The sequence below is a fragment of the Struthio camelus genome, chromosome 12, assembly GCF_040807025.1.
Source record: "Struthio camelus isolate bStrCam1 chromosome 12, bStrCam1.hap1, whole genome shotgun sequence".
Taxonomy (NCBI): domain Eukaryota; kingdom Metazoa; phylum Chordata; class Aves; order Struthioniformes; family Struthionidae; genus Struthio; species Struthio camelus.
In genome coordinates, this window is record NC_090953.1 from 9,745,151 (window position 1) to 9,800,819 (window position 55,669).

The following is a 55,669-nucleotide window of genomic DNA, read 5'->3' on the forward strand; positions in this document are numbered from 1 at the left end:
GATGGAGAAGCACAGATGACTCGCCAAGACTCAACCCCGATTGTTGGCGGTTGCAGTTCAGGGAGGTCAATCTCTCGTAGGGTTGCACAGGAAGGAGAGAGCAAAGCCCACATCCCAGACTTGTATTACCCCACTCTAGCCTGGTGCTTGGAAGCCCCAACGCCGTAACAAGCACTGACACTCAGTGGTACACCATAGCGCGCAACTGAAACTGCTTATTGATTAGCAGTGGTGAGTAGCCTGATCATGCTCAAACACAGAGCAGATGCCGCAGGCAGATATGCTCTGGCTCTTTTGTTGTTTTTCAGGAAGCTCTCAGCAAGCTCCTGCCTTGACACATAGCACTAAATTGTATTCTCGATAACTTTATCCGCAAGGTTCCTCTGATAACTGAAGTTTTCCTGGTAAGGGACAAATCCTTGTCCTCTTGCCACATTCACAGGAGCCCTTCTTTCTCAAGCCATCCATTTAACACACGTGCTTCCAGCTTTCACTGGATCGAAGGTTTTCTACCCTCCTGCGGGACTTGTAGGGCCCGAGACAAGCTTTCAATCCGATTAAACATCCGGGGCCTCACAGAGCTAATGCTATATGAATATGTAATAACAAGAATGAACTGTAATACGCTGGGCCAGGGGTTTTCAAGGAGCCCCAGAACCTGTCTTACCGGCTAGATAAGAAGAGGCAGTTTGCTCGTTATGGCATGCTCCCCTTTGCGCTCCCCTCCCTTCGAACCTCCTTCCCGTCCGTGCCGGGGAGAGGCTCTGCTCAGGCCTGGGCCTCATTAATTTGCAAAGTTCCCTTTTGATCTCTCTATCTCGGAGTGTAATTAGAAGGTTTGAACTGTGCCTCAGCCCCCCTCTCCGTGCCTCCCACTTGCTCTGATCCCTCGGAGCCTGGCAGGCAAGGTGAGATTTGCCACAGCTCTGGGATTTGTTTATTCCTGAAGAGAGACATATTTGAGGCCTTTTAAGATACATTTCAGTAGCCACATCTATCACTGGTTGTAGCTGGAAAACACGGGCTGTTCAGATCCCTGCATACCTCCCCTCTCTCGCACATAGACCTGACCTTGCAGGGGGCCATCCAGGGTGAGCAGACCTCAAACCCAGCTCATTATTGCTTTGTTTTCTGGAGCCCAAAGTGGCTCTTGGAGGCCACCTGGAGCCAGTTACGTCACTATGTCAGGTAGCTGGTGACCACTGATGCAGTCTGAGGGCATGACATTCCCCCCCTGCCCACTCCATAGCCATCCAGCGCTGCCAGGGGGCAGGCGCGGTGTCCTGGTGGGGGGCTCCCGCAGCACCTCTGCTCTGGAGGGCAATTCCTGCAAGCTACAGGCCTGACGCCTTCAGCAGGAGCCTGGCTGAAAGCTAACGCAGGGGCTCTGACGCTGGCAAACAGGCATGTAGGGGCCGCCCCAGAGACCAAGCGCAGCCTCCCATGTGATTACAAGCTGTATTCCCATCATGGACAGATCCTGGCATCTCTGGCATGCTCCTTCTCAGCCGCTTCCTGCCTCTTGCGCTACAGCTTCCAGAGCCGCAACAGAAACCACAGCAGGAGCTCGCTTGGCTCCGAGGGCTGTGTCCAGGAGAGCTAGCACAGCCACTCAGTTACTGCTCTCCTACGACTCCTCTTTTCCTCAAAAACTCCAAGCCATACATGTGTCCTCAATGAAACCCATGTGTGAGAACCATGGTCAGGGCCTGAATGTGGGCTTGTTGCTTGGCCAGAGTGTCAGGACCTGTTATAGAGCGAGGAGGAAGATGAGTGCATGTAGCCCACCTGGGGGTTAGCATACATCCAAGGGGATGTACAAAACCTGAACCTGGTGCGCTGCAGGACTGCTGGGGCAGCTGTGTCCTTGCCAAGTGCTCTGCTCACAGCTCAGGGGGCTGGCAGCTCTGCAGATTGCACCTGGGGCCGCACTACATCTTATCTCATGAGAGACAACGGCTCCTGGGTGGGAAAGGAGCTGATAGTTCTGTAAATCCACGGTTTCAAGCAGCGAACACATGGTTACGAGCAGCATAAGGCCTCCTTTACAGGAATGACAGCGTCCTGAGAGGTAGAGGTATCCACCTATGCCCTGGCTGCTTCACAAATTTGCTTCAAAGATTTCCTAGAGTTCAGCTTTGTATCAGACCCTTGTCAAGTCTGCCAAGCAAGAAGGCATTTCGTCCTCCCTGCCAAGAAGTTTATACTAGCATATTTTTAAGACATTCGTTCTGTTAGTCATACCCGACGTGTTCTCTGCAATCATCCCTTCTTCTCCATGGGAACTCCCACCACACCAATTACCTTGTCCAGACTCCACTGGTGGCTTTATAAGGACTCTGGGAGCTGTAAATCCTGCTGCAGCAGGTGTGACACCAGGAAAGCACCCCAGCATTTACAACATCTACTGTAGCTGTGCCCATGCCAGTCACCGCAGCAGCTGGACTGCACTGGGAGAGCAGTGTGAGGAGAAACAACTGAGAAAAAGCAACCCATTCCAACAGGCAGCTGGTCCCAGCCAGCTTCTATTCCCCTTGGAACTGGCTTTCTTACTCTCCTTGCCATAGTGACAGGAGATGTCGTAGTATCCCGAGAAAAACGTTTCTGGCCAAGACATGAACAGATATGCCTTCTGCTGTCAAAACCCTCCTAGGCATTTTTGTGTTACTCTTTGTCCTTGCCATCCCACGTCCCAGGCCATTTGATACTGTCTGTAAATCCTATGTATTCTACATCCTCATGATGGCTCTTGGAGGAGTGAGATGGCCACAGGTCCAGTGCTGAGTCCCCAGCTGTCCCCAGCTTGCAGTGGGCTGCTGCCCCAACAGCCCTCCTGCAGTGAAATCAGTGAGTCTCACTGGAGATGTGCAGAACAGATACAGTGAGCAAAAGAGTGTGGGTTTCACAAGTCCTTGCCAGCTCCTAATGGTGCTTCACATGCCCCGGAATATTCCCTGCCCTGATGTTCTGGGACAAGTTCGTTTCCGCCTTTGCCCTTTAAATGCACGCTACCTCGTGGTGTTAGCAGCCTCAGCGCTGGGAGAACAAGGAAACACCATGGACACAGAACGACCCCACCTCTTCCCTGGGGAGCCACGAACTGAGCGCCAGCACTTCCTTCAGAGCAAGTGGTGGGGTCAGCGCAGTTCTTAAGGGCTTGTGTGGTAACCTCTTGTGTCCAGTCTGGTATGCTTGCTTCCAGTCCATGGTATTCCACCTAAGGCCCAAGGAGGTAAACAGAAAGGTCACCTACTTTTAGGCCTCATCTGGCTCATTTCCGTTCAGTGGGGATGGCTTTACTGGCACACCATGTTTTACATGCTTCTTACCATAAAAGAAGGCCAGCACCTCCCCATCTCCCTGAGGTAGGTGCAGTCCCTTTAGGGTTGCTGTGAAATGAAATTTCTTCATGGTTTTCCTCCTCCTTCCTCATGTCAGCACGTCCTCCTGGTTTTGATACGTTATCTTCTGTGATACCTAATGTAAAGAAACATCTACCTGCGCTTCCTCCTGTTCTAGCTATTTTCTGCACATTTGCACTGCCTGCTGCTGGCAGTCAGACCGACCAGATTTGCCTCCCATGAGGACAGCAGCCCCACAACCACAGCTTCGGGGTGGCAGGTGTGTGTTTTGCAGAGCACGTGCAGCCCCACAGTAGCAGGCACGTTTGTTCTGGTTGCCTGTGGTTAGCTGGCAGGCCTTCTGAGGAGCAGCAATGTATTCAGAAGGCAGGCTGCCCCAGAGCACGTCATGTTTTCGCCTGGTCTTGCAGCTACCTGTCAGCCGCTGTACAAACACAGCCCTGTCTCTCGTGCCCCCTTGCTTCTTCTGCCCCTCTTCGGTTCTGTTTTTTGCTGAGCTCCAAGACTAGCCACACCTCAGCTGGATGAACAGGAGCTGATCCTACCCCATCGGCTGAGGGCTTTTCAGCCTTAGCCACTATGAGACTAGGAGAGGCAGTGCACAGCAAGAAGAGCTCCTTGATTTTTCTCCCAAGGAAATCTCACTTTTCATTATTGAACACATCTGCAGCCCTTAAAAGGACACAGCAGTCCATCTGATCCTCTGGTTTTGACTTCTATTTTCTTTTTTCATTTTTCTATTCTCTATCTTTTTGTTCCTCTTCCAGCTTTCTTATCTTCTGTTTTGTTCCTCGTTTTCGCACTTGTGTCTTTCCCCTCCTTTTTATTTTTCCATTCTTCTTTTTTAATACTTCTTCTGTTCTTCTGTTTCTTCCTCCTCGCCTGCTTCCCACTCAGATCTCGGGACACCTCTGAGTAATGCTTGCCAGCACCTAAAATGCAAATAGCAGCTGTCTCCAGGCCACATCCCCAGAGCACAGCCCAGCAAGAATTCCCCATGTGCTGAACTGCATCTCACAACCCCGAAACCACACAGCCCTGTCCTGAAGAAACCTACCCTTTCTGAACTGAAGTATGTCCTCTTCTGAGCACTAACTCACAAGCTGGATGGAGCTTGTGATACTTTATTGCAAAAAAACCCACAGAGATTGTTAGTAACTACAGGCAGCCAGCACCTGGTTCTCCACCTCACCTCAAAGACAGCATTTCTTGCAGACTTTTTCCTGCCTTTGAAGAGATGCTCAGTGGGGAGGGAGGAGGACACCCATTCCCTGCAGCACAGCACCCTCTAGCCTCCGCTGGGGCAGCAGCTCTTTGCTAATCAGGAAGGAGGACCTCCATCGCCATTGAATGATGGCCATGCCTCCTCCGAGCCCTGCACTGGTCCCTACACCTCCAGTCCTGCGTCACTGCGGCAAAATCCTCCTGCAGCATTACTGCCATGTGGGTCGAAAGTGATGCAAATGGTGGATTTCATGGGATCGTCGTTGATCAGGATCTTCAAGCTGGAGCTGGTCTGTTCTGAGTAGACGTGTGGTAAATCAGATGTCATTTCCAAATAGCTGAGACACCAGCTTTGGGAGGTGGAGCCCAGAATGAGCAGAGGCGCTGTCAGCCTGCGACACGATGGTTACGCAGTGTCAGCTGTGCTGTTTATTTCCTCCAGCCCAAGCATTAATTCAGCTCAGTGGTGATACAGGCATGATTTTCAAAATGGTAGCGCTGCCCTTGCAAAGCCAGGTGAGGCTAGCTGGAGGAGCGACGTGGGTTCAGCGATGGTAGTAGCTTTGAAGGTGCTGTCTTTCCCTGGGAGACTGTTCTGCCCCTGCTAGGCCCTTGTGTGTGGGAAGGGGTGGTCATTCCCAGCTCACCTCCAGACATGGCAGCAGCCCTTCCCTACTTGGCTGTGATTGCCAGTGTAACCCCAGAAAACCATATAGCAGATGAGGATGTTCCTTCTTCTGGAGTAGCCTTCATCCTGGCCAGCCCACTGCTCCTCGCTGCCTCCTCCCCATCTGTCCAACCCCCAAATCATGCTCCCTTGCTCCCCACCAGTCTCACACAAACCCTGCTCCCCCACACCAGAATCAAACCTATTTCCATTTACTCCTGCTTTCTCCCTACATCTCCACCAAACAGAGCTCTGACTCTTTTCATCCTAACACCACGACTCTTTCCCCCAAACCACAACTGTAACCTTATTCTTTGTACTCACCCTCGTCCAAACACAGTCACGTGCTCCCTACCTCCCAGACCTATCCCAATTCCCACTATTTTGGCATGAGGCAGTAGCTCCCGCTTCCGCTCACTTCATTTCCCTAAATACTGCTACCTGGGAAGGGTCTCTTCCCCATGCTTGAATCAGTACTGAAAGCCAGAGGCATGGATTTTTACAGGGGCCTATTAAGCCTACTGCTTGCTTCACTGAGCTTTTCCGCTTGCCACCTCTAGCTTATTCTCCTTATTTACCACTACTTAAATGGCAACTTTTCCAGAGAAAACATTTCATAAAGAGTCACTGAAAGAATGTGGCTTTAGCAGGCTCCCTCATTGGCTTTCTGAGGCTGGATAGTCATAATCATGCCAAACTCCAACCACAGGAACACAGTATAATGGCAAATGTCAGACAGGCCACTCAGAATTAAACAGAAGACAAATAGTTTCCCTTATTCAGTATGACATCTTGGAAATACTCCAAAAGAAGCTCATACATCTCTCTGGCTTTACTACGTTTGTTCCAACCTCTCCTGCTTTCCCCTGATAGCTCCTCTGCCTGCTCTCTCTGCATGCCAGATACCTGCTGCTCTCTCATCCAGACCCCCTGTCCGTAGCCCACCACGTGTGCAGAGTGCGTCCGGGACAGAAAGCACTCCAAAACGCTGCTAGGCGCCTGCGTCTGTGCCTTGACTTACCTAAACATGTAATAAAGGGGCAGAAATGGGCTCTGAGAGAACAAGAGGTGGTATTGTAGGTGACTCCTGTTGGGAACAGAAGGAAAGCAGCCGGGGCACTGTGAAACCTCACGTGCATTCAGGTGGCGAGGCCTCGGGACTGGTGTGGCAGCGTGGCTGAAGTGACGGTGTGTGTTATACCCTGCCCAGATCTGCTCAGCATGGCAGCTTTTGGTGTGGGGGCTAGGAATTTCACCTAACCAGACTCCCTGCTAAATTCAGGAGTGTCATGGCATGGATTCATCTCTAGGAAACAAAGAAGGATCCTGAAAAGTAAATAAACCCCCTTCCTCTGCAAGGCTGAGGCTGCTTGTGGAATCAGGCCCTTTCCTCCCCAGAGTGCAGGACCCAGGGGCACTGCTAATGCCAGGGGAACTCTTCAAAAGCCTCTTCCTCCAGCCAGCAGCTGTGGCTGGACATGGCAGCCATGGTAAAAGGAGTGACCTAGTTGTTGGGACAGAACTGGCTGAGCAGAGCCTGGTGAGATGCTCAGCTCAGTACATTTCTCTCTTGGCCTGGAATAATTTGAGAATGCAACAGCCAATCTGCTCTGAAATGACCAGTGACCTTCCCTGTATTAGCAGGCAGAGCCTGCTTGGTTTGGCAGAAAAACATGAAAAGGAGAGCCAGAAAGTCTCTGGCAACTGCGTAGCAGAAGAAATGCCCTCAGCTATAAGAAGAGATCAGGGGACTCTGGTCTAAAAGGACAAAAAGGTGGATAGCAGTAACCCAGTAGGGCTAAGGTTACTCAGTAAGTTTTATAGTTAGGAATTATCTAGTGTGCTAAATAAGACCACTGCAGAAGCTTTTGTGGAGGGCAGCAGAGCTGAAAGTTGGCAATGATCAGCTGAATGAGTGCATGATGGAAAAATACTGAGCAGGTGGGCTATGTGCCACCTCCACGGCTGGTTTGTATGATACAGCCATTCTCCCATCCCTGGTATTTGTTTTCTTACATCGTCAGCTCCTCAGGACAGATGCTGGTCTATTTAGAGATCTGCAAAGTGCCCATTACGCTTTTAGACACCATTTTCAGAAAATACGTAAGAGTCCAAAGAGCACCGTGATTCCAGATCCAGCAGGCTCTCAAACACTACAGCTCTGCAGTCTGCAAGCCCATGCCTCCCCGGCACTGCAGGGAAGGCAGAACAGGCAAAGAGGAAAAATCATTGCCTTTATTTCCATCTGTAAAGCATTTTTGTGCTCACGTGTCACTGACAGACACTATGCTTATTTTCAGCTGGCAATCAAGCCCTGTCAGAAGAGATGTTTTCCTTTTTGCTCCTGCCACACTGGCAGAGACCAACACCGCAATATTTCCTCCAGCAAAAAGGAAGGTTTCCTAAGAGGTGCAAAGTCCCTGGAAGTCCTTCAGGGCACAGTAAGTTTGCTGAGCAGGAGAAAAGCTGGGCCAGGGGAGATGAAGCAGAAAGAGAATTAAGAGTTCTTTGTGGCAGCAGCAGTTGAAAGAGAGAGGGAGATAAAGAATAAAAGGTGTCAACGTCATCAAGGTGTTGCATAGCTGTGTCTCAGGCTGGTCCAGCACTGCACCCAGTTCTCTCTGCCTGACACCTTTTTAATTGCTGGATTTTGAAGGGTGAAATTATAATCAGCCTTTTTTGGCTTCATTGTACAGAGGTAAATACCTGCCCAAAGCACAAGGCAAAGCTGTGTGTTTTTCCTGTGCCTGCAGTTTCCAGTGCATACATTTAGCCTCTTTTGTAGTATCCACACCAATCACAGAGGGATCCCCTTGCCTCCAAAGCACCAGTGTGTTTTTGGATGCCCCCCCCCAACACACTTCTGCACAGGAACATCAGACGGAAGCTGCTGGGCTGGAGCTGCCAAATCTCTCCCTATGAGGCAGACAGGCTGGAAATGAGACTCGGCTCTTCCCAGCACCTTTCATTTATGGGATGGTTTAGGCTACTGCTCAGATGGCATTTCCTGAGCATGAGCTGTTTGCTGTGAGTGGTACAGAGTCACTCCTGGCTCCTGGCCAGAGCGCTCCACCTACTGCACACACCACCGCTCCCAACACGCACAAGCCATGTTGTGCTAATCGTCATCAGCTCCCCACACACTCAGAGGAAGGGCAGCTTCCTCTACAAGCCACAACTTCAGAGGCTGTTTTAATAGCCCGCAGCCTGGTTTGTGCTCACAAACACACATGCTCCCTCCCAGTCATCTCTGCACCCCCACCAGAAGGTCCTGCTGAACCCCCATGCCGCTGTTCTCTGAAATCGGAAGCAAAATTCTCACTGACTTTCACTAAGTTCCTTCTTCCTTTTCTGGAGATACAACACTGTTTCCACCCCTTCCCTTCTTCATGCAGTCATCCTGATAGCTCAGTAGTTTGGATGCCGCTACCACATCCACCTGGGACTTGGTACCGCTACCTATTCAATTGTATTCTATTCTGCTTCTCAGGTCTCAGTCCTCACTGAAATAGCTGAGTACCCCAGTATGAAAAACTGCCATAGGTTTTATTTCTCCTCTTGGGCAAGAAGGGTGCAGCTAAGTGTTCTGTTTGGTTCGCCTTATGACAATGGGCCAACAGTGAAGATAGCACCCTTCTCACAGCTGAGCTTCTTTCAGGTCACAGAAATCTCCGACAGCCTCAAGAATTTAAAGCAATTAGCCTAGAGGCTCAATACTCTTTCACAGAGAGTTTTCCTGCAGTTTGCCTGCATCTAGGGTAAGCAACCATGTTACAGCTGGAATCAATTGCATTGCAATTGCCTGTAATCATATTCAAAACATGTTCTTCAAATACTTTGATAAGAGGCTAATAGCAAAGTGTATATAATAAGCCTATCATGTACCTTGATCATAAGCTAACTCAGCCATATTCAGACATACTGAACCTCAACCCAGCTGGGTCACCAGTGAGTTTAATAACCATCATAAGCCTTGTCTTTTTGGTTGACTTGAGTGCTATGGGCTCACATCTGTAGCACGAAGGGACAAGACAAGAGCTGTGGGAGTGTCGTCGTTTCTGTTCTGCCATTTCCATGTTAGCAATCCCCCTTCTGTCCTTCCTCAGAGCTCCCGTCTTCCCAGTGACTCAGGATATGGGAGTTACTCATCTCTGTAGATACACAACCCTCTGGAAAATGTGACTTGCTCCTTGAGAGCTTTCTCTGCGTAGGAAGCTCCAACTCCCAGTAAACAAGAGAAAACAAAATGTCTGCAATCAGGGAAAGGATTTTTCCATCCAGTTATATAAAGTGACCATTAACATAGCCAGAAACAGTCAACGATACTAGGAATACGACACGTGGTGCTTTTGGGATGCTACCAAGAAAGCAAGTTTATAAACATCAAGTTGCAGACATTTTCGTCGTCGTTGTTTGTTTTCCTGCAGTGCTTCCAGACCCGCGAGATCTGTTTATCGGTGAGCAGATTTTGCCATTCCTGTCACGCATCCCCCCTGGCGTGAGAAGCCAGGCTCGCCCTTTGGGGGAGCGGGGGGCAGGTGCTGCCCGGTCCGCAGAGGAGGCCCGAGGGCTCCAGCTCGCACCCCGGCACCAGGCTCGCGACACTCAAGTAGCATCGGTGCGGCAGCGCCAACAAGGCTCGGGAGCACAGGGGACGCAAGGCCGCACCGCGGCGTCGGGGCCACGCAACCACCGTTTTGAAGATCCTACAATGCCCTTCCTGAATGAGCGTTTCTGATTGCCACTTAGCATCACGCTATCAGTATTCAGCGTGTTAAGGTGCGTACAACGGCCACGCTGCAGAGGTTTCGGGCTCGGCCAGCCCTCTGGCCGCACGGCTGGTCACGCTCACGCCCTGCCACCGAGGGGCCGGCGGGCACCGCCGCAGGGGTGCTCCGAGGGTGCCCCCTCGGCTCGGACGGCAGGAAGACCCTAGACACCGTCCCCGTCCCCGCCCGCCGCCCGCTCCCTCGCCCTCCCAGGCCGCCCGCCGCACAGCCCCGCTCCGTCATGGCGCCGGCAGCCGCAGCTCCCCACAAGCATCGCCTGCCCGCCCCGCCCGCAGACGCCAATCACCGCCCGCCGCCTGATTGAAAGGAGGCTCAGCCAATGGAACCGCTGGAGCCCGCCCCTCTGCGTCACAACCAGCCAATGGGATCCGAGCCACCCGGCTGCCGCGCGCTCCCGCCTTCGGCCCGCCTCCCGACCAGTCCGCCGGCGGGTTTGGGCGCGAGTGGCGTGGCGGCGCGGCCAATCGGGGGCGAGGGCGGTTGCTAAGGGGGCCGCGGCCGCGGGGCCGGTTGCAGACGGGTGGAAGCGGCGGTTGGCGACGCGGGCGGTTGCGCGGGCCGGACCGGCAGGTGAGGCGGCGGCGCCGGCGCTCGGGAGCCCCTTCCCCGCGCGGGGGCGGCCCCCAGCTCGGCGGGAGGCGGCGACGCGGGGTGCCCGCCGGATGCCCGAAGCGGGGGGCGGCCGGGCCTGCGCGGCGGGCGTGGGGCTCCCCCGGCTCCGCTGGGGCGGCGGCCGGATTCGCTTCCTCCGCGGCCTCTAACGGGCGGCGGCTCTCCGCCGGCTGCAGCTGCGCCCGCGCGCGCAGCGCCGCGGTTGTCTGCCCGGGCCGCGCTTATCGTCGGCGCTGCCCTCCTGGTTTGCGCCCTCGGTGGGGTTCAGAGGTCTGCGAGGCTTCGCAGCCATGCGGGGGGCAAGCGGCGGTGGCGGTAGTCTTTCCCCCCCACCCCCGCTTCTCCCCGTGTTCGTGAGGATCAAAGGTCTGTGCGGAGGCAAGAGGCGGCTCGCTGGGAGCTGAGGCCCCTCAGGGGAGGTCCTGGGATGGTGACACTCAAGTGAGCTCGAGCAAGGGCAGTGGCAGCTGAGTTTGGTGCGGTATCTGTCAAATCGCACTGCCCTCCCCAAACAAGTGTCCCTTCTTCACAGCTGTCTCCTAGGCCTTGACACGGCTAGTATTTTCCAGCAACTCTAGACTTGACTTGCCAAAATCTCCTCATCAGCCTATCTGACAGTAATGGCCACTTCATTTTATACTTGTATGTATGATTTTGTGATTTCTTCTGTGACAGTGTCTGTATATTGCAGTTGATACATTACAGCTGATGAAGTCCCTCACCTGATATTGTAACCCTTGTTTAAGAGGTATGTCTGCAATGGCTTTATTAATACTCTCACAGCTGGATGAACTGAATCCTGCAGTTGCATCCTCCTGTAGCGCTCTCAGAGAATTCTTAATAGCTTCCTCTTATTGTTGCTGTACAATTGTCACTGGTGTGGTAAGTACCAGGATTCCTGTCTACCCCTTACAGATTGCTGTTCTCCTTCCAGATTACTGGTATGTCCTTCTGGAATAGCTGATTAATAAGCCACAAGCACTTAACTGGCACAGGGTGTTCATTTTGCATGCCTTGTTTATCAGTGATTATCTTGCGAAGTGATAATATTGCTTATGCTGACACATTCCTTACTTCCTCACTGACATGGTGTTCATAGTTGAGTTGAATGCTTAATATCTTTTTTTCAGACCTTCTTTTATAATGCTTGTTTCCTTTGCCTGTGGGGAGGGGATTTCTGATACTGGCAGCTGGTCTTCAGCTATTCCATTGTTCTCTTTTTCTTGGTTCCTCTCCTTTAGCTTCTTTCCTATGTGCTTGTTTAGCTCTCGTATCACAAGAGGAACTTGAATAAGTTCTCTTATCTCTTCTTCAATCAGTGGACATGTAGCCTCTTCTATTATTCAATCCATCATTTATTTCAGTCTCAAAGTCAAGGGTAAAAACAGGAAGGGTATTAAAGAACTGCAGACTAATTTATGGATTTCTCTATTCTCTTACCTTGTATTTAAATACTTATATTTCAACTTTATTGCATTGGCGTTTCTTCACTGTTATTCAGTGAATGAGCTTGGCGGACGATGAGGCTATCCTAGGACTGTGCTGGAGATGGTCTTTTCTAGGGGTGAAATAGCTTCTCCCTCTAGTCTCTAGAGACGTAGAGGTTGGTGGTATTACCTTCCATATAGCAAAACTGTTTCTTAAGAAGTTAGACTAAACTAATTTGTTCTACTCTTCTTGTAGGAGCTATATTTTTCTATTCAGTAAATAATAACGGCTTAGATATTTAATGTTTCATAAAGCTGCTTTATCAGCTTTCTCATGGTGGGGGGGGGAACCCAGAGATTAATTCACTAAAACGGTTGCTGTGCTGGAATGCGTCTTAGGGAAGAGAAGATGACAAAATAACGTGATTTGTCCTTGACAGGAGTATTGAAAGGTTATCCGAATCTCCCAAGTTCCAATTCTCCTTCTGGTTGTAACTTGATATACTGTAGAAAATGATGGCTTTAAAGCAGTGATTCAGGCCTCCTATAGTTTAACCTCATTTGATAACGGAAGTGTTCTGGGCACTGCTGGATTTGTATTGTCCCATCACTCCCCTTTTTTGCTCTGTATGTCCTGCCTCTCCATCCCTGCTTCACTCAGATAGCTCTGGCAATGCCAGAACACAGATTAAGTTAAGCCCAGGAGGATTTGGCAAAGTGTCTGTAGGGGTATATGTTTTGTGGTCTTTGGTGCTCGTAACTCCAGCTGAATGGTGCAGACACCACCTATAGTTGGCTCTGCTGAAACTCAGCAGAGCTTACTTGCTTGGGCTTTGGCAAGCGCATCGAATGCCATGGAAGCCAGTGTCATGTAGTGACTGGTTGGCTGTGGAAAAGATGAACCAAATGGATAAAATTAGCAAGTACAAACCAGATTCTTAGCTGGCGTTGTTGAAAGTTCTGGTACCTGTGCCTTCCTACGATTGGAGCAATTTAACGTTTAATGATATACTTTGCCTTCTTGGTCCACTTGTTGGCAGCAGCTCTAGACTGCTATTGCCATGGGAATATTAGAAACAACTCAGTGAGCAATAACCTACCCTACCATGTAAAAAGCAACTTGGCTTTCTTAATTGTTACGTTAGAAATGACTAACTTTCTAGCAGAAGCCTAAATCTTCACAGTTCTGCTAGTGTGTTGGAGTCTTCATTTGTAGTCTTGAGATTGTTTTGTAGATTATTTTGTGTTAGTGTAGCTCTAGCTAGCTATTTGTAATGTGCATTATATAGCAATGGTTTCTATATATGAAAAATGAACTTCTAGACAATACTTGTCCTTCAAGGGGTATTTAGGTTGAAGGCTAAGCTTATATGCAGCTTTAAAAAAATTAGATCAAAAACAGTTGACTGAATTGAGTACCAAGCAGTTGTTTTTGTTTCCATGTACAAGGACAGTCTGTCCTTCATACAGAAAAGACAAAAGTCCCACTTACCCAACATATGTGGGTGGCAATGATGCTAACCCCATCAGGCAGCTATCCTAGCCTCTTTCAGATCTAGGAAGGCTTTTGTGCTGCGAGGCTTGTCTTTTCTCCAGCTATATCAGTTAACTTGGTGTTTAAAAAAAAAAAGATCATCTCTGGCCAGCCTTGCCTTGCCAGCATCAGACAGCACTAATTAAAAATGCTTTGCAAAGCAGTTTTTGCACAGCCCTGATACTTGAAATGTCTGTTATGCTTGTGCTCTGTTAGAGATAGCAATGGAAGGAGATATCACAGCTCTCAAATATAACAAAGATTGTTTTCATCAGTATCTCTAGGTTCACCAGGGATAACAGTTACCTGGAGCTGGGAGGCTTACTTTGCTGTTGAGAAATACTTGAGTTTCTCGTTATCATAGGTTCAGCCTGACTACAATAAATGGCAATTGTAGCTTCCTCTATCAGTATGGACTGAGCTCCTGTAAACACCAAAGCCTTCTGAAACGTCTCATGTACTAGCTGCTCAAATATTTACTGTTGAACTGAGCTTCAGACCTATCCAAGGTGTTCAGTACTCAGCAGTATAATATGGGCTTTCTACAGAAAAGGATTAGCTAGGAAAGGACTGGCTGCCAGTGAGATGTTCAGTTTTTAACAGTTGATCCTCTCCTGGGCTTTTACATCTGCTTCACATGAAGATCCAGGGTCCAGAAAGACTAGATTGAGGGTGTTCAGGTCTGGCTCGTCTTTGACTGGAACACACTGTTCTGTGAAGTGCTGGTTGGGCATATTAAAAGTTTGTACTAAATGAAGCAAGCAGATCAACAGTGTCTGTTAAAGTGAACATGCTTGTAAGAGGTAGGGGAAACAACTTCCTAAAATATATGGCTGTAATATCCCTAAACTACCACTCAGATTCTTTCCCCTCAGTTCGAGTTAAATTCTCCTCCCTCCTTAAACTTACACTTGCTGATTGCTACAGTGCTTCAAAAATCGGAGCTCACTTTAATTAGTGTTCTGAATAGACTTGAGTACTCTTTAATAGGTGTAGGTATGTTGGTCATGCCCTTTGTTGGTTTATTGTACTTCGGTTTATTTTTGTCCTGAAATGCTCTTGCTTAATTCTTGAATGTAAAGATGTGAACTAACTTCCCTAGCATGTGTCATGGACAGAATGAGTGAATGATGCTGCAAATCTCTGTACAGCTGTGACACAGTTCTCTGGCCAGAAGTGACGTAAGCAGGGGGTTTGAAGTCTTCGGAAGTTGAGATGCCACTTCACTCTGATAATGTATAGGTGTCTTCTGACTAGTTGATTCAAGGTTGGACCAGTGTGAGCACTGCTTGTGTCTTGGCTTGTGCTTTGTTGATAGACGGTCTTTCTCTGCTGTGCAGGTAGCCTAGCATGGAGTGTGCTCACCCCCTTACTCAGCAGTGAGCCATGTAGCTGAGCAAAGAACAGTTGTACTGTGCTTGGACTGTGGGCTGCTGGTGGTACTCTGAAAAGTACATCTGAGCTCTGACAGTGTGGGCAGAGGAGTGATTGGAGTCTAAGGACAGTGAGATTTGGATAGTATGATGCGGCATTTCAAAACACTTTGAAGGAACAGAGCAGATGCTTGTTTTTAGTCTATAATACAATTCATGTTAGCTCACTTAGCTATTTGTGACTTAATGCTAGCAGCATCTTGCCTGCAACTTTAGCCCAGTACCATTCAACAAGCAGTGCTGAGCATGCCCTGTCTGTTGCGCTGGAACTTGTTTCTTCATCTTCTTCCCTTGAGCTTGGTGCTACCTGCTGACAGAAGGCTATATGATAGGTAAGTCACACCTGCTTATGCTATAAGACTGTGGAAAGATCTTAGATGTCTTGCAGTATTTCCTTCCTCGCCCCAGCTCCCCCCCCCCCACCTTAAAGTAAGCTTGATCTCCTACAAAAAGCAGAAGTCCTACCCTGTAGGAGGTAGGAAGTAGTTAGGGTGTTGTAAAATGATATGGCCCTGCAGTAACAGATGAATTGTTTGCTTAAATAACATGAGCCTTTCTTTTGAGATAAGATGCACTTAACTGATTTCTGTGGAATAATCAGAGCCTTAATGGTCTTGTTCTAGTTTAATCTTGTACATCAGGTGTGCCTAATAAGTTAATGCAGTGTTTTTAATCCATCTGTGACAAGAAGAAGCCAACCGTGTTGCTGTGTGAATTCTAATATATATATTGCCTTTCTTGTAAGATAAGATGCAAAAACTACCTGTTATGTATTAGGATGTATTCTGTGAAGAAACAAAAGCATTTTCTAGTGGTTGGAAGGAAGTGAAAATTTCAGGGCTCGTTTTACTGTAAGTTAGCCTTCCTGGGGAAGTGAAAGAACTGAAGTGTTTTTGGCCCTGTTGGCTATAGAGTTATCTTCAGGTGCTTTTTCAAGCAGACTGCCGTGGAATGTGCACCCATACCTCTTTGGTGCTTGGCACCTACTCTGGAGGTGTCAGACTTCTCAGTCGCTGAAAAAGAAAAGCCTTAGTTGAAGGCACCTGTCTCTTGCTGTGTTGATGGTGCCTTGTGTTATGAACTTTGTCCCTGTAGCCTCAGAGTACCCTTAAATTAATGCATGAGCCAAGTATTGTATCTAGTGAAAAGGTCAAATTTCAGTGAAAGCACTAGCCAAGAAATTCTTGTTGGAATGCAGTATAAACAGTATCTGCTGCTTACCAACCAAGCAAAATCCGGCCTGGCTGCTGACTTGGGCACAAGGCAGAGGGAGGCTTAAACCAATGAGTTCTGTGTGCTGTCCAAATAGTGTTTTTTGATCATCCTTGTGATGGGACATGTCACTGTGTCCTGTTTACTTCGAGATAAAATCATCTGATATTGGATGATGAAACTCTAATGGGTTTGGCCAGGCTTGATGACTCTGAATCTTTAACTTCTCCTGAAAACCTAAGCCTAAATACTTGAAGTGCTCATCTAATTCTTATTTACTTCCTCTGCTCTTTAAAAAGAGGTCTGAGCCTTAACTGGTTGGTTTAAATGGTCAGAAGTACTGAGCAGTATGAGATGATCTCAGCATTTGCTTCTGACCTGCTCTCTCCTGAGCTACCACTGAAGATAATAGAAGACTCTGTGTGTGTTAAGCTTGGATTGGTTAGATACCATCTTGAAATAAGCAGTGTGATGATGCCTTGCTTTGTGTGCCCAAAACTATGGAGTTAGTAGTGGCATAGTCCTAAAATGCTTGTATCTAACTACCAAGCTCTCCAAAGAGCTACATAAAGTAGCAATTTAGGCTTAACACTTTTCAGTAAAAGTTAAAAGCATCTTTTTGTATAAAGTACTATCAGAAGATAAGATACTAGACAGTACAATAAAGCTGCAGTTTTTCATTACTACTTAGATTCCTTTGCCATGTGTCTTGTGTGTGTGACCTCAGACTGTCCTTGGTGCGTCACAAAAGCTTAGTCTGGCAGTCTTTCCTCTCAAGGCAAGTTGTTTCTGAATCTTTCTCTGTTGGATACATTCTCTATGTATTTCCATTTGGATGGTCTCTAAGCCTTCTGTGGTGCTCATGTATGCTTCCTAGAGTGAGAAGGAAATAATGTACTGGCATAAAGCTTTACTCTGTTCAAAAAGCTGGTACTAAATGAACCTGTCCTTGTAGTGCCCTGACTTCCTGCCTTTTCCTTAGTAAAGTTCCTTTCTGGCTCACGCCTGTAATACTGCTCTAAATATCCCACCTGGTATCAGAAGTTACAAGCCTGTTGCTTTTATGATGTATCCTTCAGAAGAGGTATCAATTATGACTGATATTAAAGATAATTTCCTGGAAAAATTCCCTGAAGAACTTACCTCAGGTGGGGTGGGGGGAGAAGGTTGTTTAAGTACTTCTGTTTTGACTCTGTCGAGTCACAACTTCTTAGAGTAGGGTTTTTGCTTCCCTCTTGTTTACCAGGTTTGCTTTGGGAGTTTTCTTCCCCGTGCAGGTAAGAAAAATTGCATCATTCCCCAAAATGTCTAAGTTAACTAAGTCTGTCTGCACAGTCTGTCTAGAAACAGCCTTGTGCTCTTGAATCTTACTGGGGGAGGAGTTTTGTGATTCTTGTTAGAAGGTGTAACTTGGATAGGAAAGGAGACTTCTACATGCTTCAGGTCTTTGCTCTCTAGCTGAACTCTGAAAGCACTGGTAAGCTAGAATGCTAACTCTGGTTAGAGGGTATCTAGGAGGCTTTTGCATCAAATTGTCCTTCTTGGAAACTGGATTTCTTCAAGCTTTTTAAGTGACTGTAAATGAACATAAAGTAGCTTATTAGTAGAGCCCCCCTTAATGAGGTTGCCTTTGCTCTTGTCTGTGGACACCTCTATATCATAGAGCTGCAACTTCATTTTAGCCCAAAGCATTTCTAATGTTAAAATGAGTCTGACAGCCTTTCAGTTACTGTTTTTAAAAAAAAAAAAAAAAAAAAAGCCAGAGGGAAAGACTATGGGACTTGAGTGAAGGGGGAGGGAGTAGCTTCCTTTAATGTCTTTGCTGTTGGCCTTACATTATGCAAGGCCACATGCAGCTTCAGCATGAATGGAGGAGCTGTAACGTAAATCCTGTGCATGCCCCACGAAGCAATGGGAGTAGAGTGACTTCTGTCCCTAGAAGAGCCTTTTCTCCTCAGGAAATCTACAAATGTGTGAAAGTCTCAGATTTGTTCATAGTGACTCCACTTAATAGACAAATGCATATCTTGGTGAAGGCTTTCCCAAGACCTCATGTCTTTGAAGGAATACTTGAGGAATTCCCTGTAGCTCGACTGGCTTTTGTGGTACCTCTTTCTGTTCTGATCTGAAAAGGGAAGATGTTGGGTTTTTTCTCGCTATACTTGTACAGGTGCTCTGTTAATAATAGTGCTAATGTGATTCTTTCCTGTAGCATGGCTTTCAACTTTTTATTCTGTGATGAAAGGAAGAATGAAAAGATTTCCCAAATCTAGCACTTGCTTTGCAACTGGAGTTTGAAGTTAGCCTTCAGTCATAAACAGGACTTAAATGTATTGACTGAAACATCTGTTGCAGACTTTATCTAGCTTGCTAAAAGTGAATCCAGTGTTGTGAACAAACAAAATTGCTCTTCTTTTTATATATTAATACTGACCCATTTAGAGAGGAGATTCTAGATTAAAATTTGACTAGCTCAACACTGTAGTTATCTGTCCTCTTTCCGTAAACCCTGAGGTTTATTAGGTCAATGCAAAAAGGATTTAACAAAATGGAGAAGGAAGGTGACCTCATCCTTGCCTGAAAAAGGGGAGGCATTTGTCCTAAGCGATTAGAGGCAGAGCTCTCAAATCCATTTTAGTGTGCTAAATCTCTAAAATTTTAGAGCTGAATACTCTGGCTCAGCTCCCACAAATCTGCTCTGGCTGAGAGAAGTCTGCCTAGGTACACAGAAATACCAGGCAACCGCTCCAGGAAGTACCTGAAGTGTCCCAGCTGGAACTGTGGGACACTGTACTTACAAATTTCGTCTTCGTAGACTAGATTCATTGGTTAGCTGATTGCTGCAAATACTTGACAAGCAGATACATGTGTAACTGCAGCAGTGTCGCCTTCATCCTGATCTGAAGCATTAGGTAAAGATGTTGACAAATGCACGAATCTTTCGCACGTGTGAGGTGTGCCTGGATCTGTTTAAAATGACTTCTGAAACACATTCACTTAATTCTAACTAGAAGAAAGACTAGCTTGTAAGTGTCAAAAGGATAATCCTGCTCACTAGCAAGTTGTTCCTTTTTTCCCCTAAGGAACTCCAAGCTAGTATGGTTTGGTTCTATTTACAGAAATGTTAGGCAGAAACCTGGGTGTGCAAGTGTCACAAGAGGTGTGGTGTTTGTAATCTGAAGACTAGTGGGGAGAAGACTCGGAGGTAAAGCTTAGTTTGGGTCAGTTATATTGAGTCATTAGTAGAAAATGTTAATGACTGCTCATGCCCAGTTTTATTTTTAACACATTCATCAATGATGTGAAAGCTGTAGAACAGCAAAGTAACTTAACATCCAGCTGACAAAGGTCTTAGAGATGCTGATGCAAATGTTACCTGCTAAGTTACTAAATTAAACAGTGATGGGAAGATGACAACAATTAGCTGGGGAAGAATAGCTCAGCACCTGGTTGTCCTTCAGTCACCAACTGTTCGGGAACTTAGTGCGCTCTTCTCTTGGTTGTGCTTTCCCTGAAAACAAGCTTTATAGTTTGTTTCTTGGTTTCTACTCAGTTGGCTGTAGCACTGGTAAACCTGTTTAAAGTGTGAAAATGAGATAACATTATAGCGGAGCCTTACATTAGAGTTCTCATTTTAATATATGAAGCTGATCTAATCTCTTTATAAAAGTGAAATATGTGCCTTTATAGTCTCACTCCTCTCTCCTGTGAAGCTCAGAATTGGAAAATAAAAGCTTTGGAGTTCTCTAGTGTTAAGTGTCTGCTTTCCTCACCTCTGTTCTCCTACAATGCAAGCAGCTATGGTGACATAAACTGTAGCCTTCCAGTATGCTGTTAATCAATAGCTGATGTCAGACTTGTTTTCTACCAAGGGACTTTGGCATAACTGCATTGAGTATAGACAGTACTTCTGAGGCTTCCTCCTTGTAGGCAGAAGAGTAAGGCTTTCGTATGGCTCTTTTTGGCTTATTTTGAGTCAGGTGGCAGCCTCAGGAGCAGATAGAGCTCTGAAGCTTTTTTCTTGGAAGCTCTAATTCCAAATCAATTTATTGTGCTTGTAGGGAATCAAAGTGCTAATTGTAAATATCATTTACATTTTAGTTACAGGCCTAAAGCTATATTCCTTTCATTGGCATTATCAAATTTTTGTAATGAGCCTTGATGTATGCGCACGAGTGCTAGTTAAGTGGCTGCATGTGAGCCTCCTGGTAGCTCTCACGATCTTGAAGTGCAATATGTTATAACTTCTCAATGCAAGTGTAGAAACCAAGTAAAGGCTGTTTACAAGCTTCTAGCTGTAAAAGTGATGCTGCTTTATTAATCCTATGTAAAAGTAGAAAGTATCTTTCAATCTGATTTAGCACTGCAGTAACAGCATAGATATTACAGTTGAGAAGAGCAGTAGCCTGTCGCTTCAAGTCTCTTAAATGTCAAGAGATTTGGGGTACCTTTTGTAACTAGGACAGTTCTACTGTGCTGCTAAGATGGTGACCATGTGCCTTTCTATGAAGTCCATAGCCCTGCTCTGGCGGTCCATGGCCACCTTTGAAGTGGCACCAGTTCTTGTTTACTGCTTCCTATATCTTATGAAGATATTTGCCTGCTGCAGTTGAGAAAATTAGTATGCTAAAGGCAACTGATCTAATTTGGAATCTCTCCTTTGGCAAGAGGCTTGTAGTACCAGTGTATCAAAAAGTACAAGTGGCTATGACTGAACATATAAATCAATTACAATGTCTGTGAAAGGACCTCTGCATAAATTTGTTCTTATCTTCCAGCAGAGATGCAGCCTTATCAATATTAATTGATTTGCTCTCTCTCTCTCTTCCCTGCCTCCCCAGGGTAACTTGACTAGCAGGAGGAACCAGGAAGTAAAAGCTGCATCTCCTGAGGCCTGCCGGTTACTTCTAGCTTGAAGAAAGTGACACTGGTAAGCCTTTGCTTGTCAATTACTACCTTATTTGGGTTACCCAGGTGGCTGAAGAAGGACCAAGACCAAGGGGGAAAAACCTGCCCCTTCAGTACAGATTTAAGTATCGCTGTAATAATTGCAGCCAGTTATTTGAACTGTCTGTTCAAAAGAAGCTGGATCAGTTCATGAAACTTCTTTCAAAGTGGAGGGAAACTTTAGTTCTGTGCAACTTTTTTTTCCTTCCTTTACTCTGAGGTCCTTGAAGGGCTGGATTTTGATCCTAGTTATTTAGCTGCAGACTACAGTGAATTAAAATATATAAGTGACTGCTTTAAATAACTGCAGGAGTTAACGCCCATATTCTCATTGACTTGCAGAAATTGAACTGAGGAAATAGCACAGTAATTCTTTCAGGTTCCCCTTCTCAAGCTTGGCTTGTACATCTGCAAAGAAAAACATCCAAAGCTGCTATGTTACCTCATAAATAGAAGATGAGCGAAAAGCCAGGCTGAGTTAGACGCTTTTGGGATCCTGGTCAAGATTGACTGGCTGCTGACTATAGGCTTTGACACCTGAGACATTGCTGCAATTCTAGTGTGGTGCTGATAGGAATAAATCTACCCAAATGGTCATCTAGTTATTAAGATGAAGTGTATTTTGCTCTAAAGACCCTGACCAGCACAAGAATTAAGTTGCTAATCTGAGTTGGTATCTGATGTTAGGATTTGTGTAGTAGTGTTAACTGACAACTTAAATATAAAAGTAGACTAACCACACTAACATGACAATTTACATTCAGACCCATCAGTCTATAGCAAAAAGCTTTATTTTTTAATCTTCAGGTTCAAAATGAGTGCAATGTTGGAAACCCCTGAACTGCCGGCAGTGTTTGATGGGGTGAAGCTGGCTGCAGTTGCTGCTGTTCTCTATGTTATTGTTCGCTGCCTGAACTTAAAGAGCCCAACTGCCCCTCCTGATCTCATTTACCAGGACTCCGCTTTGTCCCGCTTTCTGCTCAAATCCTGCCCACTTTTGACCAAAGAGTAAGTAGTGTCTCTTTTGCATGTTGCCTTGTGCTGTGGGGAGAGGAACTGCACTTAACTATCCTTCTGCCTAGTGTATTTCTTAAACCTGGGTGCAAGTGAATGGCAAGTGAGGAAATAAAGATGTTCTAGATCTGGAAACCAACGTATTAACAGTCAACTCTCTATTATTGCTAGTGCCCCAGGTACCTGGATTAGTTGAGACCGAGCCTTGTGCAGGACTGTCTATGGGTGCATGGAAAACTGCATCGGCCCCTAGGAGCTTACTCTGAGTTATTAGGATCTGTATGCTGGTATTGCAGTGGACTGCACTATACAGCCCTGTCTGTGGAAGTGGGGGAGGGAGAAATGCAATCAGCACTTGTTCCTGATCACATTCTCTCCCTTCTAGTAGGGAAGAAATCTGTTGGGGCTCCCAGTAAGGAAAGATTTCATTCACTGCTAATGAACACAGGTAGCTATTAGTTCTAAAGTGCCTATATTTTTCTGAAGTGCTTTAAGCTGTTAGACTTGTTGTGATAATGTGCCCTATCCAATAACAGATTTCACAACTAGTTTATTAAAGTAATGACATCCTGGCCAGTTGTAAGAAAAGCCTGCTGATTTTGCTGTCAAATCAGCCGTAAGGTCAGCTGTGTATTTGAGCAGACTGGTCCTTGACCTCCCATTGTAGGGACTCTAGAATCAATGTAGCTGCCCTTCGCTTTCCCTAATAATATAAAGCATTTACTACAGTTTCTTGAGGCTTTGGAGGGGGAAGGATTTTGATTACAGTATTTTTCTACTGCAATCACCTTAAGCTTGTAAGTTCTATTTAAAAGCCCTAAATATGTCAATTATCTCGTAAGCTCTGGAGTGCTATCAGGTGAACCTTCCTCTTGGATCTCACAAGTTGAACTGACTTAATGATAGCCATTCCAGTGGAGATTAGAGGCTTTTAGCAGTGTTATATGAAGTGCTTTGATTACATCAGTGTAAGATCTTAGGCAATCAGGTTCCTAAACTGTTAGAGGGAACAAAGCATTATTCCTTTTAAAGCAGATCCCAAAGAGGGTTGCCTGATGCACTGAGTCTGGTGGTAACATAAGTCTGTGGTGAAGCTGAGCATTGAAACTGGATCTTAATTATGTCTAGTGCCTTAACTGCAAAGCAGTTGCCTCCCTAGAAAAGACCGGTGGTTCTGGTTACTTGGTATCTTAGCTGCTTGTCACCTCAGTGTTGGCATTCCAGGTTCATATGTCCCTAGTCAGTGAAAGAACAAGCATGAAGCTTTACTAATTACCAATCCTGAAGGCATATTGATCTCAGATTACTCTGGAAGCTTAGATGTACTTACAGTAAGCCTATTCAGTCTGTACACTCCTATTTTGTCTCTGCTCTTGTAGCTCAGGCTCCTAACTTTACTGTATTAGAGCTATGTTTTGGACTTTAACATAGTTGGAGGGGAAGAGAAACTAAAGGAGTGAAAGAGAAGAGCACGTCTGAAAGAACTGCAATGCATCTGTTGTGCATTAATTGCAGAAGAGAAGAGCTGCTTGCAGAACCTTAGCGTTGTGGTGTTAGTGTGCAATCTTGGGCTGTCTGCTTTGTCTTGGTCAAGTCAGAGCTCAGACTTGCCACACTTCTCTGAAAACTGTAGCAGTGATTTCCAACCCATGGTCCATGGGCAGAACACTTCCTGAAAGGCTTCTATAGCTACAGGAAAAACTCAACTGAACAAAACAGAATAAAATGTGTCAATAGTTAATTGTTCAATCTTATATTCTCTTCTCCAGGTAATGATTGCTCTGGGATCTTGAAAGTGTTTGCAGGAGAGATAACTTAGTTCTAATATGATATGTGATTTTTTTTTTGTTATCCTGCTGAAGGATCACAGATGTTTTTAAATATAGAGATTAAAGAAATCAAAGAAATTCTGTCTTTAGTCTCAAGGTGACTCTCAAGGGAACAAATGTATCTAAATTCCTGCAATTATGTATGAAATAATTTGTAGGACTAATTAGCTGGAGACAGCTTGTGCCATACTCCACTGAAAAATCTTGTAAGGCTTTGATTACTTCCTAATTGTTCTGAGTATTAGGAAAGCTGATTAAGCAGCTCTTTTCAAACTTGGGCATGAATACAGAATAAGTAGCCTGGCAATCTCTTCTGTTGTATCAGTACCAGGTTTGTGAGATCTTCCACTGATTCTGCTGTACAGCTGTGAACTGGTTTTCAGACCTGTTCTGTTCAGTTTCCTTACCTTTAAGGAAGGAGATCAAATTTCTCCCCTTCTTCCCTTGAGGATAAGGATATTGCTGAAAAGCTAGAGTGGCAAGAAGAGAGCAGAAGTGACTTTAGCTGCACAGGTAAAAGAATAACTTTTCAGAACTACCTAAAATGATGTGTAGGGCCTGGTTCATAACAGCCTTTAAACTGTAGCTTTAGTTAAATGCATCAAAAGGGAGTAAAGAATTATTTTCTGAAGTGGTTTTCAGGTTGGAGTATGAAAATTACTGTATGTCTCCTGACTTGGCTGTGTCTAGCTCAGTTGAGCTAGCCCTGCCGCTTTGTCCCTATATTCCCCAAAGTAAACCATGTCTGTGACTTTTTCCCCCCACGCACCTCCATTGCACCTTCCTTACCTATGGATTTATTGAATAAATTATGAACTTAGCTTCATTCATTGAAACAAGTGGTGGATGAATAATTCAAGAGCTTTAGATAGTAAAACTGCATGAGATGACTGCATACCAAATACCTTGTACTTGTTAAAAGCAATGCTAACGTTTACAGTTCTCTAAAGTTTCTAACGGTTATCTATCGGACCCTGAGAGGCAAGAGAATCTGCCCACCTGGTTTTAATATTTTCTTCTTTCCTTCCTCTACTACCGTCCAGCTTGGTTCTTTGGCTTACCAAGTGAGTTAGTGTAGTCCGATCCTTTTTTCATTTAAAGAGCTACCTCTTGCTTGGAAGCTCTTAAAAGTCCACACAACTGCTGGTATTTGTGAACACTCTTGCCAAACCATTAGCTGCAGCTGTCTCCTTTTCTTGTCTTCTAAACTGGTACAGAAAGTCTGCTATCTGTTCTCCTGTTCCTATGGAAATACAGCCCTAGCTTCTTTGACCCCAAAATAAACTTGATCAGTATTTACTGTGCTGGGCTACTGTTCTTTGGCTGTTCCCAGTTTCTTCTACTGTCAAGTGTGTATCCTTATTTTTCATAAGCCTGATGCTTATTCCATGACTCTGTAGGAAATAAGCATGCAGGAGGCAAGGATAGTTATATCCTTAACAAATGCAAGCTTCTCAAAGACTGAAGCAAGTGCCTGTCAAGCCTCTTAGCAAATGTTGTCAAAGATCCAGCCTAGATCTTTCTCATCCTTTGTTTACACAGTAACTTATACTGGATAAGCAGGCTGCCTCATGCCAGAGTACTCTCCTGTGCTGTCATTATTCTTTCCTAGATGTGAGGAGAGAAGCAGTCAGAAAAGCTGAGTTCAACCCTTTTAATATTCTTTTTCTCCAACTAATGACAATGTTTGATTCCTACCAACTCCTTTCTGTTTTATACTGGGTAGAATAAAGTAGAATAAAACTGAAAGAACAGTATTTTTGAAGCTTTGGCCTGTGAACCTCTGGAGAGGTAGAAAATGGCAGCTTGCTCTAAGTTAGACCCTTAACCTTAGGGAGGGAAGCAGCCTTATGAGATCCAGGTCTCTTTGCGTGTTCAGCTGTGTCACTGGCAGCAGTCTTGCGATCTGCAGCTCTCACTGGCGAGGATAATATGCTGTAGTAATCATCCACTGTTTTGACTAGAACACTTCTCTTTGTAATCCCGGAAGGTTAGAGGTGTGTGATGGGCGCTCTACCAAATAAAAGCTACCTAAACTGGGAAGGAGGTGGTTTAAATAAGGAGGTCAATCTGCACTTTTAAATAGCTCTGACTTCATGCAAAGTGCATTAATGCACTTATGTTTCATGTTTAGGGGTTATGGGAAAATAAGCTCCCAAAGTTGCTTTAAAGTTGCTTTAAATTTTGACTGTTTTGTATTTGCTGTGTCTTGCATTGCATTAGACAGTACAACTGAGCTGATACATAAAAAGCTGTGCTCTACATACTTGAGGGAAGAATTGAATTCTGGGCTTTAGATGAGCTTTCTTGACTAGCATTTAAATTGAATCTCTTAGTATCAAATAAGAGACAAGTTCTTTTTTAGCTTTCTCTAAATACATAAGGATACATTTAGCTTCTTTTTTAGCTACCTTTACACTTGTCTGAGAAAGACACCTGTTGTAGTGCAGGCAGTAGTTCTCAGGGTGTCTTCTGACTTTGGTAACTTCTAGGCCGTTTTTTAATCCAGTAAACAATAGCATATCCAAGATGATGTGAGAGTTAGTTTAAAGTGTTAATCTCAGATGAAATGAAATAATGCTCCAGAAATAAGCCTGTTGCTGAACTTCCACTTCAGATGTTTGAGGATCTGAATGCTGATGCTTGCTAATAAAAATAGCACAGTTCTCATGTGCTTTGTTTGAGCTGCTTATGCAGCTGTTGCTTTCCTAAATTCCTGTATACTGGCTGATGTATGTGCTCTGAAATCATAATCTGTTTGGTCACTAAAACATAATCTACAAGCATGTGTTGGGATTGTTTCCTAATATAGATTTAGGACAACATTTGAACACCTAGGTGATGGTTCAGAACAGTCCATGAGGACAAGAGAACTCCTATCAAGATGTAGGGCTGGGTTGTATAGCTAAAATGGAGCATTTGGGGCTTAAAAACTTAGCATTTGTGAGCATGTTGCTATAACTGGGTGTGAATTCACTCAGCCAGTTAAGACCAGTTATCTGAACTCTGTACCTGTACCATATCATAAGTTAACTGCATTATTAAGTAACTGGGAACATAGTTCTGCTGCTCTGCCTGGCTTCTCATGCATCTCTGAGCTGCCTGGCTGGAATAGCGCACACTAGGCAGTATATAGTGGTAGTGAACCACGTCCACTGAGTGAAACTTGTTACCCTGGGATAAGCTCTATGGGAGTTTGTTTTTTCAGAACTGTTTGGACTTTTAGCAGGCATTGTAGCTGAAGAAGCCTCTATCATGTCCTTGAACACTTTTCCTGCTTAATATCAATGCCTGAGGGAAGCTGCTTTACTTTGTAAGTAAAGGGCCATTGTTTGGAAGACATGGCTTAACTTAACAGTAGTGACTGTCTTTTCATGAAATCTCAAGGGTAATGTTTGAATACCCCTTAAACTGGATACTTAATTGCTTACCTTTAAGAGTCCAGCTTCTATGGTTTCTAACTCATTTTTCCATGTGTCACACCCTACTGAGCTTGTTGTTTTTTTTTTAAAGCTTAGCTAAGGAAAAGTAGACTGGATACATGCCCTTCTGCCTACAGGTTGATTTGTTTTAGGGAGCATCTTTTTCCAATTGTTTGCCAGGAATGAGGCTTTATTGCAAAGCAACCTGTGCTAAAGCCATAGCTATCAGTACTTGAGTAACTGAATGCTTAGGGTTTGTCAGCCAGGTTGAGTCCAAAATGTCTCCAGGACTAGTTTTTCATCTAGTATGGCATCAGTGAAGTAAAAGTAGCTTATCTATGTGCTTTTGTAGGGTGCAACTGCTGAGGACAGTGTTTACTGGGATGCATTGGTACAGAGGCATTGTTTTGTTACTATCAAACTCAATATAGTGCAGACTTACCTTAAGTTGATCTGTGTCCCAGTATCGGTTTGAATAACCTTTAAATCCTTATCTTAGGTTGTAAGTGCATGATTTACCTGCTAAGATTTTTGAAGCAAGGCTAGAATTTGTGGTAAATTAAATAGACTGAGATGACAAAAATTATAGGAGTGAAATGGACAGTTTAAGCCTCTGTGACTAAACATGTGGAATTACCAAAACAACATAACTGACCTGGATCAGGTCAGCATTTGCCTTAGCTTTGATCTTTCTCTGGATCATAATAAAGTTGAGGTGAGAATGACTGCTGCTTTCCCTACTGTTTGTGTTAATCAGTGTTGTGAATTCTGATTTAGAATATTCTTGCTTGAAAACATGGTGTTCTGAGATATGTTTCTGGATTGTAACGTGCCACAGAAGTGGTTCTTGCCACCTTGGTCTTGTACTCTTTGTCTTGATACCTAAAAATGGGTACTGATAACTTACGTCCCAAAGGATAACCTCTTTAAACTGCTTGCTTGAAAAGCACACTGCATATGAATTGGAAGTTTGTTTATACCTGATGCCTTACTAATACCTTCCCTTGATTCTAGAGCAGCATTCTTCTTTCTTTCTACCATCCTACAACTTGATATTGAGAGGTTGGTACATTCTTAGATAAGCTGTTGACTTTTTGATGAACAGACTTTGCTCAGGGTCAGTCTTCAAACTAATTGATACTGCAGCAACTACAGCTAAGATAGTGCTGTTCCTGTTGGTTTCTTGAAAAACAGTAAACAAATGATGTAGCCCTGATAATACTGATTATCTTTCTTTACCTGTAGCATATATCGAGTTTGATCCCTGAAGTTTTGTGATCATCCTCTACTACTTGAGTGACAAATTTGCTGAAATAGATTTAATTGTTGTATCAAACAAATTTTTGGTTGAAAGTGGGCTCTGAAATGATTTGCATTCATCTTCGCTCTTTGCTGTAACCCAGGAGTTTCTCAGTGAAATATTGGAGGAGGGGGTGCTTTACAGGGTTTTCTAGTAGGTTAGACTGATACAAAAGCAGCTGGAAATGATGTCTAAATATATATTAGGCTTTAAGTTAAAGATAAGCAAGCTATAAATCTGAGAAGGTGAGTTTAAAATCCTAGCTTTTCCCTAGTTACGTGAGATTTGTTCAACCTGGGCAACTTCTTTTCCTCCTCCCTGTTGAAGTTTTATGATGTTGAGTTTCCTGAGCCTGGGTGCTTAAGGGACCTCTAGGATATCTATCTTATCATCCACCTGTTGCTTAAAGGTGGGTGGTGGTGAAGGAAAAGGTAGGTGAGATAGCAGGTTGACAACCTAATGTTTTCATGTATTTCAGAGCTTGATAACTGCTAAGTACAAACTGCAGAAGTATACTTAGATTCATGGAGGAGTAATAAATATCTGTATCAGAGTGCTGTCCTATGTACATTACTCATGCTGGAACTTGACCTTTGAATATTCACCTAGAAGAGTATAGTTTCATGCGGAGTGAGTACTTAAGCTGACTGGAGTTAGCTTAAAGGATAAGCTGAGTGTTTTTCTTTCTTGGTTTCTGAGCATACTACATACCAGCTTGTGTGCTCTGAAGGGAGAAAGTGAATGTATGCTTGTTCATAGGGCTCAACACAATCCTAGTTTTCAGATGGGAATTTAGAATTCATAGGCAGCATCTGCCCATCGTTATGGGTGGAGTCATGGGGATTCCTGACTTATTTTCAGTCTTTCTCTCATGAAGCACAGCTCAATGAAACTGCATGTTCTGTTTGCCTGTGTAAAAATCATATAAGATCCTGAAGATCAGTTCTTCAGGTAACTTCAGTCAGGTTTTCTGAAGGCAGTCAGAGGGACTCTTTCCAAAGAAGCTTGTTGTGACCTGAGGAAGCAGGCCGTGGTAAGCAGTGTTGATAAGTGATAATCTGGAAGCCGTTTGTCTATACTTAAGTTTTGGTAATGGTGAGGTCTTGACAGTTCTAATTTCCTGAGTAACGATATCCTGTGGTATGTGCTGCTGCAGCTACTGCATCTATTGCACTGCATGGCTATAACTTATAACTGGCAACTGATTTGTAAATAAATGAGGGAACAAGTGGAGCTTGCAGAGAGTTTTGGTTTTTCACCAAGGTGGTAGCATTAATCAGTTACAGCTATATAACTACTATAGCTGGATAAATAGCTTTCCTGCTAGCCTTATGGGGTAAGACTTTGGATTCTACCTGGGATCCTCTTGATAAACTAGTGACTGTTTCTACAGAGCACTAAACTTTTCAGTGCATGTGCTTTTCCTAGGATTAGAGCCAATGCAACAAAGTTGACATCTGAGTCTCTAGAAGAGTTGCAGATTCTTACTATAGATTGTATTTGATGGCCCTCATCAGGAAAGAGCTGCTGGCAAAATCCAGCCACAAAGGACTTCTGTAAAAAGCCAGTCAAGCGCTGTTTAGCATAGGATATGGTTACCAGACTGAAACAGTCTTAAATGAGTGGGGTGAAGCTAGCTGCTTTGCATGGGTTGGAAGAGCAGTGTCACCTGTTTGGCATGGTAGTCCTGGAAACTTTCAAAATCCTATGCAGTGAAATGTACATCAACTGGGTAGAGCTATCAGTAGTCCTGCTTGTGCATCCTTATAGGACTGTGCATCCTATAAGTGACTATGCTATCCTTACGTGTGTACTTTGAATCATGAAAACATGTCCACTGACTTTCCATTTCTACTGGCAGTTGTAGAGAATGAGCTTGTGCAGTCTACATCTGTGCTGGTGGTCTTTGCATGGCTGGTATGTTGCACACTGCTTGGCAGGCACCCAGGTGCAGTGTCCATATCTCCCAGTGTAGTGATGCTGGGCTGATAAAAGATTGATAAATGCCCCTAATCCTCGTGTAGCTTCTTCTAAAAGCTTTGTAGTTGGACAGTAGAATCCAAGATACAGTTAGGGCCAACTTACAAGGTTACCAGGCATCTGTTGGCTGCTCATGTAGCTTTTCTTGAAATGGTATCTACTTCTACATCTTTTAGGTCTCTTTGGGAAGAGCACTTGCAAGAACTGAGTGAATCTGTAGAGTGAGCTACTGTGTTGCTTTGCATTTTCTTTGAAATGCCTCTCTTGTGGCTGAGAAAGAAGAATAAAGAGCATGGGGAGAAGGACGGGCCATGTCAAAGTTCTCCGGGAACCTGTGTCAGGCCAGCACCTTGACTTCTCCATAGTGTCTTCTGTTACAGGTCTGGCTGATCCTTGCTTTGAGCTGAAATTCCACTTGGTCTCTCTGCCCTGTGTCAGAGGGCCCCTTTGCTTGTCCTGAGCTATAACAAACTATTGCTTCCTGGTGAAGCAGTCTGAAAGACAATAGGGGGTGAAACAGTGTTTAAAACTTAACACCTGTCTTGAGGTGCTAGAGCTAGAAGACATCTTTCTTCTGAGGACATAGTTCAAATGGTCTTTCAGCTGTGTAGTGGCTTTGTGTCTTTGCCTTGTGAGTACTGGTGAACTTCAGTCTTTACAATGGTATTAATTGTCTTTGTCCTCTACAGGGGTATAGTTCTTGTGCATTCTGGAAGCCAGAATGCACATTATTAAAATGGTAATTCTGTATTTGCAGTGATGGTTTTCTCTGCTGGGTCTAGAAACTTGCTAAACAGAATAGCACCTGCTTAAAGGTAACTTGTATCTTCAGGTTAATAGCTGACAATTGAAGCAGTGGTATCACTTTTCACCCCCTGTTTGTCCTGCATAGTATGCCTGATAGGCAGACATGTTTGCCTCAAGCCAGCTAAGTGAAGGTGTCTTAGAACAAACTGCAAAATCCTTGGTCACCAGCTTATCAAAACCTTGTGGGGCTCTGGCCTAAAGAAACAACTCCAGGCTCCGATTTGAAGTTTAGAATTGCTCACTGCATATGCTTTAGAGATGAGGGACTGCAGATACACTAATGTTAAAATGCTAATATTCATCCATCCAGCTTGAGCTGGAGCTTTTTTCTTAAAGCAAAATGTTACCTTCCTCTAGGCAGGATTTGCCCTTCTCTTCCCCACATGTGTAAAGGTTTTAGTCTAATTTTGCCCTGACTTACCTAGAACTGCTGCTCTTGTCTTGCTAAACAAGCCTTGACTCTTCCTATCTTATAGAAAGACCTTTTTTTTTAAAGGAGTATGTGGGGATGATGAGTTCTAGATATGGTACATCAAGGTGACATGAGGAAGAAGGTCCAACCGTGTGGACAGTGTCAGAGTATAAAGGAAAGGCTCCTGTCCAGTCACATACTAGGGGGTTATGGGCTTAGAATAAATCTGATAATCTCAGAACTGCCCAGTTCTCCATGAACTGGGAGAACATGAAAGAACAAGATCTCTCCCTGCTATGGGCTCGAGCAATAAAATAAAATAATTGCAGGAAGCCCTAAAAACAAAGGGGAGGGAGGTGCTAATATCTCAGGTTCCAAGGTAGTGTCAGCAGCGCTCAGCTAGCTGTGGATAACATGTTCTCTGCTACGCAGAGCACAGTTCCCTAGTTGGAAGTACGTCCCTTGGGGCTGTTCTAAATAATGAATCATTCATGCTTTTTTTTTTTGAGAGCTGATGTAACCATCTTTTTTCAAGGCATTTGCTCACTGTCTCCAGCAAAGTGGCCTGGTGACTGCCCCCACCACCACTTGGGCAGTAGTATGCCTCCTGTTACCATGTGGCAGATCTGCTGGCACTAACAAAATGGATAACTAGCTTTTAACCCCTTCCAACTAACAGCTGTGTTCCACCCCATGTTGTCTTGAGGGGCAATATGCCAGAGGGGGGGGGGGGGAAATCTGCTTTGTAACCTAGCTTCAATATCTCCTTGACAAATAAGTCCCCCCCCCTGCCTTAATTTGGAAGTGTGTTATTCAGGGGAGCTCAATTGACCAATTCTTATAGGTCCTGTTCCAGCTCTCTGCTTTACTCTCTCACTCTGCTTGAGAAGCAAAACTGATCTGTACCATACTCCTCACTTAACAGAGAGGCAGTGCTACATAAAACAGTCCAAACTAGCATGACTTATGGCCTTTGAGTCTTCTAAGACTTGGTATGAATCCCGTACAGTTTCTGCCCCTGACTTATTTAGTCAGGTGCTTACACAAGTTCCTATGTGGTTCAACCCAACAAGCTTCAATATTTCAATTAAAACAGATTTACAGCTTTTGACAAGTTTTGAAGGTCAATCTGGTTGGTTAGCAACATGCTGTCCCAGTCTTAAGAAGACATGAGGCATCTAGCTATTGAGAAGCATTTGTACATATAACTCTTCACCATATAGGAATTCCTGAACTTTAGCCCTTTTTTACTGCTGTCCTGATTTCTCGGCTTTGAGAGCTTATCTGTGTCCCCATTTTGGTAAGGCTGCTGCAAGGATCAGTGCTGCCAATTCAGTCATCCAATAACAAATATGAAATTGTTTTTGCTATCTGGTAGTGATGGGGGTGGGGAAATCCTGTTATAGGATTGCTTAACTGATCTCAAAGGCTTGGTAATGTTGCAGGGTTAGACAATTAAACTGCTGTCCCTTTCAGGTACATTCCACCCCTGATCTGGGGAAAGAGTGGACATATCCAGACTGCCCTTTATGGGAAGATGGGGAGAGTGAGATCACCACATCCATATGGACTTCGCAAGTACCTCACAATGCCAGATGGAGCAACTGCAACCTTTGATCTCTTTGAGCCACGATCTGAGCACTGCATTGGAGGTCAGTCAAACAGCTGCCTGCTGCATCTACCTGCAAGCCTCAATTCTATGCTTGGGGATGGAAGGAAACAGGCAAGGACAGTGCTACTTGATCTGTCAGAAAGGGTAATGCTTTTTCTGGTGATGGGAGAGGGACTGCTAAGCAATACTAACCCACAAATGGAGGCTGCAAGACCATCCCAGGCATCAGGAGAAGCTCTACTGGACTAATTAGCCTTAGGTGGCAAGGATGGGGGATGGAAGAATAGAAATATGTTCCGTAACTTGTGCCCCAAGTGAGACTCTGGCAAAGGGAAGCTGGTGGTAAGACTTGCATTTGAAGTGTCCTTTACCTGTTAAAAGTGGGATCATAGGACAAACACTAGTAACATGGGGGTGTTCATAGCCTTGGTGTGTACGGAAAAGAAGCTGAACCGTCTCCTCGTTGAAGACAGATACTTGCTAGTCTTTATTCACGATATGATCAGAGTAGCTGTTTCAAGATCTGTATGGAATCAAACTCCATGCTCATAGGGTATGAGGGAGTCCAGACTTGGAAAGTTCTACTAAAAAGTAGAAAAGCCTGATGATTCCCTACTTCATTAGGTATGTATTGTCAGAGTGAATGTCAGCGTTCAAATTTGCTGTTACTAGTAGTAACAGCAACACTTAAAACTGAGTTACTGTGACTTGACTTCAAAAGTAAATTTACCTTTGCAGTAGCTGACTTAATTGTAAGCCCGTGACTAGTTTGGCCTTCAGAAAAAGCCAAGTTCTTTTCTTTATCATGTCAGAGTTGAGATACTTGTGGTACAATGTTGCATAGTAACAGTTACTGTTACCTATATCACTGAAGAATGGGAGCACTGCTTTGCTAATGAGGCAAAAATTCACAGTAGTTAGAGCTGCTAGTGAAAGTGCAAAGAGTATGCTGGCTGGAAGTCTGTGTGCTAATTCAGGACTTGATATACTGTGCTTAAAATATTAACTTATATGATAAAATGATAACCTGTAAGACTGAACACTGTCCGATCAAACAGTGATAAAGCTATGAAGCAGAAGATGACTAATGACACTCACTTTTTGTGCTTAGCAAAGCTTAGCATTAAAGACTTGGTTACACAGAAATCTAGAAAGGAAATGAGGGAAAAGTAGCCTAGTCTACCTAGTACGTGAATGAGAAGTGGGCTCCAAAGCTCCCAGACACTTAGCAGTCACAATGGGCAGTCAGAGGCAGAACATGTGCAATATTAAATATTCTTGTTTGAAGAATGATATGGAAGAACTCAGCCCTGGTCTCTAGGCAGTGCCTGTAGAACTGTTTGGGCAGCCTTCCCTAAAGTTGAATTCTGTCCATCTCTTGTAACATGAATTATACTTTCACATCTTTAGCACTAGAGCTGATAGTCTCCTGTCTCATACTGGGCTGCTTTGGCAGCATAGTAGGATTTTGGCTTTCTTCTGGTTTCCCATGGATCTGAAATAGAAAGCTTCTGAATCTACATTTGCATGAAGTGACATTTACTTATCTTCCCCCCTTTCTGTTCGCAGAGGATGTCACAATGGTAATCTGCCCTGGGATCGCTAACCATAGCGAAAAGCAGTATATCCGCACTTTTGTTGACTATGCGCAAAAAAATGGTTACAGATGTGCTGTCCTGAATCACTTGGGAGCCCTGCCAAATATTGAGCTGACTTCTCCACGGATGTTCACATATGGTAGGTGCTTTATGGCAACTGATGACTCAAGTTTGCAGTGCTTCTAGGGCTTGCCAATATTAGCCTCATTCAGATATGCTTGTGTTCTTTGAAAAAGTCGATTAATTTTATATTGTTTCATAAGAACTGAATTGAGAAGTTACACATAAGGACAGGAGACTAATACTGAGATCTAGTTTTCCTCATGGTTTCTCCCAGCTTTACACATCTATCCTAATTAAGGAGATTATTTTGAAAGGAAAATGTTGAAAAAGGCACTTGTGGTTACTAAGCCTGCTCAAGTGGTTTGAGGTGTTCAAGTGTCAGTTTGAGATGAAACCGTTCTGCAGCTCTGTAGGCTACTTCTGAGCCTCTGCTACTTCTGAGGCTATGTAAAATGCAAAGTATGGGAGATGGTACTAGGCTACCCAGAAAGTGCTCCTAAGGAGGACATGTGAAGATGACTTTGTCCCTGGCTATAACAAGAAAAGGCAACAGTTCTGTAGCTTCACTGTCATACTGTAGAAGTAGTAGTGCTTAACTGCCGTGATTTTGGGTTTTCACCGTGAATGTAGGGCGATGTCTTTATTCTTTTTATTACCTAGATTAAGAAAGGAAACTAACAACTATCTTTAGCTACACTAGCTCACTGCTGTATTCAGTGCTGTGAGTGCCACCAGCTATTATCTGCTTTGCTAGTATGTAATGTAATCTCAATAGCAAGTGACCTTCCTGCCTGAGACCTGATCTACTTGTTTCCGAGTTCTTTAGAGCCCTCATCCCTTTTTATTGCAAGTGTTTATATGTATGTTATGTCAGGAGTCTGGATTTAGCAGACTGGTGTTAGGTTTCTCTTTTAAAACAGATGAAGATACTTCTTGTTAAGAGTATAACAACTGACTGTTTACCTCCAACAGTTGAATTGCTGAAATAGAAATCTATTGTGCTTTGAGATTGTGGGTCTGGTAGGAGAGTAGCCAATAATGCTTTGTGACTAGCCAATAATGCTTTGACTTGTTTTATACTTATGAACTCCCTGTGAGTAGGAAAACACTCCAAGCATACCAAGTGCCTCAATTCGTCATGAAGTCCTGGACTGTTAGTGACTTTGAGCTTTTTTTCTTGGGAACCAAGCTTGATTATCTTAAAGCATCTGCCTTTCTCTTGATAAATCTTGAGAGCTTTCTTCCCAAATGACACCTTCTTAGGTCTGTGAATACAACCCCAAAAATAGCTAGTTGCTCTGAAGCCTTTGGTACAGTAATGTTAGCCTGACACCAAAAAAAATGCTCTTGCCAAAATTCCTCCATGATTAAGAGCCGGAACAGGTAATTAAGGGTAGGGAAGAATAACATCACAGACGATATGAATCTGCTACAGCTTTATCCAGTGCAGTTTTGAAATCAAGACAATGTTCTTAACTTTTCTCTAGCTAGTTGTTAAATGCTAGAAGTCCAGACTGCTGAAAACTTGCTGGAGTTGGTGGCACTCTCCCTTAACTTCAGAACTTTGTTGTAGACCTTAGGATGTTATTCTGTAGTGCAGCTCTGAAGATATGCCTCTCTGAGTGCGTTGTAGCCTTTGGAAACGGCAAGGAATGCCTAGCACTTCCTTTGAGTAAGCCAGTAAACTTTGCTTAAGTGACTCTGCCAAATGGAGTGCCAGGCAAGACCTTGAATGGACTTGACTTTGCCTCCTACCCAAATATCCTGGTATCCTTGCAGCTTTTGCTGGGTTCCTGACACTGGTTGTAGAGGGAATAGCCTAAATTTGGGACTCACTGACTCTTCTAGCCTTTACATCAAACCTAACTTGTTGCTACTCTAGTTTCAGGTTTCTGAAGTGGCTGCCAGCTGCTCTCAGATCACGGGAGTAAAACATTAAAATATTTTGACTGCTGGCTTCTTCCAGAGGAAGCTAGAGTAGTGTGGTATTTGTCTTAAAGAAAATTCTTCATTAAGAATATTAACAATGAAGTTTCCAAAGCCTGCCAGAGTACTCAGTCAGAAGTGTATTTCACTGAAATACATTAAAACCCTGCTCAATCTACTCCAGAACTAGGCAAAACCCAAGTGCATCCATCAAAGATGCTTGAGGTGGGGGTACAGTGGAGCAGTATTAAGTTGGCACAGTCCATAATCCAGACTCCTAGAACTGAAGTTCCTGGGCATGTTCCAATGGCTAGGACTGAAATTCTAACTCTAAACAGAAGCAACTGGAGGTTTTACTTAGGTTCATGTGGTGCCTACTGTGGGATTTGCAATCTTAGATCTAATTGGAAGGTTAACAAAGTTCACAGCCTGTTGGTGCCAGTGCCGTGATACTATCAGTTCCGGAGGTGTTTTTCTTCAGAGGGTCTTTCCTTCTTTTTCCAGACTGAGGAATGCAGGAGAAAAAGCTGCAGATACTCAAGTGTTGCATGGGTGGAGGCCTTCAGATCTGTCAAACAATCTCAAAGGACCCCAGTGCTGCCAGAAACTGGATTCCTCAGTGCCTGCTGCCTGTGGAATGCAAATATTCATTAGCTGTGAGCAGAACAGAGCTGTATGGAGGCATTAGCTCTTTCCTTAATGGGGACGTCCCATCCCTCTTCTAAAGAGCTGCAGTATTCCTAGCCCCTCAGTGATTATAAGGGGTTGGCTTCCTTGTGCTTAAATTCTTCCCATCTTATTCCAGAGAATACCTGCTTAGTCACTCTAACAGTCCATTAAGCACTGTCCTGACAAGCAAGCTGTTTCCACTGCTCCTGACCTGTGCAGATATAAGGGTCCATGGCAGTCTTGCTGAAGGCAAAGAGCAGGCTGCATCCCAGATGCCCTACTTGTGCTCAGAAGTGGCTAAGTCCCTCAGGAAGGTAATATGCTGTGTTCAGTAAATATCAGTGTCAAGCCCAGAGTCCTTTGACTCTACTTTTCAAACCCCTTTAGGAAGGAAGGGTTTGGATTGTCAAATTGGCTGCTCCCATGATTTTTGAGCAAGGAATCTTGTCTCTTTGGCAGCCTGTCAGAACCAGGCGTGAGCAAAGATCCACAAGACTCAGATACATGAATGTATGTGAATTAGAGCTCTTAAAGCTTTGAGGGTATTAAGTCAGAAAGGGTAGGAAGCTAAGCTTAAGGCTCACAGCTGAAGCTGGAGGTGGGAATTTAGGGCTGTTAGATGATTCTTGATATTCTTATTTTTTTAGGTTGCACCTGGGAATTTGGTGCTATGGTTAATTACATCAAGAAGACCTACCCTCAGACCCAGTTGGCTGTAGTAGGCTTCAGCCTAGGTGGAAATATTGTGTGCAAATACCTTGGAGAGACCCAGGCCAACCAGGAGAGAGTCCTGTGCTGTGTCAGTGTGTGCCAAGGGTATAGTGCACTGAGGTAAGTTTAGAGGCCCTTACCTCTGGGCTGATTTCTTCTGGGGGAGGTAGAAGAACGGGAAGGTTTTGGAGAGTGTGTGATGGGGGAAGAGCTATATGCAAGAAAAACCATATAACCTGTCTGCTTAGAGTGTGCAGGATGCCACCCTTCTGAATGAGCAGCCAAAGCTTTGATTTAGCAGTACAAGTAAGCTTTCTGCTAATAATAAACACTTCTGGGCAGGCAAATGCTGTCAGCTGCTTTTCTACATGTGTAAGCTGGCCTAACTTTGTGCTGTGGTAGGATTGCTCTAGTCCTCTAAGAGGTCCCATGCAATCTTGGTACAACAAATCTGGCAGGTTGGGCAGCATGAAAAACTGAGCTGATGCCACTTTTGAAAGTAGCGGCTTACGCTTTCTCATCAATCTGAGAACTATCCCTAGGTTGATAATGGCTTTTTCTGGCTTCAGTGTGCAGTCCCATCCAGCAGCTTTCAGCTGGGGAAACTGGAAAGATGCACGGAAGCTCATACTGACACTCGGTGTTCCCCTCCTAATGTTTGTCTCCAATGCCAAGGCAGTGCTGTGGGCTCATGAGGGGATGGAGAAACATTTGCAATGGTGCTATGGACCTGGAATCTGGGAGGTAGAGTGAAGGCTTATAGCCTCAAAGCCTGCATAAAAATAATCCTTGGTTCCCTACTTGGAAACCAAGGCTGTAGTACTTCAGAAAAGCTTTAACAGCCCCACCTAGTGCTAATACCTGAACTTACTGACAGGATCTGGCTACAGCACTGCTGCTTGAACTGCTGGCTTAGCTGTGTGCTAACTTTCTGTGCTTGCACAGTTAATCAAGATTAAAACAGTAACTGTCTAAGCTTAATACTTCCAGTTTCTCCTGCCCATATGGACAGCTACTGGGGCTTAGCTGACACTACTGTAACTTTGTCTTTCAAATGTTCTCGGTGCTTAGAAGTGCAGTGAAGGGTCTGTTGAGACTAGGGTACTTGGGTCAGGATTTTATGGGAAAATGAAAATGGTGAAACTAGCAGCTCTACAGAGCTGGTAAAACTGGCAGGAGACTTGCTGTAGAATTTGGCCCCTCTGCCTGGTAAAAGTAGCTCTTGATATTGCTTATGCTCTGCCTGTACAGCAGTTTGAGATGATTAGAGCACATTGATACATAGCTAGGAAGCAACCAGTTTGATACTTGGTCTGAAGAGGGCTTTTATGAGTAAGCTCTAACAGGTGAGTAAGAAGCTTTTCTGGAAGCTTTAGCATAATTAAAAGCTTGGTATGTAACTCAGTAATATTCCAATGTGCCTGGTCTATTTTGAGACTTCAGATCAAATCTGACTACTGCTAAAATAACTTATATGCTGCTAGGTCCCTGTGAGTTCACCCCCTTAAAATCTGAACAGATGCTTTCAGGAATAGTCTTTTTATTTTTCTCCCCTAAGTAAAATGTGTTTAGCTATTTGGGGAGCAAACAGCTCACCATGGAGCGCACCACCCTTTTGAAGCCAGCACCCAAAACTTCTTGCAGCCATCAAACAGGGTTTGCAAGGATTGCATTTGGCCTTGGTCCATTTGGTTCATCTTCTGCAATTATGCAGTATTGTAGTTCAGGTCTCAAAGATGTGAATAATGCTGTTTACTAACTGATTTCTTTAGTAATGTATCATGATGTGCTGGTAGACTTCCTGTGTAAGGACAACCTGTTTAACAATACTGGACTTGGATTTCTCTGTGGAGGTATGTGCAGGGGAAACAACTGCTTGTCTGGGTTTAATGCAAGTCTTCAGTGGCTTCTTGTGCGGATTATTGAGCTCTTGACACCACCTGCTGGGTAACCAACTACTAGCAAGTCTTCAGTCAAAACATCTGCTATGCCTTATTGTGCATCTGACAAGGCTTTTCAGATCTCATGTCTCCTCACCTAATCTCTACTGCTGTCCTTAAATGCTAATCAGCCAAATAGCTGGGGGAAAAGCAACATCAGTAAATATCCACTAAGAAAAAATGGGGTAGAGAGGACCTTATGCCCTTGGTTATAGAAGGTGGAGATACAAAGCACCTTCAGATAGAATGGATGAGCCTCAGCCTTCCTAGACTTTGTCTAGTAGGTTAAAATAGCTGGCCTCATACCTCTAGGCCATGTGACCTGGTAGGCATGACCAGTTAGCTTAGAATTTAATTTTCTTTTTTATGATATTTGGGGGAAGAGGTTGTGCAAACTACCTTCAGGAAGTAAAAGGAGAAAAGTGGTGGTGGGCAAGACGAAGCATGGAACTGCAATATGAATGCCTTTCCAGGGCATTAAGCGTATGTCCCATACATGGATGTGAAGTGGCAGCAATACAAGAATCTGTCAGCAGACTGTGGAGCTGTTGGTTTAATCAATTAACATAGTTTGGGGAATCTCATTCCTGAGGCTAAAAGGGGACATGTCGTCTTATTCCTTAATCTCTGCCTGTACAGGCTTGGTTCTGCCTCTTGATCTTGTGGTATGCATCTTCACTGTAGCTACAGGCTGTGGGGAGGGTTCCCGGTTTTGAAATCTGTGCAGTCCACTATAAAGCATGGGAAGCTGTGTTTTTAGTACTCTTGCTGTTAGAAGTACTACGGTCTACCACAGCAACTGTGGTAGGGAAGTATACTAGCTTTAACTTCAATCATTTTGAAATTACTTGAAGTTTGCTTGGAAAGTGTTTTGGGGGTGGGGAGGGGTTGTACATCTTCCTATCTTTATTCTTTCTCCCCCACCACAAAATGGTAGGCAGTCTGGTAAAGTTCTTTTTTTAAAAAAAATATATATATATATATATATATGCTCTGGCATGGCTTATGACAAGAAAATATTGCTTATGCTCTGTTAGGAAACTTGTAGGTTGTGGTTTGAAGTCATGTTAAATCTACCATTTAGCCATTAAGGAGCCAAAGGAACTAAAGTAGGAGTAGTTCAGTAGCTGGAAATCTGTTCTCGGCATTGCTGGGTTGCTCAGTAAATGATAGTACGGTTCCCTAGTAACAGCAAACCTTGTTGAGAGTAAAGCTATAACCTGCCCATGACCCTGCATAGCAAAGTAGTACTTGTATCTGGCAGAGTTCACAGAAGTCTGGATAACTTTAATTCTGTTTTAGCACTTCACAGCTTATCAGTTGTTATTCTGCCTCAAATCAGATACCACTTGCAGCTGCAGCTAGAATCTATTCTTATAGTTCCTGCCAGCAGGGCTGACAGTAATAGTCTGTAAACACTGAAAACATCTGCATAAACTGTTTCCTCTGTGGAGTTAACTCGTACAACTGAGAACACTTTGTTCAGCAACAGGCTCAAGTTGTAGTCCTTTGCTTGGTAGTCCAGTTAGGTAAGCTAGAGTCAACTTACACAAAGGATACCAAAATCCTCTTGTTAGCGTTGACAGGATCTTGATCGATGTCTCTTAGCTGTTTTGATCAACAGAGCACTTAATTGCATTGTGCAAAATGAAATTGCAGATGCATATTCTGTTACCACTGACCTTCATCAAAGTGGAGGCCATTTCCTAGAAGAGGTTTAAGCTATGGCAGGGGAAGTCTGGCGATTGCTTACGTAGCCTCTAGGCTGCCAAAGATCTTATTACTGTGATCTTTCAAGATCTCCTTTAATTGCTTTGATATGCTCTTTTTTAGGGCGCAGGAAACCTTCATGCAATGGGATCAATGTAGAAGATTTTATAACTTCCTCATGGCAGACAACATGAAAAAGATCATCCTTTCTCACAGGTACTATAGCAGTCGCTTGCACTGATGGTGTTGATGGTTACTGATGGTGTTGATAGTATTGACTGGGCTAGTTGCTATTTTACTGGGTTTGTCATCTTAGTCCTTTAGAATCAAACTGCTGAAGACTTATACACACATTCCTTGCTCAAGGGTCTTTAAATGAACCAGTGAAGAGAAGGGGAGCTCACCCCAATCTCATTCATATGTACTAGAATATACAAATAAGCCTTGGTGATCCTGCTAGAAGAAAGCAAGCTTTGTTTTTGTCTTCCAAGGAGACTTGCTTAATCAGTAAACAAGATGAGCACAGCAAAACATAATTAAACTTCAAAGTGGAATATTCTGCATCTGTTTCACTTCTAGCCAAAGAATTCCGTATTCAAGGAGCCTCTTGTTCTGCTATGTACCTGAGGTAGGATTAATTCTCAAGATGTGGATCTGCTGCATGGGGCTGCAGCTTATCAAATAAGCAGTCAAGCTGTAGATCTAGCTTCTAGCTACTCTTCTAAAAAGAGCATGTAGTTAGCAGAATATTCGGTGTTGCTCTTGGAGTGCAGCTATAATCTTAGTATCCCTGTGCTACTGTTGTGGTCTGTGGTGCTCTCATAGCAAAGGAATGTGTGCTGAACAGGTGGCATGCTTCATGTTCATTTTTTTTCCATCAAAAATTCTCTGGGTACTTCTTGGGCAATGAATACGTAAGTACCTCATCTGTGTATGTTTGAAGGTGCCTGAGTCAAGAGAAGGAAGGGGAAAGGGGTAATTATGACCCATTCCAATTAAGAGTATGTCACTTACAAATGTTCAGTTATTTCCTGACACTCCTGTGCAATGTGAAACACTTGCAGAAGGAGTTAAGGAGGCTCTGTATGTCATGTAGGGTAACTTATTCCAGACTGGGAAATGTTTAGACAACTTGACCAAACTTAATTTAACATATGAAAGTATCAATCCCCTGTGCATTAAATGGTGCTTAGAATCATAACCCAGTGCTGGCTTGAAGGGAGAATCCTAAATAAGCTAAACTTCTTTCTATAATGAATCTTCTGTGCTTCAGGGCAGCTCCCCAAAATCAAATCTAGTCTCTCTCCTGCTCTGCCCTGCAGCTGTCTCTAAAAAGGAATAAAAACCCTGCTTTCCAGCTTGTGGTCTTTGTTCCACTTGTTAAGGGAGTGTTTTTCTGTTTTTTAAAAAAAAAAAGCACATCCTCCCCTGAGGGTAATAACTAATTATGACAAGTATCCATAGTAAATAGCTTTCTGCTAAGGTAATGCCCCGAGTAATTTCTACTGGATGAGCTAATCTAATCTCTGTGCTTGGGGAACTTTAGTACCGGATGGCAAAGGAGATGCTATGCCCAGGACTGTTAGTGCTCTCACTTGAGCCACCCGCAGGTTTGGTCAGAAGCCAGAGGACCCTCCTTCTAACATAAAGCCTGTGTTCCAAGTACCCTTAGTGCTGTCCATTCTAGCAAAAGTTTAGAGGTCCCTTGGGCTGCTTTTTTTTTTTTTTTTTTTACTACAACAGGAAAGCATATTTGCTGTAAAGTGACTGTTAGGGTTTCTGTTACCTTTTGCTGCAAAGGAGGTAGACAAATAAGCTATGCTTGTTCCTAGTAAAGCCTCGTGGCTACAGAGCCCACTTCTATCTTGTCAGATTTGGTAAACTCCTTTTTCCCTTGAGCGGGTCATGGCTTTGCTGCCCTTGTTATGATACTTGGATGTTTTTCTTGATGTTACTCTTTCAGGCAAGTTCTATTTGGAGATAACATGAAGAAGCCACAAAGCCTGTCAGATGCAGATCTGAGTAAACTCTACACAGCAACATCCCTCATGCAAATTGATGATAATGTCATGAGGTATGAGGGGAGATTCTGATTCTCTGTAGCTCTCTAAGAGTACCTTCCTTTTCAAGTGGTGTTCTCATGCCTCTAGCTGTGCTGATGGGAATTTTCTGAAATCCAGTGCTGACAGCTTCAGGCCTTCTTCCTTGCCTCTACATTGAATGAAGCTTAGCAAAAGAAGCCCTACTTATCGATCTCAGCTTCTATAAAACCTTTTGGGAAGTATTCACTTACCGGTAGCATCCTCCTGGGTTATTCCTGGCTACAAGTTCAGAGGCTAGGCCTGATGAGCTGTAGCAAAAACCTGAAAGTGCAGAATGTGGAAAGCAGCTCAAAACCACTCGGGAGTGTCATTTGCCCTGCTTTAACTTGGGTTGAAACAAACCCTCCCAAAAAACCTTATTACTGCCTTCTCCATGAACATTAAGGTCTACTGAAACAACCCTTTTTATGGGTTGTGCTAACACCTAAATTTAACTTTCTGCTTTATTAAGCAGCATTCTGTTGTTCATGTGTCTTTGAAAGCAGCATAGCGCTTTATTCAGTCGCCTTATTCTCATATACCATGGCATGTTCTATACTGGGCATTGACACCTTTCCAAAATGAGGAAGCTGTAAACTGGCTGTGCCCTGTAGAGCTCTAGGGTTTTTGAGGGATGTGAGTATTGTGCTCTGCTGACTTTCTAAAAGATTCATAATTAAATCTTCCTACTTGTCCTAATCCCAGAGGCCTTTGTTTTGGGTTTACTGCTAAATTGATGCTTCAACAAACAAAGCTAAGTGAGTTCACTGAATCCTTAGTTTGGGAGAGAAGACTAGGGAACTGGTGACTAGGGAGCTAGGCTGTGGTGAATAACTAGAACCACAGTGACTTGAGTGCCCTATATTTGTCCATTTCAAGGTTCATAAATTGTTGTGTTTTTACATTTTGAAAAAGGCCTCCAGGTAAAGGTGACAGATAATTTTCATCCATATGTATGAATCACTAATAAGTGATGAAGGATACTTTTTAAAGCTCTGAAGGCCATTAGACTCCAACTGTCATGCTATCTACAGAACAAATACAAATCCTGCTATTGCAGTGTTTGAGTAAGCATGCAAAGCATGAAGGCATGTGCTGCCAAAGATGTATTTTGCAGAGAAACTGGGCAGAAAATGTTCAGTCTGTAAAAATCCAGGTATCGGGTCTACTTCTGTGCAAGTATCTCATTTGGGAGTATGAATCTTTTGGAAGCCAAATGGGTACTAGAAACAGATGACTGCAATGTCTCCATTTCAGGAAGTTCCATGGCTACAGTTCCCTGAAGGAATACTATGAAGAAGAAAGCTGCCTACAGTACTTGCACAGGGTAGGCTCTTGCACTTGAGACTGTTCTTGTACTGTAATTTTCCTGTTGAGGGGGGAATGGTCAGTGGTTTCTGTGTTGCTGATTCCTAGACACAGCTATTCCTAAACATGGTATCTTGGAGTGGAATTTCAACTCTTAATTCCTCTAATACTGATGCTAAGTGCTCTGAGCCCTTAGGAACTCGTAACTCCAGTGTGTAGTAGCACCCAAGTGGTCTAGATAAAGCCAGACATTCAGCTGAACCCCTCTAAGCATACATGGGTAAAGTGGGAAGCAAGTGGAGGTATACGGCCTGCACTCTCAAGGAGGAATGACTTTCCAGAATGCCTGTCTGGAAGAGGCTCATGGCACTATCTGAAAGGTAAATAGACCGAAGTGCTGCAGAGGTAAAGATCTGCAGAACCAGAGGATGGAAACATTACAAAGGAGTTTGGTCTTTTAAGTTTGAACTTCAGTAACAAGAGCTGGCCCTAGCTGCCTGGTATGCAAAGTAATGCAGAGCAAAGATTATAGATGAGTTCTGGGAGCGGGGGAATATGGACTCTGGATCTGAATCTGCTCTGTTACATCCCATCCCTTTTCATACAGTTAAACTGAAAAAATAAAGTACTGCGAAGCACTTCATTGGTGAAAAGCCACCAGTCTTAATTTTGACTGTCTCTCTTTTCCTGATGGTTCTCCAAGTGCAGAACGAGCCTGAAACAGGGTGCCTGAGTAAACTCAAGTTGAGCAGATGATTTTTACAGTTGGAATGAAATTCAAATACCAACTCCTTACCATTTTTCTACCGTGTTTCCTGATGCAGATCTATGTTCCTCTCCTGTTGGTTAATGCTGCTGATGACCCTCTGGTGCATGAGAGTCTTCTATCGATTCCAAGAGCTCTTTCAGGTATGTTAAAGCAGTGTGCACTTCACACTGTGTGAAGTGTTCAGCTTCCTTATCGCATAATGATCTATGATTGCAAAGCAGCTTAACTTGCCTCCTTACATCTCTAATCCTGTAGAGATGTACTAAGCCTCTTTAAATCAGAAGTTGCTAGAACCAGCAAGGCTAACTTTGAGCAGGAAGAACTTGAGTCGTCCTTCCAGGGACCTTCTCCTATTTTGGCTCATGTTGATAGCCAGGAGGCTGTGTTCAGATTACATTCTTTAATGCAAAAAATACTTCCTCATGTCTTCACACTCCTCACTGGGAATTAATAGAAGGTGGGTTGTTATAGTGATGGTTTTGAGCAACAGTAGATTAACAACCCCCTTTGCTGATGAGAGGGAAGATGCATGGTTAGGTTATTTCCTAGTGGACTAGGATTGGTGACTTGAAAGAGAAGAGTTGAGCTGTCTGTCTTCAGCCAAGAAAGACATGACCTTTTCAAAGGTCCCTTCTAAAAGAGGGCTGGTTGCTGTTTCTTCAAACAGTGGATGCCTGGGGGATGCAGCAGGTTCTTTCCCTTACTGAAAGATGTGAAGGGAGAATTAATCAAGACCTGCTTTCAGATTGAAGCAAGCAGGGGAATTTTTCTTCTGCCAAAGGAACAGGGTGGTTAATGTACTGTCAGAGCTTTGGTGCAGTTTAGCGTTAAGCTAACAGACCCAGTTTCAGCACATATAAGTTGGAGATGGAGCATTTTGGGAAAGATGTGACCTGTACTGCCACTGGGGCCCAGCCAGTAGCATTTCTCAGGCAGCCTTCTAATACTGGCTGGGCTTGGTTTCTGTGGACTGACCTGTTCTATGAAGTGGTGCGGCTATGTGCTTTTTGTCTTCAAATCAGCTGTGGCCTTTGCTGTTGTGCTTCTGGTTCCTCCTTTGGTTCAGATGCTATGGCAAGGACAGAGTTGATTGTCACAGCTTAAGGTCGCTTAGTTTTCAGCTCTACAATGCTAATTTTCTGGAACTTTGTGCCTCTTGTTTTACAGAGAAACGGGAAAATGTCATGCATGTGCTGCCCCTCCATGGAGGCCACCTGGGCTTTTTTGAGGGGTCTGTGCTCTTCCCAGAACCTCTTACTTGGATGGATAAGCTCGTGGTGCAGTATGCCAATGCCATCTGCCAGTGGGAGAAGACAAAGTCTCACTGCTCAGACACAGAGCAGGCTGTATCTGGCCAGGAGTAACTGACCCAAAGACTCTGGATCACTTCAGTATATCTCCCCCTGTGGGAACTCCTTGTTCCTCACCCGCTGCTTCAGGTTTCCATTCCCCTTGATATCCTAGGGTTGGGGTTTGATCACATGTTTCCTTCTGAAAAGTGGTGTTACAGCAGAGGTTAATATCTGGTCAGAGAATCTTTGCGTATGTAGTCATTTGGGCTTGTAACTTATTGTTCTGCTTGAATTGGGTTGCTGACTGTGGCCTGTTACAGGGTTGTTGAGCTCAAGAGCTTGTTTTAACTATATCAGGAGTTTAAAATGTCAAATCCCTTCACCAGCTGGTCAAACTTCATCTTCAGCATTTATTTAGGTGTAGATGACAGGGCAATTAAGCTTTCTTTGTTCTGCTCTGTCCCAGTGCTGGAAAAACCTTGTACCAAGCCATAGCCAGTGGTTTGGTCTAGTATGTGGCCTACAAAAACAGATGCCTGACTGCAAGTGGAGTTCCAGCCTTGCACCATTTCAAGGGGGTCTCCTACTTCCTAGGAATGCACTTCCAAAAGTCAATGGTTGAAAAATACTTAGCTCTTCCGTGCTTCTGCTATCTCTGGTTTGGGATGTTTTTATGCTGGGACTCCAGGTAGAGAAAAGCTACAGGTTGGTCATACCAGTTAATACTCTTCTATGTAAACATGTTCTCATACCAAGACCAGATCCTTCTTGTCACCTTCTTGTCATATTTGCCTCTTTTTAAATGTAGTTGTATTTTTAGTACTGGATTTGTTTGACCCAGGGCTTTGTAAAGCTGGCTCTGCCTTCCAAATGGAAATCGGTGATTATGAATCTGCAGGATCTTTCTGTGGGTCAAACTGTTTTTTAAAGTATTTAGTAGAGAATTGATGTACACTATTAGGGACTGGTTTATAGGGGAGGAATGTATTTTTCCTTGACTTCCTGTTATGCCAGGTCTGTATCAAAATTCTTCTGCTTAACTTTTCAGAGCATTGAATGGTTTTCCATCACATGATTTGCTCTATTCGATGGGAACTGGATGGCTCTAGCCCTGTGCAACTGAAGTAGCACCTTCATATTTATGTAAATGCTGTAGGATTACTGGCTCCAATAAGACACCGGGCTCTTCCTCACGTGAATTACCTTTCCACACTCATACATCCACTTCTGGTTTTAATGTGTAAAGTGAAGTGTGAAAGTATATATGCAGGAAAGATGCCTACTCACTTGTGCTATTCCCTCAAGTGGCTGTTATGGTCTGTGCCAAGACAGTTTATTCAGGACCCTTTCTCCCCTGAAAGGAAAGTTGTCCCATGACAATCTGGAGACTGAAACTTTGTGGTTAAAATCTTTGCTTTTCTATTTGTTGATGATGTCATCTTGTTAATCCATCCTTGGGACTCTGTCTTAATGAAGTTTTCTCTATCATACTTCCAACATCACCCAGCACTTTATTGCTTTAGCCTTGGTTTGTGTTCTAGGCCCTTTAGTTTATAGCTTAAGGGTGAAACAAGCTGCAAGACTTCAGTTCAGTAACGCAGGGGAACAAGCCTTCTGGCCTGTCCTTGAACTTCAGTAGGTTGGAGCAGTGCTTTTTTGTTTTAATAAAGCAATAATAAACTATTGTAGCAAAGGTGCATTATCATATCAGGAAATTCCTTTCAGTTTGCCTTAGGCCAGCCACTTTGGCCTGTTAAAATGAGCTGTGGTTATCTGCACATTCCCTTTGTTAGTAGATCCAGGTTTCTTTTTCTTCCCCCTCAAAGAAAAGATGTGACCAAGTAAAGCTCTATAGCAATACTTGGCCATGCTTGTGGCTGTTTCTTAGGGACTATCTTGGAGCATCATTAGCAAGGATATTAACTGATGAATTTGTGCTATCATACTCTTATTCATACTGCATCTGTATATCACCAAAATCTGTCAGGCAAAACATTACATTTTTCTTAAGTAGCTATTTATGTAATAGTCATTGGATTTGACTTGAATATCTTCCCCTCAACAGAGGTGGAGTACAAGCAGCACTTGTACACATCAAATAGATACAGTGTAAATGCATAGGGATGTGCTTTTTCATCTCCAGCGGGTTACAACTTCAGAACTATTTGAACTTTCACAGCAAACTCTACAGCTGTAGTTAACACAAGTCACAGCTGCCTGCCTTGAAGGTACAAAGCTGCCCTTCCCATGGCAACAGATTCTATCTTTGGAACACTTCATATCCTTCTTCCACATGGTTTTGTGGTGAGTAACAACTTCAGACAGCTCTAGAGAAACAGAAATTGTTCTTGGTACTGATACTAATGGGAAGAGCCCAACATGTGGACACCTATAGAAGGAAGGACTGCATAGATCTAGTTACTGTGAGAGCAAAATACCTGCCTTCCTCCAGTTTGAGAACCTTATCAAAAGCAGAGGCTCTCTGCCCCACTCCCCAAGTGGCTGAAGGAGTTAAATGGCCCAGAACATGGAAGTAGGAAGTGCAAATTATTTGGGCCCTCTCTGGGAAGGCTAATGTTGAGGCAAAGCAAGTGTTTTCTGCCTTCCAGGTTGGTGTTAAATGACACTGCTTTTCAGGTGAGTTATGCCAGTCTCACTGAAAGTAAAGCTTTTGTTCTGCAAGCCTTTTTTTTTGAAGAGCTTTTCCTTCCTTTTTAAAGGAGCTCATCTTGACTGCTCAGTCTTGACTGAGTAGGCTTTCCTGCATCTGAGGTATGAGGAAGTTGCCTTCTCATAAACTGTAACATTAGGTCAGACTGACTTCACTATAGCGGATGACCAGTCAATCAATGACCTCTTGAGCAAGTCTCTCCTGAGATGAGATGAGCAGCTAGGAAACTAACAGGGCAGCAGGAGCTGTGTTTTTGACTAATCAAGTAGAGATTCTGCTTTAAAAATTCTAGAAATTTTTTCTAGGAGTAATCCTTCCTGTCCCACAGCCTAAGCCTTCATATTAGAGTGTCAATGCCATGGACGTTCTGAAACTCAGCTAGAGAAATAATGTTTATATACGTCTCTTGCTCCTTCAACCTGTTTTTGCATCTACAGCTGTTCAAAGTGCAAGGGCAGCCTGCCTCTGGCTTGACCAATTCTAGCCTGTTCAGGGAAGAAGAGGATTTTGCCATGGCTTAAACATTGTGCGGAGACTCTAGGACTTAAAATACCTTATTTAGCTTGTAGATGGAAGTAGTAAAATTTCTTCTCCCTACCCTCTCCACTTTGACATTGCTTTTAATGCAAGACTTAGTGTCCAGTCTAGCAGTGATAGCCTAAAAAGACCTTGGGGAAGTGAGAGAGGAGAAAGCTAAGCTGCAGTGCATACTATGTAAAGACCTTCAGAGAAGGGAATTCTATATTCATCTTGCTGCTGACAGTGACTGGCAACTGGTGCCTAGTGCCTATAATCAAAGAGGAATGGGACTTTGTCCAGTTCTAATCTGGAATGCTCTTCCCTTTCCAAATAAGGCAATACTAGTCTTGTGATGTGGACAGATGCCCTCTATTTGGCCAATTAACTCAACCTCAAATGCAATCAGAACTCTTACTGCTTAGAGACTGCTTAGTCTTCTGTGTGGTTAAGTCTTTATTTTATCTCTTTGCAAGTGAGCTTATTAAAGTATGCACTTCTAGATCCTTACAGTATAGTCTGGTAATGCAGCTCTTCAAGACCTTAGCATGAAAAATCTCATGAGCTCTATTTAGTCTCAGATTGGGATTAGAAAAATGCATTAGTGGAGCTCTTTAGCATTTAGTCTCATGTGGTATACAACCCTTTCCCCCATTGCTGGGTGTAAGTAGCACTTGAGTGTAAACCCCAAGAACTCTCCATCAGACTGTAAGCTGTGGGATGGTTAGGCTGGTCCAACCATCATTGGAGAGATCTGAAGGCTGTAGGTGAGTAGCAGGGACTTCCTCCCATTGAACATGAGGAACTGGCAGCTGCTGTTGCATCAGATCCGCCAGCATTTTTAATGGTCACTTTCTGAGCTTCTAAATGGAAGGTTTTTTCAGATGGGTCTGTGTTGTAGTTGCACTGGGAAGACAGATAATTGAACCTCCCTGCAGTTGTCTTCTGAGCACTACTTTTGCAATTCCTGTTCATGAAGATGCAGGTTACAAAGACTGGGCCTTAAGGAAAGATAGTAAGAACTGATATCTCCAATACTGAATTTAGTTAAGCTACCTGTGTGTCATCTGTCCTGGGTCTGTCATGAGTTCCTAGACCACAGCCCTTTGACACGTGGTGCCTTGCCCTTTTTTCCTCCTTCCTTGACATCAGCATATCTAGAGACTTCAGTAACAGCTCTGTCAGAGCAGAGCTTTTAAGTTTCAGAGCTTTTAAGTTTGCTTTTTAAATTTCTCAACACTAAGTAGTGAGACACCCCTGGTGATGTACACTATACAAGTGTGTGCTGACTTAAGGGACTTGTGGGCAGTCTACAACTAGCTACAGTCTATTTTAAGGCTTAAAATAAGGTGTATTAGCAGTGAATCATTCGGCTATCTGCTCCTCAAACTTGCCTCTTGCAGTAGGGATTGAGTCATAGAAGGGGGCTTGCTTAAGCGACTTGTTACCTTGAAATCCCAAAGTTCTTATGTCCAACTCTTTAGTAACATATAGGTGGAGGTGGATTCTCTGTAAATGGCTGTATCTGAAAGAGCAGAATAGCCTTTCGAGGAGTTAGTTGCCAAACAGTTTAGTCACCTGGACTGCTTCCAAGTTTTTCTGGAAATATGCCTATCTGGGGCTTATTGAAGTTCTTCAGTCTTTTTCAGGGAGACCAGAAAAGGCCCTGGCCTTTTACAAATCATCTCTTGTAAAGAACATTTTGCTGCTTCTGATTTGAGTCATACTCCAGGTATCCTTGTTCCTTTGGCAAGCCTGTAGGTTGGGTAGGGTCTGGGGTCCACTGTGACTCAAAACAGTGTCTCCTTCAGGAGTACTAGTCTAGGCAAAAACCAGACAGTTCTTGGTGTGAAGACTTTCAAGGTTTCTGCTGAACTGAAGATGCCTCAGAGCAGCACAGACCTAAGGAAGGGAGATGCCTTGCACATGTACCCCTTTGGTTACTGGGCATGCTTGTTATGCTGTTGGCCTGGATTCTTCTTGGTTGTTGGGAGAGTGTAGGTATAAGTGTCGCCAGTGAGTCAAAGCAGTTGTCAGGTGTTTGGGTTGTGCTGGAGGGGCTTCTAGAGTTATTCTGAACTACTGCTTTTTGAACACCTGGATTTTTGGTTTTGCTGGGTAACTTAAATGCCAGTTAGGAGCTTGATTCCATGAGGTCGCTCTACACATACAGCCTTTATTGCTTTTATGTAAAAGCAAAGCTTACATTGCCTGTTTTTAGTCATGTCAATGCTTTATTAGGCACAATTTCCTTCCAGGATGTCTTAGCTCCACTGAGATGCTGACCCTTCTCATGGCTCCTGCAAGCTGGGGAGTCTTCTAAAACAAATCCAACAACTTGTATTGGTAACTAAACCCTACTACTCAGCCCGAGTGAATACTTCTCCACAGAACATGTTTTCTTTTAATGCTATTTGTTGGCTTGTCCATAACTCCAAATGTTAGATCACTAGAGATTTTTCCCTCAAGAAAGCACAACCTCTTTTTATGAGACAGTTCTCTCTCTTAATATCCCCAAGGTGAAGAGGTATGTGGACACCTCAGGAAGCCAGATCTGTGCCCTTCTCACGTTATTCTTGCAGTTCTGTTAGAACAGGCTGTGTGATTTCTAATGTTCTTGGTAAGCAGCACAGTTTCCCATGGAAAATATTTTAAATGTGCAAACTTATACTCTGGAACCATCTCTAAATGCTGCCCTGAAAAAGCTTGTATCTGAGATACCCTCCCAGCTGCCAAGTTCTGAGTCAGATTCTCTGAAGCTGACAGCTGCAGGGGAGATGATTTGCAACTAGCAATGCAATTTTTCTATATCTGCTGATGTTTACCTTTAAAATTATATATAAATATGTCTTTGACTTTTTCTGTAGTTTTTGTTCTTCTGTGTGGTGTAAAATGGAGGTCACTGCAAAACAAAATGTAATTTTGTTATCTTTGATTCAGTGGGATTTCTTATTTAAAAATAAAGGACTGTTGAAGTCAGTGCTACATGTAGTGACTGTGTACAATGTCATTGGGTGATGAGAAAAATCTAATTGTCACTTCTGACAGACTAAGCATCAATTTCTTAAATATTTCCTCTGTGGTGAGGAAAGGATCATCTGACATGGGAATATGTTGAGCCAACAAGGCTATCTTCCTCAGAATACAACCAAGTATTTCTAAACATCCTCCCTTCCCTTTGGGTTAGACAAATGCCTCAGAGCAGGAGGAATCATTTAGCCCCAGGCCTCAAATGTGAGTTAGTATTAGACGTTAATGCTTCTGCTCATGAGTGTTCTGAAACATTACTGCCTTGGGGGAAAGGTAATCCTAACACCACTGTAGTGTATTCCAAGACATGAGATGACTTATGTTCCCTTGCTTGCTTGCCAGGCAAGATTACCCTTGTTGCTAACTCCAACTTCATGAAATCTGCCTCTATATTGGCTCCTCTGGTGATAAATATTCTAGGAAATGTGAATGGCCCACTCGTTTCAGCAAGGAGTGTGCTCTCCTCTTTCCTAACTCTTTAGAGGGGTGAAAATGGCAGTGAGTGTGGGTTTTCTTGTCCACCTTTCACTTCTACTTCATGGCAGTCCATGCTTCTGTGGCCTTCACTTAGGGAACCTTTCAAAGACTGCTGCTTACTGAAAGCTTACGGTGTTTTACTCTTGCTTACTGTGGGGAGTGGCCACAGGGATTTCCCTAGGGCTGTAACTGTTCCAGTCCGAGTCCCAGAGGCAGGAGTGTAATGCTTGTGCCTCTGCATATGGTTTTTTCTTTTAAAAAAGAGGTATAATTGCTTGGTACAACAGCTTAGAGAACTGGGTTGTTGTATTTGCACTGGCCTGATAAGCCTCACTGCTGAAGTGAGCAGTGTGGTAGATCCAGGCATGCTGCCTAGGGGTTGTATGTAGTGACATGTGGATGGAGTGATGCTCCCCATGCCCTCCCAGTACTAATTCTAGCTGAAGTCTTCCTTTGTTTTTTCCGTTCCAGAGAGCCTCTGGGGAGAAGTTAGTCTAATGTTTCACATGGTGTAGGAGCATGTCAAGTCAGCTGGGGCCCTGCTTGATGGCTAAGCACTGGGGTGTCTAGCAGGCCCTTGACCAAAGGATTACATGACTTTCTTGGCAGTTGAGAGTGCTTAGCAGCTCAGCCTTCCCCATGGGCAACTTAGGGCTAACTTGACAGGCTCTTGCCATTGTGTTATCTCTGCCTGCAGCTTTGAGCAAACTTGGCAGTGACTGTATCCTCCCCTCCCTGCTTTCTCTGTTGGAGCATGGGACACAAGTATTAGTGATGGTCAAGCCTCTCCTAGTTGCCATTGCCTGGGAGGCTTGTTGCTGACAGAGGTCCTTGGAGTCTCTCTTGTGGAGAATGGAGATGCCAGTTAGCTAAAAGGCCAAACACCACCCTGAAAATGCATAAGAGGATACTTCTGCCAGTGGATGAAAGCAAGCTGTGTGTGGCAGTCCTGTGTCAATCCCTAGGTTCTGCCAAGGCTTATTAGGTCTCTGGCAGCAGGAAAGCTCTAGAGACTTGCAGTTTGTGCCAAGACTAAGGGCCTAAGGGAAGGGTACAGGACCTAGCAGTCCTGAGCCTGCAGTGTGTCTTGCAGTGCACAGAAGGATTCCTTTGGGATGGCAGAGATTTTCCTGCAATGTGCATCAAAGCTTTTGGCTCATGCATGTCTGCAGAAATTGTGATTTGCTGTTTTAACTCTGACAGTGAGTGAGGGCCCTCCCTTGAAGAGAGCAGTACTGACTTGCACACAGTTCAGCTACCTGAGGGCAGTTGTGACTAGTGCTCAGAAAATGGTACCCTACCACATAATAGAGCTGCTGGCTGT

At 44.1% G+C, this 55,669-nt stretch overlaps 1 protein-coding gene across 4 annotated transcripts; it reads left to right on the top strand.

The window, feature by feature from the left end:
• Positions 1-10,472: 10,472 nt before the first annotated feature.
• On the top strand, positions 10,473-53,823 carry ABHD2 (abhydrolase domain containing 2, acylglycerol lipase). 4 transcript variants are annotated; one of them, XM_068957849.1, is made up of 12 exons: positions 10,473-10,613; positions 11,331-11,403; positions 21,103-21,191; positions 22,016-22,216; positions 33,449-33,624; positions 35,154-35,321; positions 38,488-38,671; positions 42,325-42,417; positions 44,165-44,275; positions 45,540-45,609; positions 46,415-46,499; positions 47,527-53,823. In XM_068957849.1, exons 4-12 carry the CDS (start codon positions 22,023-22,025, stop codon positions 47,721-47,723), a joined length of 1,278 nt encoding a protein of 425 aa, XP_068813950.1. In that variant the 5' UTR covers positions 10,473-10,613; positions 11,331-11,403; positions 21,103-21,191; positions 22,016-22,022; the 3' UTR covers positions 47,724-53,823. The 4 variants fall into 4 exon arrangements, with proteins under 4 accessions (XP_068813950.1, XP_068813951.1, XP_068813952.1 ...); XM_068957851.1 differs by having other exon boundaries at positions 10,516-10,613; positions 11,347-11,403; XM_068957850.1 differs by lacking the exon at positions 11,331-11,403 and having other exon boundaries at positions 10,507-10,613.
• The last annotated feature ends 1,846 nt before the right edge of the window (positions 53,824-55,669 follow it).

Bases quoted from the DNA above. Each gene is read 5' to 3' on its own strand.
- ABHD2 (XM_068957849.1), top strand. From the start codon at position 22,023: ATGAGTGCAATGTTGGAAACCCCTGAACTGCCGGCAGTGTTTGATGGG. The intron at 33,625-35,153 runs GTCAGTCAAACA...TTCTGTTCGCAG, and splicing joins ATCTGAGCACTGCATTGGAG to AGGATGTCACAATGGTAATC. The intron at 35,322-38,487 runs GTAGGTGCTTTA...TTATTTTTTTAG, and splicing joins TCCACGGATGTTCACATATG to GTTGCACCTGGGAATTTGGT.